Source organism: Amphiura filiformis, chromosome 11 (assembly GCF_039555335.1).
Source record: "Amphiura filiformis chromosome 11, Afil_fr2py, whole genome shotgun sequence".
NCBI lineage: Eukaryota > Metazoa > Echinodermata > Ophiuroidea > Amphilepidida > Amphiuridae > Amphiura > Amphiura filiformis.
Window position 1 is genome coordinate 53,278,149 of NC_092638.1, and position 66,427 is coordinate 53,344,575.

At 37.9% G+C, this 66,427-nt stretch overlaps 3 protein-coding genes across 3 annotated transcripts in view; all 3 read left to right on the forward strand.

Moving 5' to 3' along the window:
- Positions 1 to 8,769, forward strand: part of LOC140165005 (uronyl 2-sulfotransferase-like) — a 17,415-nt gene extending 8,646 nt beyond the window's left edge. The window contains exons 7-8 of the mRNA XM_072188414.1: positions 2,483 to 2,658; positions 8,191 to 8,769. Of these exons, the coding sequence (XP_072044515.1) occupies positions 2,483 to 2,658; positions 8,191 to 8,330 (316 nt within the window). The 3' untranslated portion in view covers positions 8,331 to 8,769. The remainder of the gene's footprint in view (positions 1 to 2,482; positions 2,659 to 8,190) is intronic.
- Positions 8,770 to 18,322: 9,553 nt separating this feature from the next.
- LOC140163774 (uronyl 2-sulfotransferase-like) lies at positions 18,323 to 52,362 on the forward strand. The gene is made up of 8 exons (XM_072187089.1): positions 18,323 to 18,595; positions 32,049 to 32,152; positions 34,186 to 34,323; positions 35,904 to 35,998; positions 47,787 to 47,940; positions 51,136 to 51,236; positions 51,696 to 51,871; positions 52,349 to 52,362. The coding sequence occupies exons 1-8, from the start codon at positions 18,442 to 18,444 to the stop codon at positions 52,360 to 52,362; spliced, it is 936 nt and encodes a 311-aa protein (XP_072043190.1). The 5' UTR covers positions 18,323 to 18,441.
- On the forward strand, positions 41,167 to 45,579 carry LOC140164153 (uncharacterized). The gene is made up of 3 exons (XM_072187396.1): positions 41,167 to 41,797; positions 41,938 to 42,137; positions 44,027 to 45,579. Exons 1-3 carry the CDS (start codon positions 41,167 to 41,169, stop codon positions 44,990 to 44,992), a joined length of 1,797 nt encoding a protein of 598 aa, XP_072043497.1. The 3' UTR covers positions 44,993 to 45,579.
- Positions 52,363 to 66,427: the final 14,065 nt, after the last annotated feature.

The window sequence follows — 66,427 nt, forward strand, 5'->3', positions numbered from 1 at the left end:
CTTTCTTGCAAATGACCACTATGAAGAAGTGACCAGCAAGAGAAATTGACTTGCGTTGATCCATTTCGATCCACCTGTAAAAATCGCTCCCCCGGCTTGCCAAAAATTGCTTGCCGACCCCTGTCGGCTGGCCAAAAATTTCTTGGACCCCTCAATTTTACCCTCCCCCAGCGCTCATAATTCGTCGGCTGTATTCCATAGTGGCGTATAGTGATTTTTGGTCATTTTTTTTGAAAATTGGCACATATGTTTTTAATGATGTTCTCTTTCATTTTTCTAAGTCTCATCAGTCATAATTAGCTAATTAATTAGTAATTAATTAATTAAATGTGGCGTATAGTTACAAAGTGACATTTTTGTATTCCATAGTGGCGTATCGACCATACGCCCATTTTTATACACATTTTATAATTATGAAATATCGGCAAAATGAAAAACATCGTATGTCATAGTGGCGTACGCGTATCGGACCTATACGCCACTATGGAATACGAACGACGAAAAGTAACGCCATAGGGATTACACGGCGACCGAGGTGGCGTACGGTTAACGTTAGGTTAGGGTATTGCGTTTTGTTCGTTTTCCATAGTGACGTATAGTTTTATTTTCAGTTTGCCAGCAATAGTATGTATTTATTTCTTTTGAAAAATATATAACAATAAAATCTATTCAGTTCACTACAGAAATTTCACATCATTTACAAAATATAATGAATGTCTGATTTACACAACTCGATTTTAAATTGGCATTTCTTCAAACCCGATTTTCTCGAAAAGTTGTTTATTCGCGGCGCCCCACTATACGCCACTATGGAATACGGACGACGAATTATTGCATATATGTAGCCACTAACCTAAATAATATTAACGAGGGCTGTCATGGTTGTTAGGGACGCTTCATTTAACTTCCAGTTAATATAATTTTGTTCATAGAATTTTGACACTATTAATTATTGATTAATTAATGTTGCTTTGAACAAAATGTAGAGGGTGTGACAGTTGCCAAGACGGTTTCATTTTTATCGATACAGCTAGGAGTGGCTGAGTGGGGATTGTTTGAAAAAAAATCATAATGACGACCTTTCTCCTATTTTGTTTCTCCCTTTCCTTTCCTATCCTTTCATTTTCTTTCCTTTCTCATTTTTCATTTTTCGGGAGCTGCAGAACGACGACGCATTTGCCTCCCTTACCTCGATATTTCATAAAATTGACGAAATATTAATTTCAGAGTTGTGCAACTGGGCCTATATTGAAAAGATATTTAAAATATGGCCAACATAGCGCCAACAGGGTCTATGTTTGACTGGTTCAGTGGTTACCATGATCACAAAGTTGCTAAAAATTATTGTATAAACTTGAACATTCAGGCAACGTTCCAGAAACCTATTATTACGGAGGGCCGGCTAACCCTAAGGTGTTTCATCCGGCATATTAAAACGCTTGAGTTTATACCCAAATGCCTTAAGCTAATTGTAGATCCATCGGTGATGGTACCCATAGGAAAATAAAAGCATTCAGGTGCGGCAAAGCCACCTGGTGACTATTTCATTATCGCTAGCGTCGGAAGAAGTGATTCATATCGTATCGTGCGACAAAAATTTTTATTTTCAATCGCGCAAGTTTGAATGCAATCTAATTGGATAATCTGATTGGTACACGTGCGCGTGGCAGTATCAATATACAAATATATACTGCCATGATAGGTTCTGGTTATAACTATGGGCCTGCGGTGAGATCAATAATACTATTTTCCTGAGGGGCGCAGAAAATAGTATTAATTGATCTCATCGAGGGACCATAGTTTTAACCAGAACTTCGAATAAAGGCAGTATTTATATTTGTTTTATATACTTCATTAATATGTTCTTTGTTCATTGATTGGTTAAAAGAAAATTATTTGACGTTTTGACTCCAGCTTCTATCCTGAATGAACAGCACGACCAATTTAAGCACAACCTATATTTTGCCCTTCAAAAAAATCGAACAGGCTAGAATCGGGCTAACTAATTACAGCAGCGCGAAATCACGCTATGGCAGTTTCGCGTGCGTGAACTGTTCCGTCGCATCAAATGCTCGCACGCGGAAGGCATGGTCAAAAGTACTATTTACGGCTTGGAGGTACTATTTACGGCTCATCCGGGACATTGAAAATACTATTTACGGCTTAGAGTACTATTTACGGATAGGAGTACTGATGGTAGAACTATTTTTGGTTATGTGATCCACTTTTAACCAATCAATGAACAAGAATATAATATATAATACGCATTGCGCTGCGCCTTAACAGTCAGACTAGAATATATATTTCCGATCAAAATTGCATGTTTATGTGATTTTTCGCCAAAATTACAAAAATGGCTCAGTAGAAGGTTGTTTATTTAGTTATTTATTTATTGTTACAATACATATCAATACATCCAAATGTCCAGGGAAATTGAAATAAACTTATATTATATACCAACATTTCTCCATTCTGTCTATAGCACCGATCTAAAATGGTCATTAAATGAGGCCAAAAGACGTGTAGAAGAGGAATACTTAATAGTTGGACTGCTAGAGGACTACGAATCCACACTCAGACTTATGGAGAAACTAGCGCCTAGCTTGTTTAATGGCATTGTAACCGATTATAAGGCTGACATACGAAAGAAGGAATCAGGTACGTTCAAGTTAAGCGATGATAATTGACCCCTATAGCCAATAAGTTACTGAAACTAGCGCCTAGCTTGTTTAAAGGCATTGTGACCTACTATCACTCTGCTGAACGAAAGAAGAGATCAGGTATGTTCAAGTGTTAACAAGCGATAAGTGATTGACCACTATAGCCAATAAGATACTGAAACTAGCGCCTAGCTTGTTTAAAGGCATTGTGACTTACTATCACTCTGATGTACGAAAGAAGAAATCAGGTACGTTCAAGTGTTAACAAGCGATAAGTGTTTGACCACTATAGCCAATAAGGTACTAAAATTAATGTTTCTGTTGACAATATGATAGGAAAAAACATTCGCTCATTAGAAGCGTTGCGTTCATCAGGTACCACTGCCACTGAATAGAATTGATCACAACATAGACTCTAAGTACATGTATTTAAGTCTATGACCACTACTAGACTAGCTTAGAGTTTCCTCCTGAGGGTCAATGAGGTGACCAGATCACTGTAATTCAGCTAGAGGCAATATATGATGGAGATTAGTCAATTAGCTACATAATATGACCTTGTGTGGTACTTAGTTCCCTGGAAGTGAGTTTTGCTTGAACCAATTGTGTTCAAATGTTGACAGCTCACTACAATATTTATTACCATCAATTTGGTAGAAAAAGGATGTGAGACATGATCAATTCTGTTAAGGTAATGGAACCTAATGAAATTTAGTGGCGAATTTGGGACGAAAGTAATAATAAAATGTTTTGAGGAAAACGTTAAATAAAGGGCATTGCCAATGCCCTGTATTGGCCCTTTACCATTGCCCGAAGGACGATAATCACCCGGATAATCAACATAAGGGACCGCTCATTATTAATGTGGGAGGGGGCTGGGAAAAATGTAGGGGGTTATGTGATTTTCACTTTGACAAACAGGGGGGGTTAAGTGATTTTATTTTTCCTGATAGGGGGGGGGGTCAGTGAAATTTAATAGTCATTCACTATTATTTATATAATACCAAGTATCCTGGAAGGTCTTGCATATACAGTAACAGTATCAATCATACCACTAGCTTTGCTCCAAAGCCAACCTATTTTCCATCCAATTGAAAGAAAAAATGAAAAACCATGCCATATGCCCTCTGACACTAATTGTAAAGACCAGCTGTCGGCTCGGTGAGTGGACTTTCGCGGTTGGTGGGTTTTGTAGACCATTATCTTTAGGTAGACAGTGATCTTTACTGCATAGTGGTCCTACTTGTTGGTGACTTATCCATATCCGGGTGACTTATGTAGCTTGCCTATAGTGAACATGTACATGTACTGCTAGGAGTGGTATTAATTTTTTACAGAATGGTCTAAACCAGGCAGTGATTGGCCTATATATATTTTATTTACTAATACTAGTCACTTGCTTGGGTTTATTTTACTTGGGGATCACTGGATATCCTCTAAGGCACTGCGAGGGCTCTGATCAAGAGCTATCATCCCTTACCAAACATGAATGCCTATTTGGCATTCTGTAGCTATTCGCCAAGCCCTCGAGTGCTAAGGATAGAGGTACTAGGTGGTCACTAGCACTCAGTAGCTAATGAATGCCTATAGAGCTGGTTCACAGGCATTCCGAATGCCTCACAAGAATGCTACCGAATGCCTATTTACTCATTAAGCCCTCAATAAAGCTCAATACTATTAACTTAGGCATTCCTAAGCATTCATAACTTAGGCATTCCAAGTGGTTCTAGGATTAGGCGGTTTGCTATAGGCACTCGGTGGCATTCGGATAAGTCATAGGCATTCCACTGAAAAAATTTCTAAGTATTAGGCATTCGGTTAAATTTTTTTAAAGTAATAGGCATTCCACTGAAAAATTTCTAAGTATTAGGCATTCGGTTTAAAAATTTCTAAGTAATAGGCATTCTGTTCAATTAGGCATTCTGCTATTGCCTTGACTAGCATTCCTTAGTGGTTGACCCAAGGGTCAAACAGGTGCATGATGGGAATATATTTCTAACTGCCATTTTTGAACTGGTGTGAATGCAGAGATGATGGAATCTTTATCCTTTCATGTTTCCAGCTTTATTATAGACCTTATTTTTCCACTTTTTACATTTGGGATGTTACATGACAATGCATATTATGTGGACAACATCATACATGTATACATGTGATCCATGTAGTTATCTTTGTGTGTAATAATATGCCACAATATGGATGGTGTATGTATAAAAAGTAAGCTTAAATATGACTAGATGTAATGTAGGCAGTTTCTTGAAATATGGAAGGAGAGGCTAGTTAGTATGTATATTGGGGCATTATTATTATTAATAATGATAGTGTACATTTATACCATGCACAAATCCACTAAAAAGCACTCATATGGTGTAAGAAGAGCTCAAGCAAAGAGCATGAAACCTCAAACAATGAAACCAAACAACAGTGACAAATTACTAGTACATCATTATGTAGCTATAATTATTTTGTGTACGTATTTATAAAACACACTGATCCCAGAAATCAGGCTGTATTTGCAAATGAACTTCAACCTGATTTCAACCTCTGCATCCGGGCTCTGCATTGAATGTTGGTTGAAATCAGGTTGAAATTTCAAACTTGTATCAACGTTGAAATTTCAACATGATATCAACTAACCTTTAGGTTGAAGGGTTGAAATCAGGTTAGGTTGAAACTTCGATGTTGTTTCAGTATTGATACAACGTCGAAATCCTAACCTGTGCAGACTAGGATATGTTACTCAATTTATCAGTTATGAATTTGATGCAATTTAGTGGATCTTGCTGATGCCCATGGCTCCGGGACATGGCTATATACTTGCTGATATATTCAAGTTCAATTTGTGCATATTCTTAATCCTTACTCTCATAGAATTCCTACAGCAACCCTATAAGATTCAAGTTCAAGTGCTATTTTTGAAAAAAAAACAATACGGGAAATCATATGGAAAAGTATACTGTTACATCTTTGCGTTCACTCAATTGATGTGAATACTGAAATTTAAGCTGAATTTGCCTGCCTCTGTCACAATGGATAAAAAATGGGAGTATATTATGGGCTTACCATTTGCGATTTTCTGCAGTGCATTCCTATTCCTCACTTTTGTAGAATTGCTATAGCTATATTATTATTTATATCGTGGTTCAAGTGCTATTATACAGGTGGTTGGAATACCTATAGCGGTTGGAATGCATATAGGCGGTTGGAATGCCTATAGGCGGTTGGAATGCTTCCTAGGCAATTGGAAATTTCTTTGGCGGTTGGAGTGCTTCATAGGTGGTTGGAATGCCACTAAGTGGTTCGAGGGCCTAGCTCATTTACATATTTCGCCTCTGAGGAGGGCTTATGAACCGCTTACGAACCACTTATAGCGGTTGAGGGCTTAATAAGTGGTTCGAGTGCTAACCTGTAGGCGGTTGGAATGCTTCTGAAGCGGTTGGTATGCTTCCTAGCGGTTGGAATGCTTCCTAGGCGGTTGGATATGCTTCCCAAGCGGTTCGAATGCTTCCCAAGCGGTTCGAATGCTTCCTAGGTGGTTTAAATGCTAGGTGGTTTGAATGCCTCCTTAGTGGTTCGAATGCCTCCCTAGTGGTTCGAGTGCTTAGCTCATTTACATATTTCGCCTCTGAGGAGGGCTTATGAACCGCTTATGAACCACTATAAGCGGTTGAGGGCTTAGAAACAGGCGGTTGAGTGCTAACAACCGCCTATTAGCTCAATGTTATAGTATTGGAGGGATTCACCATTTAGGCATTCATTAGCGGTTCTTTACCATTCAATGGAATGCCTAGTGAGTGCTAGAGAATGCTAGTTTTTTAGGTAAGGGATACCACATATGATTATTATCTAATGACTTATTTGCACAAAATTGTTCCCATTTTGCACCATATTTAACCATTTTAGCTTCAATAGGGCAAAAAAGCGCATTTGTTGTACCATAAACATAGTCAGTGGCCAAAATATGCTGGATTCACTATACTTTTTTTTCTTTTTCCTACCCCATCCCCCAATGACAAAAAACAAATCTACGCCACTGCCACATGCTACACACACAAACCTCTCACTCCTCACCACATGACCACCCCACCTGCAAGCACACACCTATTATTTTTCTCACGAAAAGTAGATCTATTGGCATAGGTGTATATAGGCTTAGAATCCCGGGGGATGGGGGTAAATTCCCCCCCCCAATATTTGCCAGGGGGATGGTCCATACAATCACCCCCCCCCCATGTTGAGGCCTGACTGTAGGCCTAGTGTGGGTTTCTGACGAAATTAACCTTATATTTGGCAATTTTAGTCACAAAATTGCACATTTGTTGCGCTTCGTGAGAATTGATTCCACTTTTGTACCATATTTGATCAGTTTAGCGTCAAAAAGAACAATAAACTTATTTCATTACCACATTCACTATGACTTCAAGAATTTTTTTCCAACCCCATCTACCACATGTCAAAATCCCAATCTCTATGACTGAATTAATATTGAAGTTTGCTTGAAGGGGGGGGTCATATGATTTTGTTTGATTCAATAGGAGGGTTACGTGAAATTGATTCATCGCAATAGGGGGGTTAGGTATTTTTCACCCATAAAGCTCAACATTCTCCTCCCGGCCCCCCTCCCGCATTAATAATGAGCGGTCCCTAAGTATCATAACATATTATTGATCTTTTCCATGCTGCATGTAAAAAGAGGAGTTAATGAGCTACTCAAATCGTAATAACACCTGCACAAATATACAAGTTTTTACTGGTTCAGTACTCCAAATAATGCAAATGAAGCATAACTAATTATCAACACTAATGCATGTTTTGGTCGATTGATTTCAAACAAAATTAGAACCAAATTTCAAACAAAATTAGAACCAGAACCCATATTATTGGTGATTTTTTGGTAGGCAAATCCAGTAAAATGGTATTCACTTTTTGAGCTTTTGATGGCCGTTATGTCATCTTGATCACAGATGTCCAGGCTCACTGCACTTCCCGCCATGGAACTTCGTAGTCTCATTCCCACAGGTTCTTGATTGGCTTATCAGCGAGGCGTAGACGTGATCCAGAGCCGTAGACGTGATCAGTCCCATGGCGGGAAGTGCATTGAGCCTGGGCATCTGTGATCAAGATGACATAACCGGTCATCGAAAGCTCAGAAAGTAAGTACCATTTTACTGGATTTGCCTACCAAAAAAATCACCAATCGTATGAAACAATCCTACAAACAATACAATAACAAATGAAATTCTTTAAAGAACCCATATTGTAATGCAGTCTATTCAATAAACTACTGGGATCATCCGGAGCATATGATATATCTTATGTTGAATAAAACTTATGTGTATGTTAGTGTTATAATGCTTTTGTTTAAATTAGTGTAGCGTCCTAGCATGGTTGGTTGTATAAACTACGTCACATGCAGGGCCTCTATAATATTATAACACACTTTCAAAAATTGTCCGAAATATCCCGGCTATAGAACAATGTTGCTTTGGTTCTTCACTAATTTGATAATTTTTGTTTCTTCTTACCATAGAAAAATATCAAACAAACTTCAAGAAGCCCATATCTGCAGAAGTACGCGCGATACTTAGAGAAAAACTCGACTTGACGTACCAATTTTATGACTTTGTGAAGACTAAGCTAGAACTGCTTAAGAAGGAATATGACATATAGCATAATCAGGTCCGGGAATCGGACATGTCTTATTAAGAAGTGACACGGTGTATTCGTGATATTCGCGGCATATTGAGACATTTACTTTTTCCCACAGCTGTTTACCAGTAAATATCATGGGGAAAACAATGTCGTCTTATCTTAGGAATGTTGCAAGTTGGATAATTGCAAGTTGAAGTTAAAGTTGAAGTCTATTTGTTTTCATATCAATTCACACCAATGTTATAGAAGATGGAAAATGCAAGATAAAGAATACATTGTGATATAAGGATAAACACTGATAAGAGCACATGATGTAGAGCATTTGTAGTGTAAAGAGAAAGACACAAAACGTGAAGCTTGTGGCACTCAATCTGAACATGCAAGATGGAAATTTAACTTACACTACAATATTAATGTGTACAATAATGATATCATGTGGAGTTATGTGGCCAAAATAAGAATGAAAATCTTACTATAATTCACCAGAATCTGTTTGTGTGTCTGTTTGTCTGTCCGCCTCTTTTCTCGGCGACTGGGGGTCGCGCGTTCCTCAAACTTGGTGGGTGGGTGCAGCTTGGTATGAGGAAGAACGAGTTTATATTGGTTAGTGGGTCAAGGTCACCCAAGGTCATCCAGGGGTCAAATTAGTAACAACTGTTTTTCTCGGAGACTGGGGGTCGCACGTTGCTCAAACTTGACGGGTGTGTGCGTCGAAGTTGACCCGGGACAGAACAAGTTTGTATTGGTTAGTGGGTCAAGGTCACCAGAGGTCATCTAGGGGTCAAATTAGTAAATACTGTCATATGGGCATGAAACTTGGTGGGTAGGTGCATCTTGACCTAGGACGGAATAGCCTGAGTCCCTTGGCCCCGACCTCGAAACAATTCAAAATGGCGGAATAAAATGGCCGTTTCTCGTTCGGGGCCTGAGAACGAAACATGCAAAAAGTGTCGAGAAATTTCTTTTGTATTTTATTGTTTTCACGACGGAATTCCGGGGTGCATGCGCAGTAGCTCAATAGAAACTAGTCAAACTCATCAGCAGTATTATCGTTGACGCCTGTGCAATACTTGTTGTACGGCCGAAGGGCTTGTAAAAGAGATGATTACATGATTAATTATTCATGAAATTGAATTTTTTGTGAAATCAGAGCAGAGAGATGCCATCAGCTTGTCTGTGTGAAAGTGCATAGAAAAACAACAAAATATGTTTAATTTCAAACCTGATTGTCAATGGTGAAACTTTGGCTGGAGAAGTTGAAGGTGACGTTGCTTGTTATCTTTTAGACCGTTTATCTGAAGTCATGGGTTCTTTTAGAGCAAAATAGGAGGCATTTTTGTGCCATGTAGACGGCGATCGGCATTTTCTAGTTTACAATTCATGAATTGGATGTGCACTGTCAACAAGCAGCCTGATAAATTCAACTATACGGATTGTACACACACCGAGTGATTTGTATGTTATTCATTGGTCAGTGCAGGCTAGGCACCTAAGCATGTAAGTACTACAGAAAGCTCAGTCATGCACGGTCTCAAGACAGACAAAAAATTCCTTGTCGTGATGGTCATGAATGCATGAATGATCATGATGATTGCATACCATGGCATGATAGATAGTATCCTGAGTATGGCATACATCAATCATGTACATCAGATTCAGACATGCATAATTGACAAATATGCTGCACGAAGAGCAGCATGTTGTCATGTTCTTGAACCCGCCCAGGTCTTCATGTCATATTAAATCAAACCATGAATATGCCTACAATGAATGAATAGCACCGGGGAATAGCATTAGCATGAACAGTGTGATCGTGATGGTGCTGGTTTACAAATTTAAATTACCATTACGATGTCCCAGTGTTTGTCATGTCTGAATCTGAGTATGCTTGTCACTGCACGACTGTCAATCCCGCTGTGAAAGTTTAGTGCCAACCTGTCAATACATTGTAACTTGCCTCACCGAGAACTGTGCTGTGCAACTGCACGTCTCCTACATCAGACGCTGCACTGCACTTGAAATCGAATGGATAGTATTCTTCATGTTACAAAAGGTAAGTTCATGTCTTCATGCCAAATCATGGGTTGGATCTCCCAAGTCTCAATTTTACAAGACAAAGACTCGATCCAAAAACGGAGTCCCAAAATTATGACTAGGCCTCGGGCTTTATGGCTTAGGCTTAGCCACAAAGTATTCAAATGTGAGTAGGCCTAGAAGAATGATATGTTTTGCATGAATGTATGACAAAATACTGGTCCTGCTAGGGCCTAGGCCTAGCAGTAGTAGTAGTACCATGACTCTGTACGGTACATGTAATTCTGTTTACCTAACCTTTTCCAAGACGGCTGGGCCTTGCACACATTTCACCATTTAGGCATTACAAGTTACCGTAGTCTATGGCTGGGCCCTCATGCATCGTACCGTACTGTCAGGGGCAGGCATTATACTCGCCGTAGTCTACGCATACACACATTAGTCTAAGACTGGGCCTATTATACACACATCGTATCGTTATGTATGCATGGTGTTACACTTGCTGTAGTCTACAGCCGTGGACCTACTGTTATCCTACTGTTATTAGGACGTAAGCAGTGTTTACTCAGAGGCCGTATGTCTCAATTTTGGCCCAGTGAAAATTATTTTTCATCTCACAAAAATTTGTAATGCTGTATTACAATTAGTCAATTTGGGGAATTACTGGGCCAAAATTGGGCCAATTTGAGAAGAAAATGTTTCATTTGGCGCACCCAATTTCCAGAGAGAGTAAACACTGGACGTAAGTTGCGTAACATTGTGACGTAAGTTGCGTAACACTGTGAGTTGCGTAACATTGTGTGACGTAAGTTGTGTGACGAAACTTACATTACGCAACCTAAGTTGCGCAACAGAAGTTGCGCGACGCAACTTTAGTTGCACGACGCAACGTCAGTTACGTTGGGTAACTTAACAACGCAATGCAACATAAATTATGCAACGTAAGTTACGTTGCATAACGTAAGTTACGTTGCATAAATTAACAACGCAACGTAAGGCCGTATAAAATTAATGTTTTGGTTCTCGTCCAGAGGATTTTTATGAATTGATGAGGGAGGAGGTGTGTTTTTTTTTTTTTTTTTTCAATGTAAAATTAGCATTGTCAGTAGTTTTCGGTCTTCTCCAACAGTGCTCGAGGAAACGATGAGGCCCTTTTTTTTTTTTTTCAAATGTGAGATTCTGAGGATAAACCCCTAGAGTACCACAAAAAGACTTGGAAGTGATGCTTGTTCTCTAATAAACTTATTTATATGTATGAAGATTTCATAAATCATTCCAAAGTCTAAAAAATTGAAAAAATCTATTAAAAAAAAAAAAAAATCTGACAAATCCCAGAAATTGAGGAGGGAGGGGACGAGAACCAAAATATTAATTTTACACGGCCTAAGTTACGTTGCATAACGTATACGTTGCATAACGTAAGTTACGTTGCATAACGTAAGTTACGTTGCATAACGTAAGTTACGTTGCATAACGTAAGTTACGTTGCATAACGTAAGTTACGTTGCATAACGTAAGTTACGTTGCATAACGTAAGTTACGTTGCGTAACTTAACAACGCAATGAAACGTAAGTTACGCAACGTAAGTTGCACAAAGCAACGCAAGTTATGTTGCGTAAATTAACGATGCAACGTAACGTTAGTTACGTCACGTTAGTTGTGTGACGTAAGTTGCGTAACATTGTGACTACAGTACCGTAACACTATACTGACTAACAATCCCGTACCGTAGTCCTAGGCCCACTCCCAACTGCACATTTATACATGACTTACAAACGGTATAATCTAAGGGGATGTAATTTTCTTCGGAAGGGGGTCACATATATGTCGGTGACTGGAGTAAATTTTTTATGACCCCCTATCGCGGGCTAATTTTTTTTACGACCCCCTTAGGGGCTATGCAATAATTATTTGAAAAATCATGCAAACCTATGCAAAATATTGTTCAATCTTTAAAATTGAGTCATACCACAGTCCACAGACCATAAAAAGATCTGTGATCATATTCATACATACTACATAGTCATACACTTGCCGTACGGCAAAGGCAAAGAACTAGCCAAAGGTGATAACTAAAACTTTAAAAAAATCTCTTGGAAACCGGGTTGAAAAAGTAGTGAAATTTATTAAAATGGGATACTGAATTGATTTGCTTGGTTTGTTATTTAAAAGTAACTTTATTTTTTAATCAATAAAATAGAAATGATATTATTTAAAATACGGTTAAAATAGTAAACACTTTATTTATTTGTTTTTTTTTTTATAAATCTTGTTTATTTGTTTGCCATTCATCGTATTTCGTAGTAAATTCATTCATAAAAAAGTTATTACACCCACGTGATCACAACTAATTAATTATTCATGAGGGCGTGCGCTCGACACTTTTCGAACGCAATCGTTACCAGTCCTCACCTGCAAGCACAACCCGATGACCGTGCGTAAGCAGTTGAAGGACTGGTGGATCAAGTCTAAGGACGGAACAAGTTTGTATTGATTAGTGGGTCAAGGTCACCCAGGGGTCATCTGAGGTCAAATTAGTAAAAACTGTTTTCCGCCTATTTTCTCGGAGACTAGGGGTCGCACGTTCCTCAAACTTGGTGGATGGGTGCATCTGGACCTCAGACAGAACAAGTTTGTTTCAGTTAGTGGGCCAAGATCACCTGAGGTCATCCAGGGGTCATCTGAGGTCAAATTAGTAAAAACTATCGTATGGGCATGAAACTTGGTGGGTACAGTCAACTTTTAGAGTCAAATTTTTGAACGGTCATTTTGGGGTCATCCAGGGTCACCCAGGGGTCATCTGAGGTCAAATTAGTAAAAAATGTTGTATGCGCATGAAACTTGGTGGGTACAGTCAACTTTTAGAATCAAATATTTAGACGGTCATTTTGGGGTCATCTAAGATCAACTTACTAAAAACCGTCGTATGGGCATGAAACGTGGTGGGTACAGTCAACATTTAGAGCCAAATTTTGGAAGGTCATTTCGAGGTCACAAGGGGTCATCTGAGGTCAAATTAGTAAAAACTGTCCTATGGGCATAACACTTGGTGAGTACAGTCACCATCAGCCAGGTAATCGCGACAGCCGAGAACCTCCAAATACGGGTAACCGCCTAGTAAATATAACTAGAACGGTTTTCGGTTTAGCCGCGGCTATCGGCATTCGCGGTTTGATGTATTGAAATGATAATTTTTGGCTTGCACAATCATGTTGAATGCAAAAAGTCCACTTCATACCAAGCGAAAGTAGGAAATACCATGGGGAATAATAATGAGTAAACGTTGTACGCAGGAACTGAAACACTGAAAACGCATACGCCCTGGGAAGCTTAGTCTCACAACAGAGGATGATTTAAGTACTACCCAACACTACTTGCGGTTAAGCATAGCTATGTGAGTGAACATGACACCACTGCTCGCCCACTGCAAAGACGTGCATGGTTAAATTTGAAATTGGACAGATATGTTTACAATAAAAACACATTCAAAATGCTGGTCGATTTCACATTTTATGTTTTCTACAGAAGGTATGAATCATCCTTTATGCATACATCACTTTTGTTCTGAAATCGACCAAGTAATAATGACACACACACAATTCTAAAACAACATCTTTTACACATAATTCAATGGGATTTGAAAAGTAAAGTGGCGGTTTCGACTCTAGTGATAACAATGTTGCCGTGCATGATGGGGCTTCCTTAAATCATCCTCTGGTCTCACAAGTTGCATCTCATATGAGCGTACCTGTTTATAATGTAATTTTATAAAATCCAACGTGTTTCTTCAATTATTATTCCGTAAAATGGAAAAACATGATAAGCGACTTTGAATTGAGTTGAATTAAATCGTTAAAAGTAATGATGATAAGTACCTGGTTTGTAAGAATGCTGCTGTGCTAGTGCATCATTTTCTTTCTGAAAATGTAAACCTTTTTATGTATTTATCATCTGAACTATGAAAGGTAGAATACAAAACAATAGAGAGATTGCGAATGCCAATCGCAGTACATGGACGCACGTCGATATATTCAAGACCAATCTCCTATATCGAAGCGAGGTCGCGTATTTTATAGCCAGTTTGAAGATTTTGCACTAAAACGTAGATACATCGTTGAAAATGCACAGAATTTGTCCATTTTACAGCTCAACTGATCATACTTTTCCTACATTCGACCTTTCATGATTTTTGAGTTGACACAGTCATGAAAATAACTATAGATACTTGACAGACCATTAGTAGCCCAGTTCTGAACCTTTACATTGATCATTCATAACAATAGGTATCTGATGGATCAGTGAAGATAAGAAGAGATTATAATATATCCGTAACCTTGATATTATAGTATATCTCGAGGAAAAGGTGCAATGGACATGTTTTCATTTTATGTTTCAAATATCCCGCGCATGAAAATTGAGTATTTACCCCAAAATGGAAAATGGAACAATTTATTGGAAATCTGTTTAACAGATTTGTTGACATCTTTTTCTGCACTGTATTATACCTAAATTAAGAAATGTTTATAAATATTCAAAGAAAATATAGGTCATCCAAAAAAATTGTGATTTTTACACATTTTGGGGCAAAAAAGGAAAAATAAGCAAAAATATCAAAATCTGTTTAACAGCTTCATTCATCAAGTCATAACAAACGGCCTACATGCTTAATTTCTAATAAAATATTGAAATTGTGAATAATATAGGTATTTATTGATTTTCATGTTTTTTCTTGCAAATATGCTAATAATATGCAAATTATGAAATTGCAAAATAAAGTTTCTACATAGCATACATCTTTCAAGTGTGATGTTTTAGGCATCAAAAAGAGATTCGATGAAATGTAAAGGTGTAGTAACAATTTTAGCATGGACTGTCTGGTCAGGAAAAGTACGGTAAGTTGAGCTGTACAATAATTATTTTAAAGACAGTTAAGGATAATGAATATACGAAGGAAAGTTTAATTATTATTATGATCCTTTTTTATTGTACCAAATCATTATAATAAAGCTACAGCGATGTGTTGAAAACTGACTTCATTATTTATACGCATTGTTCACGCGTAGAGATTGTCCATTGAAATGTGTGTGATACTTTCCGTATCACATTTTGGACACCAACGTCGTATAAAACGTACGTGTTACGTAGAAATATGCTGATTTTATGACATGTCGAAGTTCATGCGCCTACGGTCTTTTGAAAGCAAAGTAATGATATATGGATGTAGTGGTCCTTAATCTATTAAAATGTATGTAAAGGGAGAGGGCCATTCATGATCAATTGTATATGTTTATGACTAATGCAGGTCTTCTCTCTGAAGATCAATCTGGTTTCCGTGCCAACCATTCAACTACCACAACTTTACTTAATGTAGAAGATTTTATACTTAAGAACATGGACAGTGGATTCGCTACTGGTGTTATATTTATTGATTTAAAGAAAGCTTTTGACACGGTCAATCATGAAATACTACTTAAAAAACTTGAAAAATATGGTGTTCAAGGCAAAGAGCTTCTGTGGTTTAAATCATATTTGTATAAAAGATCTCAAACAGTTAGTGTAAATTCTTCTTTATCTGACTTTGAAAATGTTAATATTGGAATTCCGCAAGGATCAATCCTAGGTCCTTTGTTATTTATTATTTTTGTAAATTGTATGCCTAATGCTGTTAACTGTAAAACTATCATGTACGCAGATAACACAAGTTTAATGTGTAAAGGAAAGAATGTTTTGGAATTGCAAGCTAAATTAGAGTCAAGTCTTTGCAGTGTAGCAAATTGGTTTCATGCAAACAAACTTACTTTAAATGTTGATAAGACCAAGTTTATGGTCTTTGATACCAACCAAATGCTTGAAAAGTTTAATGATATAAATCTAACATATGAGGATACTTTTATTATTGAACGAGTTCACGAGTTTAAATATCTTGGAGTAAAACTTGATTCTAAACTTTCTTGGTCAGCTCATGTAGATTATTTATGTAAAAATGTTTCTAAAAATTTGGTGTCATTAGGCGTGTTAAATACTTCCTGCCTCGTCAAACCATTGTTATGTTATCAAATGCACTTGTTATGCCTCAATTTGATTATGGTAGTTCTGTATGGAGTAATTTTTCTTGTGAATCTCAAGCAAGGCTGCAAGTGTTACAAAATCAGCTAGCCAGGACAATTTTATCTGCTGATATTAGAACACCAATAAGTAACTTAATGAGTGCACTACAGTGGATAAAACTAAATGATAGATGGAATAATCAACTTCTTATTTTAGTTTTTAAGTGTTTAAGAAACCTGGGTCCATCTTATCTATCATCTAAATTTGAATTTGTTCATGATAGTCATATGCATATTACCAGGAATCATTCATCAAATACTCTTGTTGTACCAAAATGTAATTCAAATTCAGGCAAGCGTACATTCCATGCCAGAGCTGTTAATACTTGGAATGAAATTGCACCTCAAATCCGCAAAGAATTAAATAATATGTCTTTGTATCAATTTAAAGCGCGAACAAATACTTCTGCTAAATAATTTGGGATTTCTATTCCCTTATAAATTGTACTTTTTATAGGGACATTTTAGCTTTAGCTTGTATTTTGTATGATCTTTGCCATATGAGTTCAATACTATTTATTAATATGTTATTGATTTACCATGTGTAAGATGTAAATTTACTATGTATCAATATGTATTACAGTATTTTATAATTGTATGAGGGCCTGCTTGGAAAGCAGTGCTTGACACTGAAGTGGAATTACCCTCAATAAAGAAAGATTATTATTATTATTATTATTATTATTATTATTATTATTATTATGTTTTTGGGCAACTATAATATTTGGGGAGCACAAAAATACAATTAAGTTTAAGCAGCATGTTAACCTAAAGTAATGTAATGACTATCAGCGTGTTTATAGTGAATATACCGTATTTTGAGTAGGCCTATACCGTATACGATAATCCTTGTATATGTACCGAAACTCTTGCTGTTTATAGTGAGACACAGTTACCGCACAAATTATATGTACCAACTAAACATTATCGTACATTTGCAATGACCCCGAGGTCACACGGGGAATGTGTAAATATTGTGGCGCGAGCTATATTAAAACAGCCCATTCAACAATATCATCGGCATATGAAGTCAACCTATACCATTACTGGGACTTCGCAAAGTTGTAATTTAAGACTAGTAGTTATATAAAGGTGATGTTTTATAAATTTTGATGGTGGACCACATCGACTTTGGGCCCCCTGAAAATGTTGAATTTGCAATAAATTTCATCTTCGTGAGGGCGCTGTTCGAAATGTAAATGAGTTGTGACCTCAATTTTTTGGATATGCATTGTATTTATCCTATATATAGCATCAGTGATAACAAAAAATAATTAATCTGACCAAAAATGTGAATTTAGGGGGCTAAACTTGCCAGTTTACAAAACATTTTTCTTGCATATTTAATGACCCAGTGACACAACGCGCAATTACAGAAATTTTTTATTTTTATTTTTTGACAAATTGGGCATGCAGTTAGTGTGTATACAAAGTTTCAGACCTCTCTTTCTTTTTTTAAAGAAGGCACAGACTCCCAAAGATGAAATTGATTTAAAGGGCAACTTTTGGGTCCAAATTTAGACCCCCCCCTACTCCAACTTTAAATGGCTGCCACAGAAAATCCGTAAGAGCTACAGACCTCAAATTTGCAGGTTTTAATATTTTTACAGGTACAACATAATGACTAAAATATAAAGCAAATCTGAGGGGGGACGCCTCCTTGATTTCATATGGAGTGACCCATATGTCAGCGCTCAAAGCGGACACAATAGAACAATAAACCATTCAATGCGCTGATACAACATGTCACTTGTTGGCCTTCACTCTATTGTATTTGTTCATTTGTGTATGGATGGCTAAAACTCCACCGGTAGCACTCGACAAGTACTCTCATAATATTGCAAAATGGATTGAGGCGATTGCATTGAAAAACATAATAAATGATTCATAAAAAGTCAGCTGACGACTTCATCACCAATAGACCTGTTTATTTGAATTGGAAGGGCAAAACCCAGCAGTTTTCATGGTTCTTAAAATTTAAGAAACAATGTACCGGGTCCCACGGCGAGTCGCCTTGTTGATGATATCAGTTTTGATAGCAGCAACAATATTTTTCACCACCACTTACAGACTGAAACCAGAATCGACACCGGAGATTGATGTGAAAAACACCAATGGAGAAATTAAACGCAGCAAGAAAGGTAGGTTCAAATTGCAGATATATATATACAATTATACAATTTTATTAATGGTCAAGCTCAGCTCACCTAAACCAAGTCTTCATCGTGTTCATAGAGCTCAGGCTATATCATCATGATCATACATTGTACAGTATAGTCCGAATAATCAATCCCAGAACAAAATATTCATTTACTGAAATTATCGTGTTCTTGGTCTGAACTGTTTGCATTCGAAATCTTGATGGCAAACTGGAAAAAATATAATAAAAGCACATGGTCCTACCATGGTAGGTATACTATAATACCTACCATGGTCCTACTTTACAGTTTTTAATCCCCTATTCATGTTGCGTGAATCACTCTATTGTGGACCATCCATCTGATTCAGTGTTTGGACAACCGGAACAGTGTTTTTTACAGGTCTTTTGTCTACCTCTCTGAAACAGACAAGGATGTCAAAATTGACATCCTCTCTAAATAGGAAAGTAACAGCGTTTAGTACAGCTCTATGGACCTACCTTGTGTCGAATACGCGGGCAGTTTGATTTATGCAGAATGAGAGCGCAGTATAGAAAATGACATAGTATTAATAAAAAAAACCTTTAAAAAGGGATGTACCGGGACAGGAATGATTTCATGTGAAGATTAAATAATCCTTCTGAAAGATGCTTGTAATGTTTAATATTTGACAGGCGAGACATGGTTTTAAGATGACAATTGTGATTCAAGGATGTACATCTAATTGATTGGCCTTGGTTGGATGCTTGCAATTAAACATATGGGGTAATCTCTGAAAATTGCCGTAAAATGGGGTAACTTTGGGCACTTTTCAGAGTTTTAAAACCACTGCTTCCAAACAAAACCAATTATAATTCTAATTCACTCTTTTTTATGACATTAGGGTTCCCTTCTACACCTTAAAGTTGAGAAAGATTTTTAAATAATTTTGTAAGGGTGCCCTGGGTGTTAAAAATAGCCTGACCAAAGTTACCCCGCATTTGGGGCAACTTTGGTCAGAGTATTACATTCCATGAAGAAAAAAAAATCAAAAAATTGATCTTTGCTGTATATGGGCAAGTTGTTGTTTTTTGTGACATTTGACCCTTGCAAAATTTATCAAGCACACATCCTTGCTCACAAATATCGATATTTATTTTTTCTGAAAAAAATGTAAACAAATGCTCATTTTTGGTCAAAAAATCTGATTTTTTCGTAAATTTCGAGGAGATTGGACATGAGCGACTATTAATCTTCCAAACATATTTCTTAACAAATTAACACCAAATATGACTAAAAACAATATTGCTGTACGAAAATATGACCATTTCAAAAAATATATTTGACCGACCAAAGTTACCCCGCTGACCGAAGTTACCCCATTTTACGGTATGTGATATTGTTGGCTAGCAAAATAGGGAGATTTTGGATGGTGGAAAGTACTGGTTGATTGGTGGTAATCATGGTGAAAAGGATTATTCCTAGTTGACGCTAATACACATGAAATGAAGTTACAGACAAGCATTGCTTGGTTTTAAGTTGTTACTAGCGGGATACCCGCGCTTCGCGCGGGTCCCCGCTAGATGAGTAAATGGGAGCGATCACTAAAACAGGAGGAATTACTGAAAAGGTAGAATCATTGAAAGGTAAATTTTATTTTTCTAAACCTGTCCCTTCTTGCATTTCCATTTTCTTTTCAGTTTATTCTGCACGGGCCTAGTTTGTTTCCATTAAAACAAAATGCTATTTAGCTTGTGATTTTCCGTTTCCATGTTATTTATCTATCTAGGCCTAACCCCATTCCCATTATTTTCTAAATCTATCCTTTCTTATACGTTTCCCTTTATAGCTTCATTTTTATCAGCTGCTTAGCTTGTGATTTCCCGTTTCCTGCAGTTGTTATTTATTTTTCTTATTTTTCCTGATTAGTTTCTAATTTTAACTTCTTTTTTCCCTTAATTTTTTTTTTATCTTTCCCACAAGACACAAAGTGCCCTGTGCTTTTATTTTCATTATATATTTTCAAAATCACAAGAATCAATAAAAATCACACAAGAAAAATCACAAATGCAGCATCAAAATAAAAATGTTACATCATATAAAAGTATACTTTACCAAATACATGTAATTTAACATTGTCTTCAACACAGCCCAGTACATACATGTACACAAAAACAAAATTAAAGGTCAAATCTCCACTTTTTATAATGAGCAGAAAGTTTACCCTTTTTTTTAGCTATGTAATACTCAGTTTCCCTGTTATTTTTAATATATACTTTGCAAGCAATAAAAGAGGGCTTCTTATTTTGAAATTTACACAAATAAATATAATATTTTACAGACAAGCATAGATATGTAAGAAAATTGTCTTTAAAAACCCCAAACACCTTTTCAAAGTTTGACATTGAAAAATTAATGTCATGTTTGTCTTGAATAACCTTTACTAAATCATCCCAAATTGGTTTTACGAGCTCACATTCACACAAAATATGAACAATAGATTCAGGTAATTTTTTACAAAGATCACAAAGAGGTGAATCTTTACGTTTGATTTTAAATAAAAAATCATTAAAAGCAATAGCTTTATGGAAAACCTTGAAATAAAAGAGCGGAACTTTGTATCAATAGAGCATTTAAAATTACGCAAATGAATTTCTTCCCACTCAGTGTCATCAGGGTCATCAACCACATTATCGACATCAGCGATTTTTTCCCAAAATTCGACACGCCTCTCCGGAATACATGTCTCTGTCAAAATAGAGTATGCAAATTTTGGGACCTTTTGAGCATTAAGAAGACCCGCTGTGACATCATCAAAAATATTAGAGTTGGAATCTGAACCCTGAAGCCACGAACTGGGAATACATTTCATAAGGAAATTAAATTTTCTTCTATCTAACTTGGATATACCAAAGTCAAGAATCAATTCTTCAAAAAGTCTACTACCTGGGAGAGGTGGATTTAAAAGATCACTTATATACACAATACCTTTGTCGCACCAATCCTCATAAAGAAAGAACTTCTTAGTTTTGGACTTAATATTTCTATTAAACCATAGACACTGGAAATATCCCAAATCAGAAAAACTTTTATTATAAATATCTTGACATGCCCTATCACGATAAATATACCAAGTCCTGAGAGAGTCAGCTAGTTGGATATTATCAAGCTTGTTAAGAAAACTCTCAGGAGCATATGATTTCCATAACAAATCACCAAAATGACGATCCATATCAGATAATTCAATTGTTTTCCAAGAGCTTTTAAAATTATTATCCAGTAACAATTTAACCCAAGTCATTTTTTGAGCCAAACAGAAATTATAAGGGTCAATCATACGAAGGCCACAATAAACAAAATTGTTACGAACAAAAACTCTTTTGACCCTGTCATTACCACCATTCCAAATAAATTTATAAAAAATCTTATCCAGGACTTTGAAAAAATGCTTAGGGATTTTAATACACAAAACTGAAAAGAAATAAAGAAGTTGTGGCAAGAGAAGAGTTTTAATAACACAAATTTTACCGACCATAGAAAGATTTCTTGCTCGCCAACAATTTAAAATACCTTCAATTTCTTTTAGTTTAACTTTATAATTAGTATCAAACATATATGTAGACCGAGTATTCAAAGAAAAGTTAATGCCTAATGTTTTGAATTGGTTTCTTTTCCAAATGAGACCCTGCTCTGAGAAAGGAAAATTTGAAGACCCCTTTTTAGCACCAATCCAAATAGCTTCTGATTTAGAGAGATTAATTTTACAACCAGAACAAATAGCAAATTTGTTCAAAGTATCAAAAAGATTATCAAAAGAATCTTGAGAGCCGTCCAAAAAACAAGTCGAGTCATCTGCTAAAAGAGAAATTTTCAACTCAGTATCGCCAATAGGAATTCCCTTGATATTAATATTTTGACGGACTGCTATGGCCATCGTTTCAATAACCAACAAGAATAAGTATGGTGAGATAGGGCACCCTGAAAATTCCCTTAACCATATCAACTGAATCAGTTAAGAAGCCATTATTAATAATATAACTTTTTCTACAAGAATAGATAGTTTCAATCCAGGATATAAATTGATCCCCAAAATTAAAATGTTTTAGAGCTTGTAATAAAAACTCGTGACTTACACTATCAAATGCCTTTTCAATATCGAGAAGTAACAATGCACCAGGAATATCATTTGCATCAGTATAATCAATAATATCTAAAATTAAACGAATATTATTGCCAATATTCCTGCCCTTAAGAAAGCCAGATTGGTCAGGATTAATAAGATTATGAAGATACTTTTTCAACCGATTAGCCAACATTTTAGCAAAAATCTTATAATCAACAGTCAACAAAGAAATTGGCCTGAAATTTTTAATATACATGCAGTCTTTATCTTTTTTGGGCAATAATGTAATAACACCATTTCTTTGAGACATCGACATAAGACCATTCTCAATAGAATATTTATAAGAATTGAACAACATGTCTGAAATATCAATCCAAAACACAATATAAAACTCAGCTGGAAACCCATCATACCCTGGCGTTTTATTCTTTTTTTCCCTTAATTTTCCTGATTAGTTTCTTTCTTTCCCTCTTTAGTTTGCTCCCGTTTCATTTAGTTACTGTAATCATAACCTGTATATAGGCCTACCCGTAGGCCTACCTTTTTGTCTTCTTCTTTTTTTCTATTCATTTAGCTCCTTTCTTTCTCTTCAGTTTCTTTTGCATAGGTCTATTTTGTTCCCATGCTGCTTAGCTCATGATTTCCGTTTCCATGTTATTCATTTATTGAGCCCCGTTCCCATGCATTATTTTATAAATCTGCCATTTCTTACATTTCTCCTTTTAGTTTTGGCTTTTTTCTACATTTTGTTCCCATTTTCATATTTCCTGCTTAGCTTGTGATTTCCCGTTTGAATTTCATCTATTTAATTCTGTTCTCATTATTTTAGTTTTTTTACGTTATTTATTTATTTATTTATTTATTTATTTATTTATTTATTTATTTATTTATTTATTTATTTATTTATTTATTTATTTATTTATTTATTTATTTATTTATTTATTTATTTATTTATTTATTCTTTCTTTCATTTTTAGCTTCCTTCTTTCCTCTCGATTTTTATCATCTTGGCGGGTAATCTCTTAACCGAATCCAGGACCATGCATAATCCACAACCCGACCCATCCATAGGCCTACCTTTTCAGTTTTGTCTTCCTTTCTTTTCTTTTCTGGCACGGAAAGTTGGTCTGTGCATATTATCCACCCCGTACGTGCGCGTCACATTGCTCAGTACGCCGACGTACTAACGCCAACCCCCTGCTGCCAGTTAGTTACGGTACGCGCTACCACTGAGTTTTGACAACAAAAAATCCCGGGAAAAACCCCGGTCTAACCATATTTTCACTGATTTTGAGGCCAATTCTTGGTCTTGACCGTTTTCAACCAAATAAAGTGCAATGCGTTCCCCATATATTCCTCAATCTCCCGTATGAATGTGGCTGTAAAACTAAACGACGATTCATTATAGGCCTAGAATAAATAATAAAATTCACGCGACGTAGCCTTAATCTCTTGGCTGCCAACTTCGGTGCAGTGGCGGAAAATCGGGTGCGTAGCTCTGCGTAGGGGCGAAAAGCTCAAGGGTACATGCCACCAAATAGCTTTCCATAGACTTTACGTGCAAAACAGGGGTCACGTTTTAGGCTATAAGTCGAGTTACGTCTTACTTTGAAATATATATTTGATATCATTTTAATCAGAACAAAATTCTGCATAACATATCTGAAAATGACACCATATTTAAGGTCTACTTTTTGAGAAAAATAGCGCTATATAAAAAGACCCGATTTTCCCGTGTTTACGTCTGACTGCTAACCGCGTTTTGACCTCGTGTGTTCATGCGCTCATCATCGTAAACATCACTCAAATTTTCGCGTTTTCTGTTCAAATTAGTAGAGATCACATTCACAAGTTCTAGCAGAACACGATTTGCAACACTAAAATTGTTAATATTGTAATGAATGTGCACATTTTTTATGCAAAGTTGGGACTATAGGCGTGATAAACTTTTACCGGAAACCGCTTCACACGCGGATTTAGTGGTATGAACCCTTGAAGAGGCTAAAACATCGTTTTTAGGCCTTGAAAATGATTTTGTTATCTTTTTCACTACATTTTGAATTAATTGTAAGAAATTTTGGGTTATTTTCTTTCATACTTTAGACAGGATGCCGATTTCAAGCACAAGCATGATAGCCGACAATTGCCATTTTTCGTCATTTTGATGCACATGAATGCACAATGGTTGCTGATTTGCTATTTTCATGAAGATATTAATTGATGTTAATAGTAAACGTTCTTTGAACATCTTTTGCAAGTGCATAACTTCAAAATTAAAACATTCTCAGTACCTGCAGAATATTTAAAAAGACAAGAAATGTCAATCAAGTAGGCCTACCCCCCCCTCCATCGTCACTTTTAACCCGTTTTGTCCAAAAAGCAAATGTAATGAATGGCTATTTGAAATTAAATATTAATATAAATTAAACTTTGAATGTTATAACAATTTAAAATACTGGACAGTGGTATAAATAAAGCAAACTAGAAACTTAAATATCTTAAATCTAATTTTTTATGTACATTTATTAAAATTGAAGGCCAAAACTTGAGTTTAAATGACAAAAAAATTGGTTAAAAAATAACAATGAAATTGAAAAACTTCTTTGTAATTTAAACACCAATAAACAATGTTTTCAATATTTTGAAACTCTTCTTTATTCATATCAAAAGGTTTCAAACTTCTACCAAAATCGGAACTTTTATTAAATTGGAAATAAAAGTAAGCCTATTCGCGGAAAACGCACGTACAGCGAAAAACATGGCGGCGTCCATGCATGCGCTTGTTGATGTCCTTCCTCATTTCTTCGCGTGCATTTTAAATAGATAAAGACGCGCGAAAAACGCATGGAATTGCTCCTTAAAGGGTACATGCCACCAAATAGCTTTCCATAGACTTTACGTGCAAAACAGGGGTCACGTTTTAGGCTATAAGTCGAGTTACGTCTTACTTTGAAATATATATTTGATATCATTTTAATCAGAACAAAATTCTGCATAACATATCTGAAAATGACACCATATTTTAGGTCTACTTTTTGAGAAAAATAGCGCTATATAAAAAGACCCGATTTTCCCGTGTTTACGTCTGACTGCTAACCGCGTTTTGACCTCGTGTGTTCATGCGCTCATCATCGTAAACATCACTCAAATTTTCGCGTTTTCTGTTCAAATTAGTAGAGATCACATTCACAAGTTCTAGCAGAACACGATTTGCAACACTAAAATTGTTAATATTGTAATGAATTTGCACATTTTTTATGCAAAGTTGGGACTATAGTCGTGATAAACTTTTACCGGAAACCGCTTCACACGCGGATTTAGTGGTATGAACCCTCAAGCTCGTAAGATCATTCTTAAAGTACGCGATGTTGTGCATCTAAATAGGCTGAATCATTTCTTGGCCACCTCGCAGTTGGCAGAAAACAGGGCAATGTTGCTCTGCGTATGGTTTTTTAATGGAAATATTATTACGCGGTTCACACTGTCCTTATTACCCACAATGCCACTGCATGCGATTTTGCATAGCAACACGACAGTTTTTTATGTTATTCTCTTAGTTACCATCAATTTTGGCAAAAATGAACCTCAGATGGTTTAATGGCAATATGTACCCGATCAATGTACGAATAAATCAGAGCTGAAAGTGAAATCATCTCTGAGTCTATTCGCGCACAAGATTTAGCGACTTCCTTTTATTTATATAGATTGATAACATGGTATTTATTAATATGACACATAGATGGCACTTGAAGATAGATGTTGCTGCGCGTGGCAAGAAATTCAGAAACACATCGCTATCTTGGTGTTACATGTGGCATTGTTTCTAGATTTATTATTACCATCATCTCAGTGCACTATACGCAATTCGAATTATACACGGTCGGTATTCGCCACTTGCACGGTTCCGCCATTATGCACTATGTGCGGGGAGAGCCTCGAACTGGCAGCATACATGAATGGGAATTGAACCAGTCATAACATTCTGTGTTAGGTTACGTAATTCTTCCTTTCATGTATGCTGCCAGTTCGAGGCTCTCCCCGCATATAGTGCATAATGGCGGAACCGTGCAAGTGGCGAATAGGCCTACCACGCAAATCGGTTATTAACAATTTTCACAAATCTCCTCCCAAATGTCACTTCAACAATTCCCGTCAGACGCTTCTGCTCAATCTGCTGAATCAATATAAGCTAATGATTCCCAGTATCAGTTCGGCATATAAACGTAAACTAATTCTGCATGAGAAATTTGATGGATATTTCGCTTCAGTGGTGTGATATCTCGTCACTATCCTGACAAAGTGGGATCGTCACAGTACTTAGCGTATCCCAACTATAGCGACCTTTGACTTTATGGCAGTCTCTTACCTAGGTAAGCCTACATGCAGCTGAACTACACATGAAACAGCACTGAAGGTGAACGCTGTAACCGAAAAAGCGACTGACTTGTAATAACTCCATCACCTTCCATCAACGTTTAATTTCATTCCTAAAAAAGTGACAAAAACCTGTTCTTTATCCTTCATCGTATCAACACAAAAATTCCGTTCAACCACAAGTTATATATGTTTACACATTACAAGCATAAATCATCATCAAAACAACTTGATTCAGGTACGTGCTTTCTTTATGAATTTCTGTTTCATACATAGCCTAGAAACGACAATTTTTTATATCCAGCTAATAAGTACCGAGGCCAGCCCCCGGTACAAAAATAATGTAACCCTGTATTTCAGATCACAGCAGCATACGCTGTCGACCAAGTGTTTTTAAAATGCGTAAAAAAACAACTTGATTTTAATAATAATTTATTGCACATGTTGAGGAAGTCTGATTACCTTTTTAAAATAGCCGAGTGGGTGGGTTTACAATGAAATATTTTTGTGTGAAAACATAATAAAGAAGTTAGTTGTGGCTGCGTCGGTTTGAAAAGTGTATTTAGTAGATCCATTAAATTAGAGTTCTGGACTAACCGTATTTATTTTTTGGGAATTTAATCCACAGATTTATTCGCAATATTTCGGCCCTACACAGCTGTTTTCGCCAAACGTTTGACAAACGATTGTCAAACGTTTATAGTCAAACGGTTTATAAACGGATAAGGAGCCACGTTTAATTTTAATCATCTTTTATTTGTTTTACAAATGTTTGCCAACAGTTTTTAAATTTACGTTTATTTTATGATTTTTTACCAAAAATATGATTTTTTTTTAAATTTTTGGTCAAAAATGTGATTTTTGGTAAAAAATATGATTTTTGGCGAAAATGTGATTTTTTTGGTCAAAAATAATTTTTGGGCATTTTTGATCCAAAATGTGATTCTTGGTCAAAAAATTTGATTTTTAATCAAACTTAAAATGTAATTTTTAGCCGAAATTGAGACTTTTGATCAAAAATGTGATTTTTGGTCAAAAATTTCATTTGCTGAAAATGTACAAACATCAATTTAATGATTCCTTGTCAAAACGTAAGATTAATGTTTCAAAAAAGTTACTATCAAACAATTTTTACAAAACGTATTTATTAATTGTTTGCTAAACATTTATTTAATTCATTTAATATACATTGCTAATAAAATATGTTTGTCAAACAATTGCCGATCACAATGTTTGTCAAACATTAATAGTCAAACTGTTTATAAACGGATAAGGAGCCAAACGTTTGTTAAACATTTTCTTAAACGTTTGGCAAACGTTTGTGATCGCTAAATGTTTGTCAGGTACGCAGATCGCAACTCCTGGACTATTGAGCGGCATGATGGATGATATCACCAGGCACAAAAAGAAACTCGTCAGTTATATTCAGCCTTGCTGTTCAATAACTTGATCATTTTGGATTATTCTGAAATATATATTTTGTTAATTGGACTTTGCTTTCTCATTCGGACACCCTGTTCGTGAAAAACGAACAAGAATTGACCAAGATATGCGCCTCCAAAGCCTCAAACCCCAAAAAGAAAAGTTGCATTTTCAACGGTTTTCAATGGGAACGCATCGTTGTATTGCACACAAGCACCACGGGCCAATCAATAAAGCACACAGTGTAACAGGCACAATTGAATCTTTAAAATTGCAACTTTTCATTTTGGGATTTGGGAGTTTGAAGGCGCTTATCTTGGTCAATTCTTGCTCAATGTTCACGAACAGGGTGTCAAATGAGAAAGCAAAGTCCAATTAACAAAATGTATATTTCAGAATAATCCAAAATTATCAAGTTATTGAACAGCAAGGATGAATATAACTGACGAGTTTCTTTTTGTGCCTGGTGTATATACAGTGAACTTTAAAAAAAAGCCGTAACGTCACGGAGGCCTAGTTTTTCCACTGTGGCTTACCTGGGGCGATGGTGACTGGGCCATAGGTGCTTGCCCGACCGGGCGGGGGCTGGAGACCCCTGGCTCGGCTGCGGCATTCCCGATGGGCAGAAGTATGGACCTTCTGCTAACGCGAATGGACTTGCCTATTGTTTGGCACTAGTGCAATATTGTCTTTATAGTATATTTTAATGTGTATTTTTATAGCGTCTTTCTTAGGGCAATATGTGTGTTCGAGGATGGATAGACGGCCGGGGTGGTGTCCTGGGCACATGTGGATCGCTGGATCTTTCTCCTTGGATGGGGTGCTGTTGGGGACTGTGACTGGTCGGGGCTGGGAGTGGATCAATTATTTTTGATGTTTCCCTGTTCCCTGATCAGCCTGGGACCTACCAGTGCCTTGCTCGGGGTTGGGGTCCTGTGGCCTGCATGTGGCTGGGAGTCTGCTCCGGCTGTCCCGCCTGATCCTGATCCACTCTTTTTGCTGATTACCTTTTCGCGTCTGGCCCCAAGGGGCCAGATGCATTTAGTGTCTGGATTAAATCCCCAGGGAGTTATCTGTTATAACTCAGCTGAAGATGTGATCATTGATACTGAGACAGAGACTGAGGCAGAGATGGGATTTGACCGACCAGCCTTTTATGACTCTTTAGGGTAAGGCGGCTTATGGTGTCATAAATTTAGTAGGAAGAATTGTGGCCATAATAGGTTCATAGGTCAATGCTAGAAAGTACAATATAATAAATCAGAAGATTATATGAACATAGTCCTGTGTTGCCATAATATTAATGTATTACATTATATTGCTGTAATTTTTGTAATAATGTTCCTCCAAACTTAATGATATCCCAGGAATGATATGAAATAGTATAATTTGAAAAGCACGCTGGTAAAGTAATGCACTTCATTTCACAAAGTGATCATTGAAAGCAGAGATGGGTTTTGACCAGCCTAGATTTGATTTAATTAATTAATTAATTAATTAATTAATTAATTAATTAATTAATTAATTAATTAATTAATTAATTAATTAATTAATTAATTAATTAATTAATTAATTAATTAATTAATTAATTAATTAATTAATTAATTAACTAACTAACTAACAAACATACTGAGACAGAGACAGCAGAAATGGGATTTGACCAGCCTAGTACTTTATAGTAATGACTCTCTAGGGTAAGGCAGTTATTGTGTCATAAATTTAGTAGGAAGAATTGTGGCCATAATAGGTTCATAGGTCAATGCTAGAAAGTACAATATAATAAATCAGAAGATATAAATATCCAGTGTAAGGTGGCACATGTCCATTGTGTCACCCCAAACTAGCCTGGCCAGTTTTAGGACTGTAACACTTTTGTAGGGAAATGCAATCACTGTGAATTTTTGTTTTCTAAACCATATAGAAAGTAAATACAAATTTTTCTCATAAAAGTTGTTATACACATTGTAAACATTGATTCAATTATTTTCAACTTACCTATTTCAGTAATGGTATAACTGAAATAAGAGCTTTCTTAGATCTTCCATATGAACCAGTTGTGTTAAAGGCACTCCTTAACAAATAAGTTCTTTCAAAACAGTGGAAGTAAAATTCAAGTCCAAATAAAGTATCCAGGGAAATGAACATGCAGGGTCGAATGCCCTTCTAGGGTAAAGTAGTGTTGGTGTACGTGTTAGAAAGTATGATCTAATGATGTGATTCAAAATAATATTTGCGTTAAACAATTTTTTTAAACTAAATTTGTGTTTTTAAAAACACCAACAATAATTGGTGCTTTTACATTTCACATTAATATCAAACATGGTTAAAGATTATAGGCATCACAAACAGAGCATGCAAATGGACAAGGCCTACATGAATTCATTGTTTTCTTTTCTCTTAACTTTTGTTTGTTCACAAAGTTGGAAAAAATACCACAAAAGTAAGCCTTTAAACCTTACTATAATTGAAACCTTTCAAGAGGTCAGTCAAGGACAAGAAGGGCCCATAAATTTTCATTATTGTAGACAGTTTTCTTGTTCATTCATAACTGATTTAATGCACATAAAAATTCCTTTAAAAAAGGAAATGGGCTTACCAAAGAAAGGGCGCATGATGTGTAGGGTATTGTAAATGTTTGATATAAGTATTGGAATCAGTGAACTGGGATAAACAAGCAAGCACATGTAATATTTTACGATTTGAAAAGGTGAGATTAAAACACATTTTTAAAAAGTCATGAGAATAAACTAGTACTTGGATCCTGATTCTTCCAGTCTGTTTCCATGACCACAACGGATGCAATCTTTTCTCTGGACCAGACGCATCCCTTTTTAAAGGGATTTTTATTAAATCTGTGTGCTAGTTTTTTACTGTGTATATTATTGTTCCTTGTGTATTTTTTATATGTAGTATCTTGTGTAATTTAATGTTGGCCTTGTGCCACCTAGGCACCTTGGGAGAACAGTGCTAGTGCATTGGAAGGTTAACCCAGGTTAAATAAGAATGAAATAAATAAATAAAATTTCTCGCTTAATTCCCGTATTGGACCCATAGATAAGATATGAAACATGAGTTTAAAGCAAATAGTAACGTGTAAAAGTTCAATTATTGTGGACAAAATGAATGTTTATTGTGCACGAAGTAGCCTAAAAATGAGAAAAAATGCATGTCACGATCACCAAACTGGTTATATCTACAACTATGAGCAAACGCCGGTCGTATGCTGTTCTGTAATGGTAGATATTAACTTACTTTGAGTAAAAACATGAAAAAGGTTTACTTATTACGACCAGGAAAGGACAAGTATACTATTGCCCGGATATACTTCCCAGTTTTTCTGTTATTTCCCGCTTTTTTCCGAATTTTATGGTATTTTCTAACCAGTGGGCCACTAGTAAGTGGCAAAAGGGGAATTTTATTTTTTTTCTCTTCAGGTCATGAAAACTGTATATTTTATACGGTAGTTCTCTCTCTCTCTCTCTGTCACTGCCTGTGCCATTTTGTCTGTCTACTGTCTTTTTGTGACTGTGTTTTTCTCTTGGTCTCAATCTCTCTCAGGATCACGCCTTATTCTGGGAAATTCAACGGAGTCATCACAAAAGTTAACGGAGCAGCACGGAACAACAATGTATAAGAAATATGGCGTGCCTATAACAGGACTGGTAAGACCTACACAACGTCATCATCCCTATATCTTTGTGTCAAAAATTGCCGTGATAGTACGGCGAATCCTCTCGTTTTTCAATAGCTACGCATGGCGATTTTGTTCGAGATAGGCCGAGCGACTCGGGCTAAGCATAGTACAATATCATATGAGATACCATCAAGTTCTATTCTACACATTATTACGATTTGCGCATGCTCTAGTATCCCATATGGTGTTGCTAGTACGAGGAAATTCGATTTGTTTTGAGGTAAAACCAAGGTTTTGTTTTAATACACTAACTTGAAATTAGATACACTAATTAGCGGCCATCACTGTTTGCTCTGGATACATTTTTACTGCATTTTTGGCGTAACGATTTTTAAATCGAAAGTTAAAATTGTAATATATTTAATTTTGAAAATTACAATTATATAAAGGAACACATTTATGATCCAGGTGCATGTATAATAGAAAATTCGATCACATGTGTATATCACAATGCATATGTAAAGTTGCTTTATCTGTGTCAACAATAGAATATTGATCACCAACGGAGTAATGGAGCTTTATGAAAAAAATATTTATAATATAGCGTGTTGACACTGTGACCTAATGAGTCAAAATCAAACTTTCAGGGCCGGATTTACCATTGGGCCAGACTGGCCAAAATTTGGGGGCCCCAAAATTGTAATGTGCTTCTTCCTTTTTAGCCCTTAAGCACTATGTATGTTTTGGGCCAAGTAAAATAACTTGACCACTTGGATGCACTTGCCTTCCACATGATGAGCAGTCTATGAGTTTGGGGCCCTCCAAATTTTAGCCCGATAAATCCGGCCCTGCAACCTTTGACCACGAGATACACATCCTGCATGCCTGGTGAGGTTGTTGTTCTACCGTATTAATCCAGTTGCAAATTATATGGTTTTCAAATGTATTTTTGTGACTGCAACCATATTATAACGATACAGAAAGCTACAGAAGGCTTTATATAGGCCTACCATAAAAACTTACTTGATTTTTTATGTAGGCCTACCTTGCTCCAAAAAGAGTTATGATCTAAAATTTCATACAGGGGTCAAATTTCAAACACACGAAACATTTTATTCAAAAACCACGTCAAACTATTCCTCTCGTAACGATTTTGAAAAAGCATAGTTTGGCTCATCTGCATGATCTGCGACATTCTCGAGTTATAAGTATCAGGTCAAAGGTCGCCGGGGCACTTAACGCAAATGCTCCCCGCCGAAAGACTCCTGGTTTTGGGCCGCGCAGCTCCAAAATACCCCTCAAATTGACCAAGTAGCTCAAATTTGAGACAAATGCGTTATGAAAAATATGTTGTCAAGTCGGTCGTCTCGTTGTCCCGTCTTTTGGTATAACGTCCTAAGGGGGCTGTCATTTTCTTCGGAAGGGGTGGGTCATGAATATACTGGGGGAGGTCATAGAATTTTGAGACCAAAAATAGGGGGAGGGTATAATTTTTTTACATCAAAATTAGGGGGGTTATAGAATTATTAAGGGCTGGTGACGATCAAAATGTACGCATAATCTTTACACTTACAATCAAAATTTTAACGTGCTCCGCACACTTTCTTCGCATTAAAATTTTTTGCGTGCTTCGCGCCTTAGTTCAGTACACCTGAGAACTCGTCATTAATCGACGTCATGCTGATCTGCGCCGATGCGCACATTGTTTATCGAACATCGTCACTGCGCATTTCGACTCGGCGTGACGTCAAATGACGAGTTCTCGAGGTGTACTCACAACGGCTTATGGGATTTACCGCAAAGGTCGACAGCCATGTATACAACCATACGTGCATGATGATGACACCATAAGAATGATGCCCGCCTTTGTCTTTATAAAATTGCCACCATGTTTGTCATTTATTCGCTACAGTAGCACATTCTGTGCTTGTAGTATTGAAAACGTAGTAGTATTGAACGTGATATTATTTTATACTCATCTTTTATACTCGTCTTAAGGTGTTTGCTTTAATAAAATATTTGTTTCTATTTTTGCTTCATATTTTTATTACAATATTCCAGAATCATACAATTATTTACAATAAAGTGCCGAAATGCGGCAGCCGGACAATGGACATGTTATTTACTAGTCATGCCAGGCGTTTACACGTGAAGCTTAATAGTCATATAAGATATGATCTTGATGTAAATGACCCAAAGGTAAGCACTACGTCACCTATCATTGATGACAACGAAGATGATGACGACGATGATGATGATGATGACAACAACCATGATGACGATGACAACAACGACGATGATGATGATGATGATGATGATAATGATGATGATATGATGATGACGACGACGACGACGATGAGTCATTGATGACGACGAGGATAATGATGATAATGATTCATACATACTCACGATATAACGAAGTTTCTGATTGGATTTGGGCCCTTTTTTGCTGGTCATAAATTTCGTTTATGACCAGTACGCAGGGCATAAACAAGCTGCGTCACGCAGCGTTGGGACCCAATTAACACGATCCACGATTTGCTAGTGTTGTGTACACGCGAATGTCACCGCGCCCATCTCACGCGGAACGCAAAAGATGACGCGTATCACGCGTTGACTCCCGGCCGTTGACCTCATGAGCCGAGCTGCTTCCTGCAAGTAGGCCTACTCATTTTCTCCCAATTTATGAAGAAAAACGGTATGGAATTGTTATTTAAACTTGTAAACCCTTATTATTTTCATCTGTATTGAATTGCTAAGAATGTTGGGTATGTATGAACGGGGGTTCATTCATAGGATTGCGGGCATGATCGCTGTTTATGCCCTCAATCCTATGAATGAACCCCTAATGATGATAGTGATAATGATATAAAATTGGATTGATTGAGCCCATATTTATTGGTCGAGCTATGAGTTTTAAAATATTGGACAAGACGTAGTCGAGTCCAATATTTTAAAACTCATAGCGAGACCAATCAATATTGGGCGTAAACCATCCAATTTTATCATTATTATGTTTTGGATCCAATATTTTCACACACTTGGACTCTTCAAAACATAATAATGGTGGTAATTGTGATGGTGGTCAGATGATAGTAGTAATGGTGACAGCCATGTTGATAATGATGGTGATGATGATACAGGCCTATACATGATGATGATGACGCACGGTACGGTCATCGCCCCGATATCTTCATGGCAGAAATCGCCATGGTAGGATGAATCCACCGCCACGCATGGCCATTTTGTTCCGACCTGTTTAATAGTTTTGAGACGCATAATGGGCCGAAGGACATCTGACTAAGGCTACTGACAAAAGCCAGGTGACCGACCTCGCTATGTGTGAGTTCGCATGGTACGCCATAGGTCACTGCTTTTACTTTTAGACTACCTCCACGGATGTGCCCAATTATATTCAGGGTTATCCAATACCTCAGCATATTGCCACCGCCGTGAATTGAACTCTGGACCTAGTGCACCAAAGACGTGTACCCTAACTATTAGGCAACACTTGTCCCACGATGATGATTGTGGTGGTGCCGTGATGATGATGATGATGATGATGATGATGAAAATGATGATGATGATAATGAATGATGATGATGATGATGAAATGATGATGATGATGATGATGATGCTGCTGCTGATGATGATGATGATGATGATGATAATGATGATGATGTTGATGTTGATGATGATGATGATGATGATGATGATGATAATAATTATATTATTGTAAGCTTTTCATTAATTTTGCTTATATTTTTTTTTTTACTCAGGGCAAAGAAGAGTTTGCGATAAAGCGAGTACAACAACTTGCAGCCCATCCACCCTCTTTGTTTAGCGATCACATTTTCTATTTTCCAGTTGAGAAGTAAGGAAGCAATCAAGCAAATATATTATTTTTGCCCTACTCAAAATTCCCTTTAATATCCTACTCAGCTTCCTCGTCCCTTTCAATCCTTTCTTCTCCTTTTTAACCGTTTTCTTCTTAGTTTTCATCTTCTATCCTCTTCGGTTTGCATATGGTTTGCAAAGATATATAGTATTAAGGGTAGACGCGGTATTGTTGGTCGAAGCAGCCAAAACATCGATTTTCATTATCTAAATCAATATTCGAATGTAAGTTCATACGTATACGTGCTGGTAATAAACAATTTCCAAAAGTTTAAACTGACTTGCAGCACAAAAATTCACTAACCTTGAATTATTTTCGATGTGTGACACACATCTTCATCAGAAGAAGTCCTAAGATGTTGTGATGGGCTTGCCCATTTGTTGATCATTGGCAACTTTTGGCGAATGGGAGCGTTGTATAAGGTTGGCAATTCCAGACCTCATTCGACCAAAAGTTGCCAATGATCAGCTGACCAAGTGATACAACTTTTGGAATTTTGCCTCAGCACTACCTACTTTGTTTTCCGAGGGCAATTTTATCAACAATGTGGGGGTTGTGCTATGGGCAGCCCGGTAATTCCGGTTATCGCAAACCTGTACATGGAACATTTCGAGATCACCGCCTTACGCAATTCACCCGTCAAACCCTCTGTGTGGCTTCGTTATGTGGACGACACTTACGTTATCATTCGCGAAACCGTTGTGAAAATTTTCACCTAACATATCAACAGTCAGAATTCGCATATCAAATTCACCAGCGAATCGGAAGTGGACGGTTTCCTTGCATTCTTGGACACCAAAGTCTTGAGAAACGCTAACGGATCCGTGAACATCTCCATCTACAGAAAACCTCCATTTTGATTCACACCATCCTATCACTCACAAATTAAGTGTCATCGGGACATTATTTCACAGAGCTGAAATAGCGGTGACAGACCCCGAGGAAAGGGTGAAGGAAGTTGAACATATCAAGTCCGCGTTAGGACGTTGTGGTTACCACAATTGGACTTACGGTTTAGCCAAAGCTAAGGACAAAAGTAAGAACGCTCCTGACCCTCCTACTAATGCCAACCAAGTACAGGGAAAGAAATCGTCGACCTACATCACCCTACCCTACATAGAGGGTTTGTCACAGAAGCTCCAGCGTATTTTCATTTTTTTTTTCAAATCCTACGGCATGTACGGTGTCGCTACAAGCTTCAGACCGCACAATACGCTGAGAAAACTATTAGTCTCACCTAAGGATCAGGCGTGGTCTACGAGATTCCCTGCGGCGAATATACAAGTTAGCTCAAGTTCATACATCGGCCAGACAGGTAGACAACTCGGAGATAGACTGAAGGAGCACAAGTCAACTGCCCCCAGCCGCAAACCCTCTGCTGTTGCAGAGCACAAAACAGAGTCTCACCACAACATTGACTGGGAATCCACAAAGGTGTTAGCCAAGGATGATAGAGAGTACGCCGGTTTAGTGCGGGAGGCCATCCAGATCAAGAAGAAATCGCCAGAACTAAATCGCGATCAAGGACTGGAATTGCCAACCTTATACAACGCCCTCATTCGACCAAAAGTTGCCAATGATCAACAAAAGGGCAAGTCCATCGCAACATCTTAGAACTTCTTCTGATGAAGATGTGTGTCACACATCGAAAATTCAAGGTTAGTGATTTTTTGTGCTGAAAGTCAATTTAAACTTTTGGAAACTAAATCAATTATTATTGAAAAATAACACTTTAATGTTGTGCACAAGTTCATTCTACGAATCATATACTTTGAAAACTTGCTTAATTTATTGTTGTTTGAGTTACGTACGATAAAACGAGTACAACAACTATTGCAGCCCGCCACCTGCTTTGTTTAGCGATCATATTTTATATTTTCCGATTTTCCATTTTCCGATGTTTTGTGGTCCTTTTCATATCTTAAAATGCCAAGAAGGTATGATCCCCGAATGGTGTTAATGTAAGAGAATGATGTAAAGCATGTATTAAAATCATTTTCCCCACCGCGTACCGGGGGTGACACTCCTCATAAGACCTGGGTCAATATTCATATTTTGGGTCCTTTTCATATCTCGAAATACCAAGAAGGTATGACCCCCCGAGTGGTGTCAAATTAAAGAGATCTAAGTAAAGATTATAATAAAAAATTATTTCCCTACCGGAGTGACACTTCTCGTAAGACCTTGGTCAATGGGTCCTTTTCATATCTTAAAATGCCAAGAAGGTGTGATCATCCGATCATTTAAAGGATGTATTAAAAGCATTTTCCTCACGGGGGTGACACTGCTCAGAAAACCAGGGTCAATATTCATATTTTGTGTCATATTTTCATATCCCGAGTGGTGTCAAAATATGTGGTGTGGTGTCAGAATATAATAAACAATAATGTCCCCACTCGGAGGTGATACTCCTTTTATTTTTTTAGGTTTATTAGAAAAAATGCACTTCGCAGCCAAAGGCTGAATTACATACATTGCACATATAAAAATACATAAGCTAAATAATAAATGGCATATAAATATAAATTGACAATATTTTTGAACAAAGACACTTCAAATGCAAATAACCTTCCTTGATCGCTCATACAAGCTGCCACTCACATTAACACAACTGCAACACACATTCACACCCACTTACACCCATCACACTCACCAAATATCACCAATAAATAATTGACCTACAACTACCAAAATTAGTACAACAAACAATATATGCAAAGAGATTGACTTTCCTCACCTCACAACCACACAACCACACACCCAACACGTCACACACACCCACACACCCCCATCCAAACTTAAATTTCATAGCATGATCAAAAACACATTAAGAACTATATCTACAAGCATTTCATGAAAATGTGACTCTTGAGGCACCCATCACATGTGACATTTTTCGTTCCACATTTTAATCATGAAAGGAATTGCACTTTGAGCGTATCTTTTAGTGCGTGTTTTTGGCACAGTCAGTGTGTTGGCATTACGGAGAGTCCTTCTGACTTGCTCAGATCTTAACTTTGGCAACCAATCGCGAAACTCATTTGAATTATAAAGAGTTTTGGCAAAGTCCAAACAGATTTTGTCACGACGTAATCGGAGTTCAGAAATGTCACATGTGATAAGTGCATCTTGGTAAGAAATATATTGAGAACCCATGATGATCTTACACGCCCTCTTCTGTATACGCTCTAAAGCATAATGTTGATTCTCAGTAAGACCGGGGTGCCATACAGGCACGGCGTATTCAAGAAGAGGGCGAATAAAACCGACATATATTGTGACCAGATCATGTATGCTTAGAGCATAACCATGATAACGCCTGAGTGTACTGAGCATGAAACTAAGCGTCCATTTGCACGTTTAATGATGTCATCAGTGTGGTTGTCCCACTTGAGGTTGTTAGCAATTTTTACTCTCAAGATCTTAACCACATCAGTGCTTTGTAAATGCTCGCTACCCAAACGAAGTGGGAGTAGCACTGGTGGGATTGCTACAAAGGTGACATCCATAAACATGCACTTAGACGCGTTCAAATTCATATGATTGTCAGTGGCCCAATTATTAAATTTGTCCAAGTCACACTGGATGGTACTGTTCTGGCCAACAAATGTATTCTCAACCATAGTCAAGTCATCAACATATTTGAGCGCAAGTTTGTTGGTATCTTTCATTATAGCGGCATCATTTGCCAGGGCAAGAAAAATGGTTGGGCCATCCAGAGTGCCCTGTGGGACCCCTGCCGTGAGTTCACTCCACTCAGATAATATATTATGATACCTAACACATTGGACTCTGTTAGACAAAAACTGCATATCCATGGTAGGACTGCGGGTCTAGCACCCATTTTTAGCAACTTAGGGATGGCAATATTATGATCTACGCGATCGAACGCTTTACTGAAATCAGTAATAATAATACGAGCCATGCTTTTTGGGGCATAAGACTTGGTTAAATATTCCTATTTTGGGTCCTTGTCTAATCTCAAGAAGGTATACCCTCTACATCTCGACGACGATGATGATGATGAGTCATTGATGACGACGAGGATCTACCATAATGTATATACTGTCAAAGGTCCATGGTTCAGCTATGTTACGATAACCGCTCTAGTTTTACTTTTATCTCTGAACATGCTGAAACAGAACTATAGACATTATGGTCCCCAAAGATATTCTCAAGCTCTGAATAACAAGCAACTGATCAGGTATAACAGTGTAAATTGGATGCGGATATAATTAAAATGTTAAATGTTGGTATTAAAACAGCGCCTTTCACATGTACCAAATCGCTTTACATTTAATCCGCTGTCGTTAGAATATGTCAGCTGCCATACAATACCCAAGGCATGCTCATACCTTTGGGCGGCGCTCAATGGACAATATTCAAAACAGCAATGCACCGATTGCAAGGCAGAGCCCGTACCGCTGCGCCACCGTGCCCTGTAATTTAAAGTTTTATTTCGATATACGTGTCGAAATAAAAGGAGAATAGAAACACCGCATGCGAATCAGAGAAACATTTGCTGTGCATTGGGATCGCTTCGGAAGCTGTGAGCTCCGAATAATTTGACGATTTTTGCGGTCCAAAATCACATTTCTTTGACAAAAACAGTTTTGTCGTTTTATTTGACATTGTCGGAGAGCCGATATTTATATAGTTTACGCTATCACGGCGAAATAGGATCATTTTCATCCACTTTTATCGCACGTGAGAATGGCGGAGCAGAATTCGACAGGTATGTCGCCTAAGTCAGCGTCGATACAATCGGCAGCTGCCAACAAGCATAGCTCTACACGTGGTGAGGGCAAAACAAGCAAAAAAGATTTGCCAGTTCCTTCGGCTGTACCTAAAAAGAAGCCAGGCAAACAGCAGCCCCAGGCCAATACTAGTTCTAATAAGACTGGTGATACTGAAACTGATAGACTGGGTTCAATTGAGAAACTCTTGATCCAGATGCATAGAGATTCACGTGAGCAAAAGGCTGAATTTACAGCCAGAATTGACAAGCTAGAGAAAGAATATCATGCTAGCAATAGTAATATGCAGTATATGTACCATGACTCCGACTCAATGAGCGGTGAACAGTGTGAAAATGCTTATCCAAATTATGGATATTATGGCGGGGTGAACATGATGTCATGGATATGACTAGTGACGCTATGAGTGAAACTCATGCTTATGATGATAGCACTGGTGATATTGCTGCCCCAGAGGAACTAAATGAGCAGGTGCTGAGCACTATTAGTGACTTGGTGAAAGGGTCTGAGAAAGAAAACGTGTCTAAAGATACACCCACTCCAGCAGCAAAGCCCACGGGCTTTGCAAGGAAATTTGCCGATGTTGCGGAGGTGGGGCCTCCTCTTAATGGGGAATTGACAACAGAGATCAATACCATGTTGGAGATGAAACTGAAAGAAAACAAGATCGCAGAGTTACTTGCAAAACATATCGCACCCTCCAACCTGTCTCGGCTTAAATCGCCCAAGGTAAATCCGCCCATTTGGGCATCGATGACTCCTAAGACACGTGCATTTGACATACGCTTACAAAGAATCCAGAATTCTTTAACTGGTGGAATGTGTGCTCTTATGCGCTCCATTGGGGATGACAAGCTTACATCAGAGCTGGAAGAGGTGGTTGCACTGCTGTGCAATGCAAACTATGAACTGAGCAATGCTCGGAAGGACCACATTAAACCTCAGCTAAACCCGGCCTATGGCCACTTGTGCCAGACTCAAACTGGGTCAGATTTCCTGTTTGGAGATGATCTCCAACGTAATGTGAAAGATATTACAGAGGAGAAAAAAGCTGTCATGATGTGCACAAAACAGGGGAAGCCATATAAGGCTTTCGGGAAGAATCCAAGGTTCCACCCCTATTCTACGCAAGGCGTGCATCAATCCAACTTTCATCAGAGAAGGGGACAGTATCGCCCTGGACCTTTTTTAGGGAACAGATCGCCCCAGATGCGGGCACCCTACCGCCAGCAACCGCTGTACCGTCAGGGATATCAGCAACCGCAGTGGCGCCAGACATTGCCTCCCCAGAAACTGTACAACAGAGGGAAAGCACCCTCTACTCAAACCAGACCAAGCCAGTAGTAAAACCTGCAGAGGTAGGTGAGTGCAGTGATGCAAATATAGTAGGTGGTCGATTGAAGTCATGTGTATCTGAATGGTATAAATATACATCGGATCCTTCGATTATAGAGGCAGTTAAAGGCTATAGATTAGATTTTAAAGAATTCCCCCTTATCAAACTGTTAAGCCACATCCATATAATTTGTCAGAAATGGAAACAATGCAATTGATGAGGAAGTGAAATCCTTATTACGGAAGGATGTGATTGAACGTACTCAACCAGAAGAGGGTGATTTTTGGTCAAATATTTTTTCACGTCCCAAAAAGGACGGAGGTAGACGTATGATACTAGATCTATCCCAATTAAATAAATACTTGACCTACCAGCACTTTAAAATGGATACATTTGAAGTTGCAAGAAAGCTAATTTCTCATGATTGCTACATGGCTTCAATCGACCTCAAAGATGCCTATTATTCAGTACCCATATCAAAACAGCATAGGAAATACCTGAAATTTCTTTGGAATGGTGTTTTATATCAGTATAAAGCTCTACCAAATGGACTTTCCTCAGCTCCAAGGCTATTTACCAAAGTGTTAAAACCACCTTTTTCCAAATTGAGGAGCCTAGGTTACTGTATTGTTGGGTACATAGATGATACCCTCATTATTGCTCCATCAAAACAGGAAGCAGAACAGGCAGTGCACCACACAGCCAATGTCTTGTCTAAGCTGGGGTTTATTATTCACCCAAGAAAATCAATATTTGAGCCAACACAACAAATTAAATTCCTGGGCTTTGTGATAAACTCAAGTGACATGACAGTGTCATTAACAGGAGACAAGAGACTTGATATTAAGAACAGGTGTATTGAACTCTTGCGTAAACAAAAACCAAGCATTAGACAAATAGCTGAAGTTGTTGGGAAAATAGTCGCAGCATCCCCTGCAGTTCAATATGCCCAACTGCATTACAGAGCTTTGGAAATTACAAAATTGTATCTCTCAAGCATAATGCTGGAAATTTTGAGGCAAAAACTGTTTTGGGACAATCTGCTAGAAATGATCTGGATTGGTGGATTTGCAACATTGATCAGGAAACAACTAGGGCACAGGTTCAGGTACCTAATGCAGATATACAGATTGAAAGTGATGCCAGTGGCTTAGGATGGGGTGGTACAAATGGTATTGATGAGATTGGTGGTAAATGGAATGCCCAGGAACAGCAGTTGTTTGAGTCATCAGGCATTAACACCATGGAGTTGCTAGCTGCATTTTTTACGGTGCGAGCATTTTGTAAACAAATGAAAAACAAACATGTTCATGTTAAATGTGACAACCAAACAGCGGTGACTTACATCAATAATAGGGGGGGTACTCGTTCAACTGGGTGCAATGCTTTGGCAAAGGAGTTATGGCAGTGGTGCATTGAGCATGATATGTGGCTGTCCGCATCTTATTTACCCGGAGAGTATAATGTAATCGCAGATCAAAGGTCCCGGAAATTCCAAGATCAAACGGAATGGATGCTGGACAAGGGTGTTTTTGATGAACTGTGCAGTCGGCTAGGTCAGCCAGATATTGACCTTTTTGCATCTAGACTGAACAAGCAGGTAACCAAGTACATATCATGGAAACCTGACCCAGATGCTGAAGCGACTGATGCATTTACAGTCAATTGGGGAAATTTTTTCTTTTATGCTTTCCCTCCATTCTGTTTGATCTATACTTGCCTCCAGAAAATAGAAATGGAAAAAGCAGAAGGCATTATTATACTCCCTAAATGGCCTACTCAGCCATGGTTTGCTAAAGTATTGCACATGCTGGTTGCCCAGGCCATTCTCTTGCCCAAAGGTGTCATCTCTCAGCCCATATCAGGGGTAAAACACCCACTCACTCATAAATTACGCCTTTTGTGTTGCAGATTGTCCGGAGATCACTGCAAGAGCAAGGAGTTCCGCAGGAGGCGTTGCTCATTATTGAGCAATCATGGCGACCCTCAACAGCTAAACAGTACCATGTGTATATTACAAGATGGCTTGACTTTTGCAGTAGATGGGGCACTAATCCTATGCAATCGGATGTAGGCCCTGTTCTCAGTTTTCTTACTGAACAGTTCAGCAATTTCAATTTAAGTTATAGTGCTATGAATACATGTAGGTGTGCACTATCTACATTTCTTATTATACCAGGAGCTCACACAGCTGGCACTCATCCCTTAATAACAAGATTTATTAAGGGTGTATTTCAAATTCGTCCTACATTACCAAGATACAGTGAAGTTTGGGATGTCACAATTGTGTTGAATTATTTGAAATCTCTACATCCAACCAATCAATTGCGTTTGAGAGATTTGACATTCAAACTTACAATGCTGATGGCATTGACTACAGGGCAAAGAGTACAGACACTTCACATGTTAAATTTAGAAGACATGGTGGTTCACAGTAACGACATAACATTTTATTGCTCAAAATTGCTTAAACAATCTAGGCCTGGTAATGTAGGAATGAAAATTGAGTTCAAATCATATAATGTAGATAAACGTGTATGTGTGCTTTCAGTGCTACAGCACTATATTAAGGTTACTAAAAGTTTAAGAGGAGATGAGCAGCAATTGCTGATTAGTTTTAGAAAGCCACACGGTAAAGTTACTAAGGACACTATTTCAGGCTGGATAAAACGTACTATGAAAGCAGCAGGTGTCAATATAGAGGTATTCAAGTCACATTCAACACGAGCAGCATCTTGTTCTGCGGCAAACTCTAGACATGTACCTATTACAGATATACTAGCTGCAGCAGGATGGTCAGGGGAAAAAACTTTCCAGCAACATTACAATAAGCCTGTTGTGAAACAAAGTGAATTTGCTAATGCTGTGTTGGAGTAAGACACGTAAAGAAAACAAAGAAACTCTACATTCTACAAGTAGCCCAAGGCTCTTACTATGTTTATTAAAAAGTAAACATGTATTGTGTATAAACAAGCAAACAATTGGTAATGGTTGATATTACAAGTTGTCCAAGAAGGACAATACTCTGATGTACTTTTGCATGTATGATTAAAGACTTGTTGTTGGTGAAAACTTACCATTGTTTTCAGTTTGTTGTTGTGCTATGAGGCTAGACTTGCTTTAAAGTCTCCTTTTATTTCGACACGTATATCGAAATAAAATAGGAAGATTAAACGAGAACTTACCTTAGTTCGAAGTTTGATCCTTATTTTATGAAGATATGGTGAGTGGAGGAATAAAATGCCCTCCCTCCCATACCCAAGTCTTCATAAATATGCAATAAGCAAGACAACACACCTTTTGTGAGGTTACCTGTTTGGTTTTTACATTATTATTATCAAGCTAGCCTCATTACTTTCAAGGCTGATTCGCATGCGGTGTTTCTATTCTCATTTTATTCCTCCACTCACCATATCTTCATAAAATAAGGATCAAACTTCGAACTAAGGTAAGTTCTCGTTTAATCTTCCTATTATAAATGCATTACTGGTTATAAATGCATTACTGGTTATATCTTGCTGTTTGGTTACATATTTAATCATAACACTTGCAATTGTCATATGGAGTTAAAGGGATACACACGTAATATTTTCATATATTTCTACCGTTTCATGTGTATCAAATCTTCGATAGATTTTAAGGTAACCTATAAATATTTGGAAAAAAATCTCAATCAATGTCTCAGGCGGTTACCTATATATAGCGGATCTCGGGTGTCGCGATTACCTGGCTGATCGCAATAATTTTACTTGGCTGATGGTGACTGTACCCATGGAGCTAATATATATAGAAATGAGAGGAAATAGATTACGTAACGCCTATTGTTCCTTTGTGCCTATTTGAGTTACCTTTTGTTTGAGACAAAGGGCTTCCGCCATTAAATCGGTAACTTACCTGACAGCGTATTAACGCTATAATTGGCAGGCTTTGTCAATAAGTGATGAAACGAAAGTCACGTGAAAGCGTCTACACAAGCGAGAGGTACCCTTTGTTGTAATCCAACCCAAGGGTGTGATTGAGTTGTCGCATACACACAAAACAGAGGTTCGCCTACAGCTACAATACAAACCTATTGCAGTGCCCAACTTGCGCTCATTTGATTATACTCAGTGAACACGCTTTGCTCTACCATTTCGCTACGGACAGTTCAGCAGCATAGGCAAAGCACAGATATTGGAACACATATCTGTGGGTAAAGTGTGCGCTCTGTGTGGCGGATATAAGAATCTACACAATGTTTGCCAATAGGCCTACATAAGGATTTGAAGTAATTATGATATCGCTCCTACTGTAGTATTTTTATGGACATTAGCCGCGGTCCACATCGTGTTTTATCATATATAGGCCTACCATAATAATTTACATAAGCACCGCGTATATAGGACTGGCAAGCGAGTCTACTCTGGACCTCATATGTGATATATTTGCTAATAACTCGAGAAACATATAGCCATACTAAACTCATCAACAAAAGTTTGGAAAGTTTTTTCAAGCATCTGTATCTCCAATTATTTGTGACATATTCATATCGTGTTGCATATTACTGGATAGCTACAATACTCCCCTGTACAATGATACCCCATTTGAAACAATAACATTTTTCACGGCTGAGTACACGCCTTGTGAATGTAGTGGGGTCTCAAACAGAATTTGCCAAATTGACCATTATTCTGTGCTCAAACAAAGCTAGCCACTAACCTCAATAGCGGGTGGAAAAACCACAGGCAGCCACAATAGTCAGGCACCTTCTCCTCATGCTGCTCACCGACCTGGTTACACGTTACTGTGGGATGAAATTCCATTCTTCAACAAGGATTCGTCGCAGGTCATTCAATGTGGTTGCATATGGGCTTCTCTGGCACGCACAGCACGATCCAGCTGGTCCCACAAGTGTTCAATCGGGTTGAGGTCTGGCTTCCGGGTCTGGCCTGATGGCAGGCCATTTTGACTCTTCTCCCATATTCTGTAGGTAGTCGTTGACTACCTTGGCTATATGGGGCGAGCGGTGACATCTTGGAGGATTGCATTAGGTCCCAGATTGTGAAGTTATGGGATTGCAGCTTGCTGCACATAATGGTCAATTTGGCAAAGTTAACAATGAAGTCAGATTACAGTAAACTTACTGAATCCCTTGCGTTTTCGTATCTGAACAATAGACTTACGGAAACTGAAAAGATAAAAAGACCCATTATTAAATATAATTGCGGACCAACCGATGCAGCTCGATACGCCCAATGTATGAATAAAAGCACCTAACAATAAAGTCGCCCAATTGAACAGCTGTATAGGTGTCGATCGCACGACTTCATGAATATTGATTGGCAACATTTTCCAATATGTCAGCGCTCTAATCGGACACAATAGAAAATAGACACTTCAGTGCGTTGACTGTACCCGCCAAGTTTTATGCCCATACTACAGTTTTTACCTCAGATTTTGACCTCAGATGACCCCGAAATGACCTCTAAAAATTGGCTTTAAATGTTGAATGTACGACCACCAAGTTTCATGCCCATGCGACAGTTTTACTAATTTGAACTCATATGACCCTGGGTGACCCTGAATGACCCCAAAATGACTTTCCAAAAATTTGGCTCTAAATGTTGACTGTACCCACCAAGTTTCATGCCCATACGACAGTTTTTTATACTAACTATTATTTCATTTACAGGTCAAACAATCCAGTTTACATTAATATGATAAGAGATCCGATTGAGGTGCTAGTGTCCGCCTACTACTTCACACAGCATGGAGACGGAGCGGTGGGACCAGGAACAATAATACGAAATCAGAGAAAATATGCAGAAGATATGAAAATGAATGAGGTATGAAAACTCTACGTTAATGTATGTTTTTATAGTTCTCTGTATCCGGGTATTACTATTACCCCTATCTGAGACATTTCATTCGCTATTAAACCCGGACATTAAACGTCCAATGTCTATGATTTTGGTATTAATCAAACTAAATGGATAAGTATAGTTATGTTTTTGTAAACTATTTTTTGCAAAGATGTTTTACTGGTAACCATGATGGAAATTCACTGTTGATAGGTTTCAGAATCGTTTGCAAATTTAACAGTTAGCGGCTTAAAAAACATTTGGAGGAGGAGATTTGAAAATGAATGAGGTATGAGAACTTGGAAGTTACACTATGTTATTATAGTTCTCTTAGACTGGTTCTATTTTGGAACTATTTGCTTTATTTTAAGCATCAAGCGGCAAGTTTGATAGCTGGCAACCAAATTATTTTTGTTAATTCAGGTACGCTGATTTCAAAACTTCTGCCTGCCAAGCTATATCCTATATATTTGAACCCCGTGACCCTAAACATGACCCCGAATCCCCGACATGATCATAGATATTTTTTTTCCAAGTCAATATCCCAGCAAATCGCCATCGCCGGGAATCGAACCCGGGACCTCATGCACTAAAGGCAAGTACCCTAACCATTGCGCCACGCTCTCCATGTGTCAAGTTGGATCTTGATCATTGAGAGACGGCGAGGCCTATAATAGTAGTTTAATAGATCAGGGCAGCTATATGGGTAACGTGTGTTGGGCAATTAGAGATAGGCCTATTATACGAAAACCGCACAACCCGAGAACCACGAAATCTAGTATTATATAGTTACCAAGTCATGCGCCTCAACAGGTCCAGGTTCAATTTGCATGTTATACAGGGGTGAAAGATAAAGTTACTCCGATTTTTGACTAACACATGGATGGCAATTGTTCCTCAAGTTCAAGGGATTCGGGAAAAAGAATAGTTTTTACTATCTGCGATGTCGAATTCAGAAGATAGGCCGAGATGATAAATAAATACAAATCTGACTATCGATGAAAACCTCTTTAAATATTGTCTCGCTTGCTGACCGCTACCCTGGATAAAAGAATCATGATGTGGCAATAGCTCATTAGCATGTGTCCATATTCATATTTAAATAGCGTATTGTTATTAAAATGACGTCGTGACCTTGTTAGAGGGCGCTAATGATGTCTACAGACAGATCTTGACTCGAAATCTATATTGGGTTCAAATGGGGGTCATGAAATGTTTAATGACCAAAAACAGTTGCACTGACATGGAACAGCTTCCTGGACCACATTCACAGCCCAATAATTGGAACCCGACACAAGAAATCTGTGAGTAAGTGGAATAGTATTGAACAAGACCTGTTTCTTGAAAGTGTGTGAAAAACAGAAGCAGCCCGTTCCACACTATTCCACTTACTCTTTGGAAATTATCACCTGTGTAAGGATCGTGTACGCATTCTCACAAATTTCTTTTGCTGGGTGCCAATTATTCGCCTGTGAATGTGGTCCAGGAAGCTGTTCCGTGGCAGTGCATTTTTCTTGCATTGTAACTGATTGGTTACTGGCATGTGTTTAGAGTAAAGTATTAAAGTAATCCTGTGTGTAATTTTGGTTTATTTTTAATGGACAGGATTTGAAGATATGACCTTCAACAGGTACGATTCGCTAAACTTTTTTACGACGTCACCTTTATGTGGTGACCTCAATCACATGGGCCGAGTAAGAGTTGATGTGAATTATTCATAGCCGATCGATATGTACCTTGCCTCAATAAGCCAAATCGCTATTGTAACTTCCGGTTTTTTTAGGACACTTTGCCCTTTGACCTATCTGGAAAATTCGGGTTTTGTGCGTACAAAATATAATTTAAAACTTGTTACTAGAATAAAAACAAACTTAAAAACATTATTATTAAATGAATTAATTATTTAAATATTTTTAATGATAACATTATGACAATAATAAATAAATTATTAATAATTACAGCAATTTTCCTGATAGGTCAAAGGACAAAGTGTCCTAAAACTGCAAAAACTGTCCCACAATGCATTGCAAACTTCTAATGCCGATTGGGCTTATTCGCCGTAGGTTTGCGTGGCTAATACCAAAACCATGAATTTAGTGCCACCCCCTGGCGCTGCATTGCTTGGTCAAGCTAAGTAGCCGCTTATGGGGAGAGCACGGACGTGATATATAGACAAGAACTCCATAGATGAAGATCATAAATAATTGAATAAATTAATAAATAAAATAATAAAATATTCAGATGTATTTATTCATTTAACAGGTCAAATAGAGTACATTGTACAATACTAAATCATGTATAAATTATGTCCGTAATAAAACTCGCCTGCCCCAGGATCCCGGGCCAGGATCGGTAAAAGAGAAGTTCCAATAAACTTATAGTAGTGTAAGGGAGGTCTCTATCAAACTCGGCGGGTCCGTGTTTTGGGTTGATTAATAATGGCATAGTCTACATTTCCAGTCGTTATCAACGTACCCGAGGGAGGGTCTACGGATAAGAAGTCGAATCCAAACAGCAGCATCATAACAACAAAAAAATGGGCATTGTCATTCAAATTATTGCGTACTGGGCTTCCGCTGACTGGTAATCATGGAATCTCAGTTCTAACGAGTTTCGGGATCCTTGCAAATTTCACAGTGGCGCAGCTGCCGGGGGGCAGGGGGCAATTTCCCCCCTGGCAATGCCTATTCCCCCCCCCCCTAGCGCAGGGCAAAATAATAAAGGAGTGAGAGAGATGGAAAAAAGGGGAAATGAAAGTGAAATAGAGAATCCATAGGACATAAGGTGCGGATAGAATTTGAACAATTTTAAAATTTTGTTAAAAAATGGAACTATATTATATCAAAATGAAGTCGCTATCCCTTGTATTCCTTTTTGATGGGGCGGCAAAATTTTTGTTTGGTAGATTTGGGCTACGCCACTGAAATTTCATAGCAGTGTAGTGTGAAAGTAGATAAAACAGTGATATTTATTGGCAAATTTTCAGTTCCTGAAAAGCATTGTGTATGTATTAAAACGTTCTACATCGGAACGGTCATCATGCCCTTCACTCTTTATTAAATTCAAAATAATAGAGAAATAATTGGAAACGACCCAGGAAGGACTTTGAACATTCTTGTGATTAAAATCAAACTGCGATCCGAAATTCAATTTAATGGTTTATTTTTCTTCTTTTTATAGACTTTCGACCAATGCGTTTTAAAGGAAGGTAAAGGCTGTATATCGGAAGGACGCCTCTCTTTGATGTTACGTTTCTTCTGTGGCACACACCCAAAATGCAGGTAACCATGGAAACTTTTATAATGAGGGTCAAAGTTTACATAGGGTTAAAATCCCCGGGTCAAATCTCAAAATTGTTACGATTTGGTTAAATCCTATTCCAAGGTCACAAGGATTCAGAAAGTAATAATGTTTGAACTACCTGCGGCTAATCAGTCTTGAGTTATTAGCAAAAAGGTAAAAAGTTCAAATTTGGGCTCCATGGGGGGTCAAACACAGAAATATTATCAAATTTGGATGAAAATGGTCTCAAAATGTTTGTAAATTTTGACATCTCAACATGTTAAGCATCAACTTAAACAAGAAAATGTTAGTCATACGCAATTTTACACTAGTGGTATAAAAAAATTAAATTTGGTTGCAATATCGTTGATGGTGTTGCATAAAATGGCTCAGTATAAGTAGGTATGATAGGACGTAGGTTTTGTATCAATTTTATTTACCAACGTTTCTCCGTATAGAACCGATCTAGAATGGTCATTAAATGAAGCCAAAAGACGTGTGGAAGAGGACTACTTAATAGTTGGACTACTAGAGGACTACGAATCCACACTCAGACTTATGGAGAAACTAGCGCCTAGCTTGTTTAAAGGCATTGTGACCGACTATGACGCTGATGAACGAAAGAAGAGATCAGGTACGTTCAAACAGGCTAGCGGCACTCTGTACATATTGCCTATACCGATTCCGAAGACAAAACCTGTGGCACAGTCGCAACCCTTGCTTGTATGTGTTTACCCAGGTCACGGTCTGTCTACGTGACAAACAGTCAGGGTCAGAGGACAGCGCAATCTGTCTGCTGCCAAGCCATAATAGATCTATCAGTCACCTTTTTGTACCATTCGCAGAGCGTGACGTCTGCACAGCAACAGCATATTTTATCTTATTTATTTTATTTATTTATTTGAACGGACGCTTTTGAATGAGCGGCACACGCCTAAATTGGCGGTGCGTTCATATAAAAGACAAAAAAAATACATTTAACAACAACTCACAGGAAACAATATAAATGGCTCCGCCCAATAAACCGCATACATCCAATAACAGCGCCTTTTCGTAGCTACGTCACATTATAGCTCATTCATATCATTACATATTCACAATCACCTTTCAGGATTTGTGGCGTGACGAACAGACTCTTACACAGGTACCGAGCTCACACTGTCCTCACTTTAGCGATCGATGTAGCGCCTCTCTTAATTTAGTACTCTCAGGTTCAAAAGTTAACCAGCGATGAGTGATTGACCACTATTAGTATTATACCTTATAAAATACTGTACTAGTGTGGTGTCTCATCTTGTGTTGACAATAATATAACCTGTTACAACGAAATGAGCGTAAAGGCGCAAGTTGGTGGTTTCAAGACCTTCCTTTGTGAATGGATACATAATATGCTGTACTCTTTATTCAAATTATGTCCTCATTCTCGAAGGACATATCACTGTCAATAATAATAATAATAATAATAATAATAAGCCGCACTTATTAAGCGCCTTTAACCCAACAGGGTCTCAAGGCGCTTAACAAACCATGAAAAATACAATCTTAAAACTACAAATTACTACCGGTACTTAAAATACAGTCTTAAAAACTACACAAAAATAATTTCAAAGAAACAGAAATACTGGAGGGACTGATTTCGCCAGACCGCAACGCCAACGCAGAAAAAAGAAAGTGCATCACGGAATGGCAGGTACCCTCGCTCCAGCATCCCTATACATATTACATATTACATACAAGCAATGAGGAATAATCAAATAACTAGTGAGATGCATGCATATTAAATTTAGACACATACACATGACCAGCTGTGAAACACTAAGTAAATAATGTCAAATTGCACGGAAGCGATGACACACAACAATTGATATAAAAGATGCCATACATATATACAAAAGGCAATCATTGATTAAAAAGAAAGATTTTCAGTTTTGTTTTAAAAACGTCAATTGATGAGGCAAGCCTGACATGCTGAGGTAAATTGTTCCATTCTCTATGAGCGGCTTCCATGAAGGATCGCTGTCCATAGGCGGTGCGCGGACGACGAGTGGAGGTTTGATAAGGTTCTGTGATGATGAACGAAGTGAACGGGATGGAGCATACGGCGTGATGAGTTCTGATAAGTACGGCGGAGCAAGTCCCTTAAGGGCCTTGAATGTGAGTAAGTTGATCTTGAATGCGATCCTTTGGCGAAAGGAAAGCCAGTGAAGTCCGCGCATAATTTCAGAGATGCTGCCATACTTCTTTGTACGCGTTACCAATCTTGCCGCAGTATTCTGGATCCATGATCTCACAGTCAGGCAGTCCATAGAGAAGCGAGTTACAATTATCCAAGCGCGAGGTGACATATGCGTGAACCAGTTTTTCGGTGGTGACTTGATCAAGATAATGTCTGATTCTCCCAATGCTTCTGATGGCATGAGTGGCATTGCGACAAACGTTATTCACATGTTCTGTCATACAGAGTTTGTTATCTAAGATAACGCCAAGATTGCGAGCTGAAGAAGTAGGTTTAACGGTTGTATCGCCTACTTTGACACCATATATTGCTGTTGTCTTCTTGTTCCGCGACGTAAAGTGAACGATTTCGGTTTTGCTATCGTTTAACTGGAGCTTGTTACGAATGGTCCATGATTTTATATCAACAAGACACTGTTCAAGTTTAGCTATGCAAACAGCTCTGTCCGAAGGTTTCATAGAGATATGCAATTGGGTATCATCTGCATATGTCATACACTGGATTCCATTGGCGGAAGCAACATCACAGCAACTATACAAAGTAAAAATAACGGGTCCCGCAACCGACCCCTGGGGTACGCCACAATCCAATGGGAGCGGATCAGAGACGACGGAATCAATAGCAACGGCTTGCTTGCGATTGCCAAGATACGATGCAAACCAATCTAGTGCTCTGTCACCGATTCCGTATCGGTCCTCGAGGCGCGCAATCAACACATGATGGTCTATAGTGTCAAATGCGGCCGAGAAATCGAGCAGAACCAGAACTGTCTCATCACCCTTATCTATAGTCTGAAGAATATCATTGCAGACACGGAGAAGTGCGGTTTCTGTGCTACAGCCTTCCCGGTAGGCAGATTGTTTGTTGCCTTGAAGTCCATTATCTTTCAAGTAAGCTTGAAGCTGTCTCACAGCGACGCGTTCGACCAGCTTTGATTCAAACCGGAGATTTGATATTGGACGAAAGTTTGTCATGTCCTCGCAATCGAGAGAAGGCTTCTTGATAAGAGGCTTGACGCGAGCCACCTTATAGGTGTCCGGGAAGTAACCAGTTGAAAGAGATTTATTGACGATCTTTGTAAAGGCAGGCAGAAGATCATCAACCAAGAGCATGAATAGCGACATTGGCAGCGGATCGAGGGTGCAGGATGCTTTGGACGACTGCATCACAATTTCGCGGACATAATCCTCGGAAACTTCCTGGAATTGCAAGAGAGAGCAATCACACTTGTCAGCCACATTAACAGATGAAGCAGAGATAGAAGCGTTGTCAAGTGATGTTCTTATCTTCTGAATCTTCTGATCAAAGAACTTCACAAATTCGTTTGCAAGATCTAAAGAAGATTCATTTGATGGTAGCACCGTTGGACTTTGTGCAACAGACAATTTGTCGATGACACTGAACAGTTGTTTCTGATCACAGTTTGATATGACAGACTTGTGGTATTTTGTCTTAGCACTATCAAGAAGTTTCTTATAGTCACAGCAGCTTTCTTGGAAGATTTGCTTATGAATCTCCAAACCAGATGTTTTCCACTTTCTTTCACAAGAACGCTTCTTCCTTTTGGCATTTCTAAGGCTCTCATCGTACCAAGGTGCATGAGGTCTTAAGGTAATCTCATGCGTTTTCTCGGGAGCATGTTTATCAAGAATCGTGCGCAAGACGTTGTGATATTGTTCAGAAAGTTCGTCAAGATCATCAGCAGGTGTCAATATGAGTGGTGAGTGTACAACATCATCACGAAGAGCACTAAGATCAATGTCCTTTAATTGTCGGTGACGGACAGAACATTTCGTTGCATTAGGTCGTGCAACATCAAGTTCACACTTGACTGCATAATGGTCAGATGGAAGACCACGGTGTACTGATGTTTGTGTTACTAGACTCTCCGTATCTCGAGAAATGATGAGATCTAGAATGTGTCCTTTGATGTGCGTAGCCTCGGTCACATGCTGACGAAGACTCGCTGATTCAAGAAGATCAAGCTTGTGTAGAGCATCACGGTCACTCTCATCATCCATATGGAAATTAAAATCTCCAGCATATAAAACGCGACATTGAACGATGGAAATTGTCTCCAGTAATGTGGCAAAACTCGCTAAAAAATGTTGAAGTTTTCAGCTTGTTACGCTTCGATGGTTGAGGTCTGTACACGGACAATAGTCTGAAAGGTTGTTGCCCATGTGACATGTGTGAGGACACAGACAAATCCATAAGTTCAAACGAAGAGAATGAATCACTATGGTTCTCAGTGATTTCAAACCCCTTTCTAAGAATCACACTGATGCCTCCTCCGCGATCTTTCCGAGGTTTATGGTAAACAGCATAATCAGGAAGCGTGTTGGAAATATCTGCTAACGCACGGTTATCGCGAGCATCTCCAGTGAGCCAACTTTCAGTTACTACGAGAATGTCCAGTTTGTGATTAATAGTAAGGTCACATATTGATGCTGATTTTCCGCGGCGTTTCATAGACCTGGCGTTCCATGTGGCGAACCGAACTTTTGGAAAATTATCGGATCGCAAATTGTCGGTACCACCGGGATTAATTGGAACTTTGACAAGTTGTCGTTGTCTTGGTGACGAGACGCTATTCTCAGCAGGCAAAGATTTGGTACCAATTCTATTGGTAGTGATAACTTCAATAGATCGATTATTCCTACCACCACGACAACCCCGCTTTGTTAACTTGGCAATCTTAAGTTCTTTTAATCTAGTCCATAGCTGTTGATCAACTCGAGCATAATACTGTTTATCACACTTCTGCTTCACGTCCAACAAGGTAGTCTTGCTATAAAAAAAAGACGAGGCTTCATAATAACTAAGTATGAACTACGAGACTGGATAAGAGTCTAATGATGATATATGTCTGTACACACAGTATATCGCTGTATACACGCTATGTTACGATGAAGTACATATTAAAAACAGTTCAAAGTTACAAATGACGCTGGAAAATGTTCAGATTCGTATACAATCAGTACGACGATTTACTTACATAATAAAAGAAAGTCATTAAAAGACGAATTAGGTCCACTAATGATGCAAAAATCAGTAGTTTTTACGGAGCCCATAAATAAGAGTGCAGCTTGCTGAGAGCGCCACCAAGGATCAATACATGTGTCTTCAAATAAAGAACATCAAATCATCAGTTGGAACGTCTAGAAATATCCAACTTGCGACTTAACGCTCATTTCGTGGGAGCAGGTCACATATGATTGGACGAAATGATCATTGGAAGCGGTTACTCTCTTAATGTAAAGAGTGAAAATTCACTCTTTTAGAGTGAATTTTCACTCTTTCAAAGAGTGACTCTAGGGACCAGTCCTTGAAGAGTGAAAATCACTCTTTGTAAAGAGTGAAAACATTTCACGCTCAAAAGAGTGCTTTCTCACTCTTAAAATGACTGAAACCCACTCTTAAAAGAGTGGAAATGAAATGACTCTCACTCCCAAAAAGTGGTAATTCACTCTTAATTGAGTGAAAACTAATCAATCTTTTTAGAGTGAATTATATTACTCTCTCTTGTCACTCGAATAGGAGCCAATTTTACTCGATAAGAGTGAAAATCAGTTCACTCTTGACAGGGAGTGAAAATTTCACTCTTTTACATTTAGAGTACATAATCATCAGGTGCCTGAACAGAAATGATCACAATAGTTTATAGACAGTAGGCCAAGCCAATCTATCGTGTTTTTTCGTAGTCCCGTCAGTGGCAGTGAACCAAACCTTCATGTAAATTAGGAAAATATTATAAAAATCATATACCGTATTCACTCGATAGTTAGCACATGTGCTTACTATCGAGGGCTTTTGAAAACGTGCAAAAACGAAAAAAAATTAACAGCGCCATCCACAAAAGTGACAAAAGTGTAAAGGGTTTTGAGCAAATCATCGATACACATAGCTATATACGAACAATTAAACCTACAAATTTGTGTGTTAACTACATTAGCTCAGTTGGCAAAGCGACATAATTTGAATCATCTTAAGAAGAGCGAACTGAGCAGGAGTTCGAGGCTCGTTATAAACTTTTCCGTTGTTTAATTTTTATTTTGGGGTTTGAGCTTTTCTTGATAAATTTAATCTTTTTTTGCTTTGTTTTTCATTTTGTTTCTTTATTGTTTCTTATGTGCTTTATTTTGTTTTGTTTTTTCTTTTCTTTTCTTTTTCTTCTTTCTTTTTTTTTTTTTTTTTTCTGGGGTCATGGGCTATTTATTCATCAATGTTGTTGGGTATGCCCTCAATGTTAAAATGAGGTGGTCATGGTCCTTTTGCCATTACACGCTACAGAAATTCCATATTTTCAAAGGCTCTGATGATGGTTGGTTCCCTTCTATCAAATGACTATCATTGAAGACTGAGTTCCGCAGTCTATTTCAAAATACTGACTTCGTTTTACATCAAGAAGGACACAATAACTGCGACTTAAACCAGGGCGATGTGACTTCATAAGGGCAATGTCGGGGATTATAGGACACAATCGATGGGGAGAGATGAGGTCCGACCAGGTCCGACCGAGTCCCCTACACAGGTAACGCTCCCTGTGGAGGGGCGGAACCAAACTGGCTGATGTGGAGACTAAGCCAGTTTGTGTCGGTCTGATACTCGTCTTTGACCATGCGCAGATCTGGCTGGTCAGGAAGATATTTAATATCCCGAATTTATAATATGCCTGCCAGTTCCATCTATAACCGATTTGCTAGAGAATATTTGTTACCATGTTTAATAAATTCGTATTAATCGTATAATAAAATGTGGCCAAATGTATATTTGTGTACATAGTGTGTGGATCCACTCTTCTACGGACTTGGCTACTAAGCATGTCGGGAAGGATATGGCGGTATGCTGACCTGGGTCAATATGTTCTGGGCAGATGAGGTCCGACCAATTGCTTACGACCTTGTGTGCGATCATGTGTAACAGGCAATTCCCGATAATAATAGAGGTTCCCTGCTTAAACGTGATCTGGACATGCTTTTTAACCGCAAAGAAATATTTTGCATTTTATAATTCTAACCTTATCCATTATACTTTTATGATTTTGTGCAATACGAAAAATAAAATAAAAAAATCGTGTAACATGTAAAATCCCGCTCCGATTCAATTGTGCCTGTTACATTGTGTGCTTTATTGAATCAGGGTCCTTGTATAGAGGCCCTGCATGAAATTATCGATTGGCTCCAGACAAAGGATTTGAACCGGTGTCCTTCACGGTAGTTATAGCGGAGTGCAGTCCATTCAATCAAATGTTGTCATCAACCTATTTGATCGTAGTGCAGGGTTATGTGTATGAGACGAACTGTCACGGTAGATTGCAATCATGCTTTTATTGAATGCATTTGAGTAGTCCGCCATATTTACGGGATGATACGTCACATGCAAGGCCTCTATATGGAGGGACTGTAAACGGCTTCCACCCATTGTACCATGCGAGTTGCTGGTTTACAAATTATCCTCAGTTGAGCAAGCATGAATAATACGTTGATCAACAGACCCTGGTACGAATCAAGCACAGTTACAACACAGCGCGTGGCTTGTCTTGTACATTGCGAAATGAGCCTACATGTTTGCCTATAATGACAGACTCTAGAAATGCCAACATAAATCTTCAAAGAACATCATCTTAAGAATTATTTCACTATCGAAATCAGTAGGAATACCAAGCGTACGGTGTACACATTCCAGAAAAAATATAATTTTGTTTGTTCTAGCATTCTGTCTAAAATAACCGTATCACACATTTTGTCTTCAAAATCCTATGTAAATGATTTTCCATGCTACACAGAAATTGTGTTCGACAAAGGATAGACATTTTACACAATTTTACATAACTTAAAAAAGATATTGGAATATTTTGATGTTTTTTTTATATTTAGTAGGGCAACATGAGTAAATAATAAAATTCACACATAGCGTAATCTGATAACAATAGCTATCAATATCTGTTTCCAGTCCCTGATTGAATGGCCAAAAATACGCCAAAGACGAATTCTGATCACCAAGTGGGTTGGCGAAGTATGGAAGGACATTACAATGAAGGGAACCAGACATAGACCAAAAGATAAATGACTGACTATCATTGAGGACTAAGTTCCGCAGTCTAGGTGAAGCTGAGTCCTATCAAAATCACACAGGAAACAATTTCGTGCCTAATTTTAACACCGGGATTTTTTTCAAATGTATATCCAAGAACTATGTTTTTATTCAACATTTTTTATTCAACATTACTGAAAAAAATAAGTTTTTTATTTGACCGAGAATTTTCAAAGCAAAAACGCGTATTTCTGAATTGTGCTGAGTTCAACATGTATCGACCGACTTTTAGCAAGACTATGCGTAACAATTCGCAAGGGAAATGTTACGTGTAATCCGATTATCACTGTCAGCTGGATCACGCTTTTGAGTTCTGCACCACGATCGATATGATCGCAACACAAAGTCTATGGCATTCAACGCCATTTATTGTTCTATTGTGTCCCAGCAGCTATGTCTGCCATTGAGGTGTAGCATGGGTGTAGGAATGCATGAAATTGGATGTAGGGGTGAAATTTTAAAGTTGATCCAATTATTCGCCAGCGAAGTGTTACGTGTAATCCGATTATCACTTTGTCTATTAGAACGAAATGAGCGTATTTATTTGCCTTCAAAAAGGTGCGTGATCCAGTTACCAAGGAGTTATGTAACCACTCCACTTTTAATCCAACTGATCTCTAATTGTTCCTTTGGTAAAAATAAATAAATAAATAAATAAATAAAAAGCCCAAAAAAAAACCTCCAAGAATTGTCAAATGTAGGCCTATATTCGTAGTTAAAAAAAGACCTGTAAAACAAACATGGCAGAGAAAAAAATCTAAATAGTGAAATACTGAACAGATTTGAACTTCATCATGTCTCGAAGTCCGGCGTTTTCCAAACTGAGCTAATGGGGTTCAGACATACATTTGCAGGTTGAATTGTTCGTATATAGTAGGGTGATTCACAAAAAATGAAATTGGTATTTTTCAACGGGACACCCCCTCATTTTGTTCATTTTGGTAATACAATTATACCTGCAAAATATGAAAAAAATTCAAAAAAGTTTAGGGGTGCTACCGGTCAATGAACTTTGTACACAAAGTCAATGGGATTTTTTTTCAAAAATTTCAAACGCTTATTTCAGGGCCTAAAAAGTCTACCAGGCTTGCAAAACTGAAGTAAATGTTCAATGATATACCTAACTTTGTGAAAACATGGGTTTTTACCAAATTAAAGTTCATAGTTGACTGTAATAATAAAAAATGTTTCAAAAGTGACAGAGGGAGTGTAGCTCAAGAAAAGAATACCCTGGGATATCCCCTGGAATCCCAACAGGCACCCCAAATTTATACCTTATTGAACTGAACTGTTGAAAAAAAAAAAGATTAAAATTCTTCACATATTAGTTTACCCCAATGGTGATACCAGCTTTTGAAATCTTATGTAATAGTAACTATCAAAATCCATACATCTGTATCAGGGGTGGTCATTATGGCCATACCTGATGAAGATTTGTATTGTTTGAATTGAATGACCACAGGAAGGATTAGATTCACCATGGTTGAAAAGAAATGTATATAAATTGGGGTCACAACATTGGATAGTGGCCAGTTCAAAACTACACCTTGTGCAAGGTACTTGTGCGGGTACTTGTGACAAGAGCTAGAGTGGCTAAGACACATTTACTACTGGATTACACATTAAACATTACACTACACTTACATAAAATTACAAACCTACACACATTCAACACTTGAATAACATAATTTACAGTTACAAACCTACATACATTTTTTAAAAAAAGAAAGAACTAGAGCCCCATAAACACAACTTTATATTAGCCAAGTACCATAATATTTTGGATGTTCCAGCAACTGCCTTGCCCCAAATGTAACAGTTTTCACAAAAATGCAATTTTCTGGAAAGCGGGTTAACATTTTTACAATTTTCTTTAGCATTTATTTTAAGGACATTACTCACACTATGATCAAATATTTTTGGCACAATCAGGGAAAATTAACATGGCTTTTTTTTTTTTTTAAGAAAATGGCTCATAAATCCCATTGACTTTGTGTACAAAAGTTCATTGACCGGTAGCACCCCTAAACTTTTTTGAATTTTTTCATATTTTGCAGGTATGATTTTATTACCAAAATGAACAAAATGAGGGGGTGTCCCGTTGAAAAATACCAATTTCATTTTTTGTGAATCACCCTAGTATATAGGTATGTTTTGAATAAATAACCCATGACCCCAGTATGAATAGAACAAAAAAGAAAGAAAGGAGAAAAAGAAAAGAAAAAACAAAACAAAATAAAGCAAATAAAAAACAATAAAGAAACAAAATGAAAAACAAAGATTAAATTTATCAAGAAAAGCTCAAACCCCAAAATAAAAATAGAGCAACGGAAAAGTTTATAACGAGCCTCGAACTCAGTTCGCTCTTCTTAAGATGATTCAAAGTCTGTCGCTTTACCAACTGAGCTAATGTAGTTAACACACAAATTTGTAGGTTTTAATTGTTCGTATATAGCTATGTGTATCGATGATTTGCTCAAAACCCTTTACACTTTTGTCACTTTTGTGGATGGCGCTGTTCATTTTTTTTCGTTTTTGCACGTTTTCAAAAGCCCTCGATAGTAAGCACATGTGCTAACTATCGAGTGAATACGGTATGCACTTTGTTCCCCTCGTTATATTCGCCCGTTTTTGTGAAAATCAAGCAAATTGAGCGTTATTCTGCCCTCCGATATTCGTGGACCGTGCCTATAAATACACCGTTATCGAAGATTTGGACCAAAATCAGGAAGCAGGATTTCATTAGCCTCGTCCGCGATGAAGAAACGGCCCTAGACAACCAACATGGCGGCCCGCACTGCCGCTGATGGTTCGTCCATCGCTGAAAAAAGTAGATGTGCTGTTCACTTTCAGGCAGTTAGTGACCAAGATTTGAAACCATAGTTTGGATACCTGTTATATTTTCTGTTGAATACATGTGTGTATATTAGAGATATGCTTCTCCTGAACAGTGTTGAACATTCTGCCATGGTTAGTGTATAAACTCATGTCACATGCGTGGCTTCTACAACTTTATAAAATTGTTACGAAATATGCTCGCTATAGATCAATGTGGCTTTGGTTCTTCACTAATTTTAATTTGTTTTCTCCTTACCACAGAAAAATTTCACGCAAACTACAAGAGACCCCCATCTGCAGAAGTCCGCGCGATACTTAGAGAAAAACTCGACTTGACGTACCAATTTTATGACTTTGTGAAGACTAAGCTAGAATTGCTTAAGAAAGAATATGGCATCTAGCTTAATCAGGCCCGGGAATTGGACATATGTCTTCAGTTAAGAGGTGACACTGTGTATTCAGCACGGGCGTGAATGGGCGTGAACCGTGCATCGTGATATATGCGGCAGAGTCGAGACATTTGCTTACCATAGAATTACTAATGTTGAATACTAGTACATTCAATCCTAACACCAGACACTGTTTTTGCTATCGGAAGTTTAAAGGAGGAACGAAAAAGGAGAGAAGATGAACAAAGAAGTCACTTTCTACCCCCTGGATTCGAACCTTAGACCCCTCGCATGCCAAGCACATGATCTCCAGCCGGTAGCCACACGAGCTGCGCTGGCCCGGTCAGCGATTCCCTGAGTATATAACACCGTTATCATCGTGGTATTTTGTGAAATTTATAAATGTTACTAACAGTACATGTAATGTCATGGCGACAACTATGTCGTTTTTGGAATTGCGCCAAGAGCTGCAAGTAGGACTATTCATGATTACAAGTCAAATGGAATTGACAACATTGTTTAAAGATATTTAGTCTTACACATTCATGTAAACGTTTTAATTTACACATTCGTGTAAACGTTTACAGTTATAAATTCGTATAAAGTGCAAACGTTATAGTGAAATCAATACGAGCCCCCGTGCATCGTACATACAGTACGTAAAATTTAAAATTACATAATGCCCCGGCGCCGTACTCAAACCGGGAAGTAAAAGGAATAATTGGGACTCAGGGCGAGGACATGATTCAATGATATGCATCCCATTTCTAGACGATAGACGTCGTATTGTAGGATGGTGATAGTTCATAGGGACACTGTTAAAGGTTTAGTATGGTTAAAGCCATATTGTAACATTATCATACAAAATAGATTAATATTTCTTTGCCATAAATTGTTAACTTTAATTATCAGATATGCCCACTTTTAATTTTGAGCCGAACAACGTGAGACGAAGCAAAGAAAATTGGAATTTACTAGAAGCGCCGATGTCGCCACTCCGTCGGTCATACTACAGCACCATCATTTGATGTGTGTGCCACCAGTCCCGCACGCCATGTACGTACTGTGTTATGAACATTGCGTATATATGCGTTCGACTAATATTTCCATCGTAGTAATTAAACGACGGTTCTTGGGTTTTATTCAAAATCTCGGATTTGGGAAAAAACTACAGCACCTGGAGTCTTGATGTTAGCAGGGTTTAATAAAGTACAATTAATCTGGTGCCAAAGCCAAAAACCTAAAAGTAGCGTCCGCGCAATGTTTTATTGTGTTTTCTATATCTCCGAGACCTACCAATTCAGAATCTGGCGGATGCCACCCTGGCACCCGGCACCCTTGGGCATTTTGAAATAAATGACCCCAAAATGACCCCATAGGGTTATACAGGGGTCAAAAATTGAAAGTGTTCAAATATCACTTCAAAGTATATCAAATAATTTGTCTAGGCCCAATGATCACAAAAACGGGGGTTTTTTTTAATACGACCTTTGGTTCAGAAGATATGCCACAACAGGTCAAGGGTCAATTTCCAGTTTGCATAGGGGTCAAAAATTAGCTCCGATGTCTGGTTGATGAGTTACGATGACAAATATTACATAAGTCAATAGGAATCTCAATAGGAACAAATGTTGTTTGACGTTTGTAATCGTCTATCTTAGCATGCTTAGTAACTTGACATTGTAAATAGTGCAAACTATTATATTTTTGAATTCCTTTTGGCAGACGAACAATTTGCTACAATTTCACGAAAATCGGAGCAACGTTAATTTTTGACCCCTATGCAAACTGGAAATTGACCCTTGACTTATTGCGGCACATAACTTCTGAACCATAGGTCGCATTGAGAAAAAAATAATTGCATGTGTGGACGCAGCTGAAGATGCAACCAGTGGCGTAGCGTGGGTCATCACATGGGGAGGGGCACCGACCATGATTGGGGGGCACAAGCCGTTTTTCGGCACTTTTCCTATGGGATTTTTTTAAATTTCAGATCTATTGGGCACACCGTCATCATCCCTATATCTTCGTGTCAAAAATTGCCGTGATAGTACGGCGAATCCTCTCGTTTTTCAATAGCTACGCATGGCGATTTTGTTCGAGATAGGCCGAGCGACTCAGGCTAAGCATAGTACGACTATCATATGAGATACCATCAAGTTCTATTCTACACATTATTACGATTTGCGCATGCTCTAGTATGGTGTTACTATTACAAGGAAATTCGATTTGTTTTGAGGTAAAACCAAGGTTTTGTTTTAAATACACTAACTTGAAATTAAATACACTAATTAGCGGCCATCACTGTTTGCTCTGGATACATTTTTACTGCATTTTTGACGTAACGATTTTTAAATCGAAAGTTAAAATTGTGATATATTTAATTTTGAGAATTACAATTATATAAAGGAACACATTTATGATCCAGGTGCGTGTATAATAGAAAATTCGATCACACGTGTATATCACAATGCATATGTAAACTTTCTTTATCTGTGTCAACAATAGAATATTGATCACCAACGGAGCATGGAGCTTTATGAATTTTTTTTTTTATAATATAGCGTGTTGACACTGTGTTGGGGGACCCCGTGCCCCTATGACGCTACGCCACTGGATGCAACTACAGGCTGTCCCAGAATGATTTGTACCGTGTTTGCAAAAATAACTAAAAATAGAAGACGGGCAGTGTATCTATTTTTGATACATGCATTATAATGCTGGACATGTCTCCTACTTATTCTGTGAATTTCAGCACGCTACCTTTATTTGTTTTGGCGTGGCATACAATAATGTAAAATCAATGAAAAACTGCTTTTCATTTTCAGCGCAAACGACTCGCATACCCTTGAAAATGGCACGATACGATTAAATAAAGAACGTGGGATGTTTGGCACAGCATTTCGACGACAACTACTGTTGGGGTTGGGCCTTAAAGCTTGCCAGACAGCTGCAATCTTCGCTCTAGTTCTTACAGTCTTACGAGCACCTGAAGCTGCACTCTGCCGATTCCTGACAGTTCTGTGCTCGTCAAACTTCTTTACGTTATACACTATCGCTCCTTTGACTGGAACGCGTGCTCGCGGAAATCGTCTAATGAATCTTCTTTGCGTCTCAACATAGCTGCCGGTTTGCCAGTAAGTTTTTGAAAGGAATCTACGCTGCTGCACAATAAATTGAGGAGCCATATTTTCTGTACCACAACCAGTTCGACCTCTGCAAGCATTTCAAATTACATGGACCTCACACCACAATAACTAAAACTACCGCTAAAGAGAGAATGGGATTAGGCCGCAAATCCTTAATTCCATGTAATGATTGCTTCGTAACGTCATAAATAATAGATAGATATCGGCTATTTAGTGGAAATATGAACAGGGCACAACTAAAATACCTGCATAACTTTTTCCAAATAACTTTGTGCTGAACGGTTAGTAATGTTACAGATTTTCAAAATAGGTTGCGTTGTCAAAACTTAGAATTCACCATTTTTACGCAATCTTCTATAACTTCTACTAGAAACGTCCAATTTTTAAAATCTAAAAAATCTGAGAAAGCTAAATATATGTAAAACTTAAAATGTAAAACAATATGAACATTTAACATGCCCTTCATACCTAAAAAATTCCAT

What these genes read in the sequence shown, in the direction of transcription:
- LOC140163774 (XM_072187089.1), top strand. Translation starts at nt 18,442, where the DNA reads ATGTACCGGGTCCCACGGCGAGTCGCCTTGTTGATGATATCAGTTTTG. An exon ending in GCGTGCCTATAACAGGACTG is followed by an intron (nt 32,153 to 34,185) that starts GTAAGACCTACA and finishes ACAATATTCCAG; the next exon opens with AATCATACAATTATTTACAA. An exon ending in TTGATGTAAATGACCCAAAG is followed by an intron (nt 34,324 to 35,903) that starts GTAAGCACTACG and finishes TTTTTTACTCAG; the next exon opens with GGCAAAGAAGAGTTTGCGAT.
- LOC140164153 (XM_072187396.1), top strand. Translation starts at nt 41,167, where the DNA reads ATGACTAGTGACGCTATGAGTGAAACTCATGCTTATGATGATAGCACT. An exon ending in GTTTGGAGATGATCTCCAAC is followed by an intron (nt 41,798 to 41,937) that starts GTAATGTGAAAG and finishes AACTTTCATCAG; the next exon opens with AGAAGGGGACAGTATCGCCC. An exon ending in CAGTAGTAAAACCTGCAGAG is followed by an intron (nt 42,138 to 44,026) that starts GTAGGTGAGTGC and finishes TTTGTGTTGCAG; the next exon opens with ATTGTCCGGAGATCACTGCA.